The following is a 72089-nucleotide window of genomic DNA, read 5'->3' as shown; positions in this document are numbered from 1 at the left end:
CAGAGCCTTACCCTTTACAAAAAAGTACTATTCAATACCAAAAGGACAGAGCAAATCATACAGGCAAAATCCTCTTCCAACGAACTCTTTAAGATAATAACCAAACTGACTGCCTCCTGTATCCCTAAAATTCAGGTAGTCCTGAACTATGTGAGGAAATAGCCACCTTCTACCCCAGACAGTGGAGACAGGTGTTTCAGCCACTCTGGCACTCTGGCATACAGTACTATTGAATCTTGACCAATTCTAGACAGATTTGCACGCCTGGAAGAGCGGGATACTATTAATCTCTTGGCCTCTATCAGATCAGGATCACCATATGACCCTTACCCAGTGTCCGTGATTAAACAAGTACCAGAGCTTATTGGCACAGCACTCACCCCTTTGTTTATCGCCATGTTTGAGTCTGGGCAGTTTCCCAAGAGATGGAAAATTGCGTCCATTCTTCCACTACTTAAAAAACAAGATCTTGATCCTAAAGACCCCAACAATCACCGACCAATCTCTCATCTCCCCTTGCCGGCAAAAATGGTTGAAAACATCATGAATACTCAACTCAGCATGTTCTTCCAAGCAAATAACATATTAAATTCCACTCAATATGGATTCAGGACAGAACATAGCACAGAGTTGGCCTTGATAAAATCCACAAAGGAAATACAAGAGGCTCTGGACCAATAATAATAATACAGCCATTTGTAAAGCGCAAACAGCTACCTCCCAAAGGAGGTGTCCCGGCGCTGTAACAACAAGTAACAGCAAAATAAATGGTCAAAGACCAGCCATCCACCGGAATTAATCCGGAATTAATCTAGGTTAAAAAGCCAAGTCTTAACTGCCTGACCAAGGAGGCAATGCAGCATTATTTATGTTAGATCTCTCTGCGGCCTTCGACATGGTCCAGCATGACATTTTGATGAGCTGTTTATCAGAAGGCGGGGTACTAGGTAATGCTCTGAACCTTCTAAAATCTTTACTCACAGATAGAATTCAAATGGTGGACTGAGATAAAGTCCACTCAAAACCTTTCTCCCTTCCGTGTGGAGTACCACAGGGTTCTTCCCTTAGTCCCACACTTTTTAATGTCTATATAACACCTCTGGCGGCTTTGATTAGATCCTTTGGATTCCAGCTGACATCATACGCAGATGGCATGCAAATAGTGATGTCACTACGGCCTGGACAAGAGACCAAGAAAGGAAAAAGGTTTCATGAATGCATGAAAGTGGTCAGGCTGTGGTTGACCACAAACTGTTTGAAGCTAAACTCAGGCTAAACGGAAGTCATTATTTTTGGCAATAATGCCAACTTTTGGACGCCAGACTGCTGGCCAGAAGAATTAGGGACTCTCCCTGAGCCAACTAGGAAAGCAAAAAACCTGGGGGTGCTAGTTGACAACAGACTCACCTTCGGGGACCAGGTAAATGCAGTTATACCTAATACCTTTCACCTTTTTAGAATGATAAGGAAAATAATGTAATTTTTACTGGCAGACAGCCATACGACAGCGATAACATCTCTTATCTTGTTGTGTTTGGACTACTGTAATAGTCTATATCAAAACATCCAAAGGAAACACTTAAACAGGCTCCAACTCGTGCAAAATGCGGGAGCCAGGTTGCTCATGGGGACGTCTAAGTTTTTATCTGTCAAAAAAGAAATAAAACGGCTACACTGGCTCCCAATCAAACAACGGATTCAATTCAAATCCCTGTCCACGGTCTTCAAGGCCCTCCAAGAATTAGGCCCAGACCATCTGAAATGGCGTCTTCAGTGATACGTCCCCAGAAGAGCTCTTCGCTCCTCGGGAGCAAAAGGAGTGATCAAACCCTCAATTAAAAAAGCCAACTGGGGTGGTAAAAGTTTCATCACATGTGCCGCCAGGGCCTGGAATGAGCTCCCTTTCCATCTCAGAAACACCACTGAGTTCATGACATTCGGGAAAGGACTGAAAACCTGGCTTTTCACCATATATGTCATCACGCACCTCGGCAATCGATAGGTAGCAGTAAGCACCAGGACACCCTTTGGTAACTGTTGTGCTTAAGAAATTAAATTAACATAACATAACATCTCTATTCGAGCAGAGCCTTTGAAAAACATTTTCCGGAAAAAACTGAAAGCATGGCTTTTCCAGCTTAGCACCTTTCTGCTCCTTGTCTTGGCCTCCTTCCGGAGTATGGTTTTCCAGGGTGAGGACACACCGGTCGGTGTAACCATGCGCTATACAAGTGGAATATTATTATTTAATGGAATCAGTAACTTGAAAGGGTTTCAGTTAAAGGCTAACTCCTGTTTAGAAAGCATGAAAGAATTTATGACTATCGCACACAGGCACACCGGCACAAACTTCTTGTTTCCGAATAGAATGTAACTTGATTATACAATGAGTGAAGGGAATTCAATTAATTTAGAGCACACGGAGGTCTTAGGTGCACACTAATAAAATACAAAAACCACCAAAATTGCATTTACCACTAATACACATGCATTCACAAGTGTAAGAATGCTTAGTTTGTTAACCATTGCTAGAATTGCAATAAAGAATGTGTAGAGGATTAGGTCAGAGTTTGGTGTTACGGGGTCACTGGTCTTTGAGTCTTTTTCCGTTTTGAATCTGTAACTTACAAGCAAATTATTATTTGCTGTTTTTTAATAAAGCATTGTGCAAATTCTGTATAAAAAGAGCTGCCTGTGAAGCAGCGATTTGAGACCGCCTGCCTGCATGTGTGTGAGGAGGGGCTGTTTCCCTGTTGCAACAGTAAAGAGCTGTTTTTACATTTTCAAGAATTGTCTGTGCCTTTTTCAATTCTTAAAGGTTTTAGTCACCCTGCAGCAAGGAATGGTGGGTTACTACACTGTACTTTTGTAGCTTAAGGCAACATGGTCATTTGTTTTCCATGCAGCATATTACCAGCAAAATGTTTCAGAGCACTTCTCATGCCTCTGTCCGGATGTTCGCGCTTTTTCCTGGAGAAGATTTCATAAAGGGAAGTGCATGTGGAGCGCTGTATTATAGTACTGTGTGAAAAGTTTGTGCACTTGTTCCACAGAAACCTGGCTGAACAGCACTCCAAAATAAACTCCAAAAAAGCCAAACAGTGGTGCACGGTGGGCATGCAACAACATGGGAGGTGGGAGGGATGGACAAGCACCGACGGGGAAGGAAAATGCAACAATTAATTTAAAAAAGTTATTTTTATGCACAGTGAATCGAAACTAAGTTTCAATACTTCATACATTACCCAATTCGTCTTGACAGGCAACATATTTAAAAAAAATCAAAAACAAGTAGCAACAGCAGAAAAGGGACAGGTCAAGCAGGGATGTGGGGAGAGCTTAGGTGGTCAAGCAGCAACCTGGGTGGGGTGGTGAGGGCAGGCAAGTAGTGAGGTGGTTGGGGAGACGGGCAAGCACGAACGGGGGTTAAAGAAAGCAAAAATGGAGGCAAAGCAAAAAAAAAAAGGACCTTAATCCAACCAGGATGGGTGGAAGAAAACTGAATTAATCAGTACTTGGTCCATGCTCCAGCCAAGAGAGAAACATGCAAATAGGAAGTTAGGCACACAAAAACTGACTAATTTGAAGCAAGGAAATTAGAGGGACAATGGTGCAAACCAATGATGAGCAATGGGCAGGCTGTAAGCCCCTTACTATATACAATATCTTTCGAGTCACAGAACAGCAGCAAACGCATTCTAAATTGTGGCTTTTAGATTTGTATACCGTAAGAAGGATATTTCAGGTAATTATTTTAGTCAAATATTTTAATAAATACTTTAAATGAAACTGGTAAAAAAACTGGTAAAAGAACAGTAACTATATCAGTACTTTCATTGGTTCATGAGCAAAATTTTCCAGGATCCTTTTTGCTCGTAAGTGACAGTACTCGCTTCATGTAAGCCCCAAATTCTGTAATATTTTTACAACAATAAATATTCCACGCCAGTCTGCAACTGTTTATATTGTTATTGAAGGCTGTTGAGCACAAAGCTATTGGACATAACAATATAAATATACCATCATCTTTTCTATATCAATATTTAATAGATCTATTAAACTCAATATGGTATGAGTTCCTCGGACCAGAATACCAGGACTTTGCATTGCATTGTATTATTACTGCATACCCATCTGGACGAATTCACGTGGGCCCAAGTGCAATGAGGCACACTAATATAGGATCTACTGGATCAAATCAATGAAGACAAACACTTCAAAAGACAAGGCAAAAAACAGAAGAACAAAAGCATTGTAAGAAAAGTAGGAAACAATATAATGACTTGTACCACTGAGAAAGGGGAAGGGGGTCCCTGACCCAGCACACCGCTCAGAGCCATACATTACATAAGACAGAGCAGGGGGGCATTTTGGTCCTTCATGACTTCAGGTGAGAATTAGGCCCAGGTGAAACTTCTTTTCACAAAAGAAATGTTGTGTAATTTTAGATTATTGTTTTGTGTATTTTGCGCAAGTTTTGTTGTCTTCCCTTTCTGTTTCTTCTAAATTTAATCTGCGGGAGACTGGTTTGAGCAGAAAGTGTCTTGTAGAAATTGTGAAACTGATCTCTGCCCAGGCTGCAAGACATATGCTTCAGCCAGCCTCCCACAGGTATATTGTCTGATTTTTTCACACTAGGTATGCCTTTGCATGCAGTTTTTACATAGACGACCGGCAAAAGTATTTCGCATACTACCTGTCTTTTTTGTGCACTTTACACATATTACATGAGCCAAAATGTTTGGTGGCAAGGACAACAGCTTCATAAAAATAAATAGGAAACCACAAGAATTAAAGTCCTCACAAAAGAAAAGGGACAGGCAACAAGAAAGAGTCCTGGTATAGAGAGAACGGGGACAGGGAATTTCGAGAGACTGGCATCCTTTTGCCATTTAAAGAAAGAAGATAGGGAGTAATGCCTCTAAAAGACAGAATATGAACATAAAAAACAAACATTGGCAAAACCAACAGGTTTGGAATGTAAACCTATTGAAACTGCCATTCTTTATCTACTAGATGGTAGCTTGAGAATGCACATGCATCCATGGTGGCCATCTTTAAATGTGACTAGTTATAGTTTAAGAAACTCCATTTAAAGATGACAACTAGCGGGTTGATTTCCAGAGGGGGAATGAAGAGAAGGTGAAGCAGAGCAGGGAGAGAGAGGTACAGAACTAGTCCCTCATATAGCAATGGACTGATGTCAGAAGTGGAAGAATGCTACCATCCAATTAAAACCAACCAAGATCAAAATACTCCTAGGTGGGAAAAACATAGAATAGGGAGGAAAGCCAATATATCAGGAGCAGGAAAGTAAGAAAATCATCCAATCATCTAATCATGAGTAAAGTGCTGACTCCCACGCCTACTCTGGATATTGTATTATTCGCAATAAGTTATCCACAACAGGCAGTTAAAGCTATTAAAGTGCAAGACATAGTTAGACTCCATGGACACCCATTCACAAGATGATATTGTCAGACATTAAAATTCTTAGAAGTAGATTTTGCACCCATAGAAGGATTTACTCACACAAAGATTTTTGTTTGAGTGAACCCATTTACAGAGACGCACAATGGATTGTACAACGCCGGAACCACTTATGAGTTTGTGCATGCCCAGACCCAATTGTGGTATTAAAAGCTCCATTCCGGGGGGGGTCGTGGCTTGCGCTCCGAGGTCACATGGCGGACCCGATGTGAGCTCCGAATCGTCGCGGGACTCCGACGCCCTTTTCGAGCCTCATTTCCCAATTTTACTAGCTTTGGGTGACGGTCCTGCATTTGTGATGATGCGGTGAGTCTCAATACTGCTTTTCAACAAGATTTCCATCATCTGTGTGCCCAAACACCGTTGCGGTAATTTTTACCTCACAGAGACGCGAGCGGCCACCATTTTGGATCGCGGCGCTCGCGTCTTTCTTTTTTGCCGTTTTTCTGTCGCTTTCAGCGACGGTGGGGCCAAAATGCTTCCTGTCATCATGCCTGCATTTACAAGCTCCTCTGGGTACTGATTTGCTCACAAATATACCGTTTATTTTTGCCAAAATATGATACTATTCTGTGGGAATGGAGCAGCTCTTTTCTTTTTCTCTTCTCAAGTGAATCTATCCTTGATTATTTGATGAGCTCAAGTTGAGGTTCACCTGTTGCTTTTGCTCACTGGAGGAACTTTAAATATTTGTCGCATACTGAAGGAAATTTCATTACGACCTCTTCATCATAATAAGGAAAAACATTTTTTTTCAAGGCACTTATTAGAAATTGCTCACTTTTGCTACAGCTCTCAACATGATTTCCTTTGTAAATCAACAATGGCTAACGAGCTCCACAATACTAGATCCTCTTCATCTGGTACAAAACCGAAAAGGCATAAAAACGATCCGCCTTCACCAATTCTTTCCTCACAGAATCCAGTTCTGGACTCTATATTGGATGAAGTTTGTGGTCTTCAAACCTTTATGTCCACTACAAATGAAAAGCTAAAACAGATTGAGGAGAGATGGATTATTATGGAGGGAAAGGTACTGGAACTTGAACAACGAGTTAGCGACATACAGGATATCTCTACAATGATTCCATTACTAGAACAAGAAATTCACAAATTAAAAATCCAAACGGAGGATCTGGAAAATTGCAATCGTAGAAATAATCTGTGCCTTTATGGACTTCCGGAGAATATTGAAGGTCCTGACATGGTGGCATTTCTACAGAAATTTCTTCCAGAGCTCCTGGATCTCCAGTCATCGTCAAACCCCCTCAACATACAAAGAGCACACCGGCTGGGTCGTCTTCATCCTACTGCTAACAAACCACGTGGAATCATAATGCTTTTCTTGGAATTTACCGAGCTTATGCACGTTTTGAAGGCTGTGAGACTTAAACGTCGTCTTATCTGGTCAGGCCATAATATCTTCATATCTCAAGATATTTCCAATGCAACAAACACCAGAGGTAAAGAATTTCTTGCTCTACGTCCTCAGATGAGACAGCTTAACATCCAATATGGAATTCTCCATCCGTGCCTTTGTAAAATTACACATGATGGCCGGTCACGTTCCTTTGATGATCCGAATAAACTTAAACTCTTTCTTCATAATCTCTCCTCCCATGGCATGGATACTAATACTTGACTTCTCTTATATTTCAGGATCGCCAAGTTGATTCCAAAAAGTTTGCTTATTTGATATTCTCTATTTGTTCTCTTTTTATTCATGAGGTTCTCATTTTTTCTACTCCTTTGTATCTAGTACTGTGGTCCATGTCCTTCGGTGTCACTATGCTCCTCTTTTTTCGATCTTCCTTCTCTTTACAGATCTGGATGTTAATCCTTGATCTGTTTACTTTCTTCTCCCTTCTGTTTCTTCTCTTTCCTTTCTCTTTTTTTCCTTTCCATTCTTATAGGTTCTTCTCACTTTCAATTATGTTTTTGGGTAAATGTCTTACTTCTTATAGGTCAGCCAAGCTGACCTATAAAACGGTGGTCAAGGCCTATTACCGGGACATTCGCCTGGAAAAAAAAGCATATCTAGCTAGGAGAATAGAAGCTGCTTCTAACTCCTGCAAGGAGATTTTCTCCATTGTGAGAGAATTTATTTCCCCATGGTCTAACACCTCGGACGAAAAACCGTCTGGTACCTGGGCTTCGGACCTTGCTGATTTCTTTACGAGCAAGATCCAACGCATACAGGATTCTTTTCCATCGCCTGGGCCCACGGGCCAGACTAATCCTGAGGCCATTTTATCCCCGCGGGCTTGGCCTGGTGTGACGCTGAGTGTGTTTCCTTCGCTCTCTGCCCCTGACTCTTTAGCGCTAATGGGCAATCTTAAATCGGGCTCGCCCCTCGACCCATGCCCTGCTAAATTTTTAGCGAAAGTTGCGGAGGTGATCAATCCACTGGTAAACCCGCTGTTGAATCTTTCGCTGAGTCAGGGAGTGGTCCCGCACGCCTGGAAGCAGGCGATGGTGATTCCATTGCTCAAAAAGCCAGGCCTAGACCCGAAGGCCCCGGTCAATTATAGGCCCATCTCTCTGCTGCCGGCTCTCACGAAGATTGTGGAAAAGCACGTTCAGGTTGTGCTTTCCAATTTTCTTGAGACCAACGAGATCTTGCACGCCACCCAGTCGGGTTTTCGTCCCCATCTCAGCACAGAGACTGCGCTCCTTGAGGTCTCAGAAACCATTAAAGGGGTTCTGGACTCTGGGGGCAAAGCCCTGCTGGTGATGTTGGACTTGTCGGCGGCGTTCGACACCGTCCCCCATGATGGCCTTCTCGTAAGACTCTTTGAGATAGGTCTGCGGGGGACGGTGCTCGACTGGTTTTCCTCCTTTCTAGCCGGCCGCCGGCAAACGGTCTGGGCCTCGCCAGATTCCGCCGTGATGCCGCCTCTGGGAGTCGGGGTCCCACAGGGCTCTATCTTGAGCCCGACCCTATTCAACATCTTCATGACCCCGTTGGCGGCATTGGCGGAGTCGTTTGGGGCCCAGATCGTATCCTACGCCGACGACACCCAGCTCCTCTTCTCGTGTAAGAGAGGAGGAGACTTTGATGGGGAGAGTATCCGGGATTGCCTTGGGGCTGTTTTCCAATGGTTCCAACTGAACAGCCTCAAGTGCAATTCCGATAAGTCTGAGGTACTCTTCTTTGGGTGTGACACAGAGCCAGACTGGCGGGCCTGGTGGCCGATCAATATGTTTCCTCCGTCTTGCTCCTCCCAAGTCGCCAAGAATCTGGGGGTCAAGATGGATAAGGGGTTAACATTGAAATCCCAGATCCTCGGGGTGTCGGGCACTTGCTTCGGCATCCTTAGGATGCTGCGGAGGTTCCGTCCCCTGCTGTCTGAGGAGCATAGGAAACTGACAGTGCAGGCTCTGATCGGGTCCAGGTTGGATTATTCTAACATTCTTTACCTGGGCCTGCCAGAGTATTTGCTGCAGCGGCTCCAAGTGGTGCAGAACGCTGCTGCGAGAGCAATCTTTGGATTAAATAGACGGGCCAGTGCATCGGGCCTGTTGAAAACCTTGCATTGGCTCCCTATCCGGAAACGGATCGCCTTCAAGGCTCTGACTCTGGCCTACAAAGCTCTCCACATGGTGGGAGCAAAGTATCTTCAAAAGAGACTGGTCTTCTATCAGCCGACCCGGTCTTTGAGGTCGGAATCCCTGTTTTTGGCGATTGTTCCGCGTGTGAAGAGAGCTCGCCTGGGAGGCCGCTCTTTTGGACTACTGGCGCCACAGTTGTGGAACTCTCTGCCGTTCACTCTGCGGGGAGCTACCAGCCTACTAGCTTTTAGAAAAGGCCTTAAAACCTGGCTGTTTACCCAGTAGCCTGTTTTTCCTGCATGTATTTGTCTGGCATTCTGTCCTTTTTTAACGGTGTTATGTTATTGTGTTGCAGCCCTCCTTTTCCAAAAAGCGCCGGGACACTCTTTTTGAGTAGCCGTGCGCTATACAAAAGAATAAATAACATAACATAACATAACATAACATAACTTCTAACAATGCCTTTTCCTCATCACAAAACAACGAACAATGTCTTTCTTTCTCTTTTTTTGTTGATTATGCAGTTTCATGTTCCTGTTTCCTCATGTACCCCCTAATCCAACAACATGGTTAATGTGGTCTCGTGGAATGTGCGTGGTCTTGGTCATCCTGTCAAACGTCAAAAGGTATTGTCTCATTTAGCTAAACTTAACGCACAAGTTGCTGTTTTATAGGAAACCCATTGTAATGATATAGAGTCTCTTACGCTCAAACGCCAATGGGTCAATCAAATTGTTTTCTCTCCTGCTACTAAACGTCATGGTGGTGTTGCTAGTTTATTTCATAAGTCTACCAATGCCCAAATATTATCATCAGAATGTGATTCTAATGGTCGTTGGGTGCTGGTTGACACTATCATCAACAAAATGCAAATTAAATTTTTCAATATTTATGGACCTGTTAAACCGGATCCGGAATTTTGGCACTCTATAAAAATGACATTATCATCTAATTCTAATGTTGTAGTTGGTGGTGATTTCAATAATTGGTTAGATCCTTTTTTCAGACAGAAAATCCACATGTAAATTTAAGCCAGATAAAACCCACAAATCATTCCAATCTGCCATTTCATCTCGTCCTTTATTTGATGCATGGAAAACATGTAACCCAGATGCCTCAGAATTTACTTTCTTTTCTCCTGTACACCATACAAGGTCTCATATTGACTATATTTTAATTTCCAAATCACTACTACCTTGTCTCCACTCATCTGAAATTGGTTCTATTTTTATTTCTGGCCATGCTCCCGTTTCTACCTCTATTGATATATCCATCACTACGTGCAAGGTCGCTGGCGTTTTAACAATAACCTTTAACCTGATCATACTTTTATTTCAGAAGCGACCACTTTTAATAATTAATTTTTTGTACTTAACAATTCTTTAGATACCTTAATTCACAATAATTGGGATGCATTTAAAGCATCGTTTAGAGCCTTCACCATTGCTTATTCCTCCAAGAAAAAAAAGCTAATGAGTGCTAAATATAAAGAAACCCTAATACTAATCAAAACTTTGGAACATAAATATTTTTCATCCAAATTCTCTTCTTCACTACAAGAGTTAATTGAAGCTAAATCCACCCTAAACAAAATTGCCACTGTGGACGCTTGTAACATTCTTCTTAAGGTTAAATCTAAATTTCACGGAGGCCAAAACAAAGCAGGGAAAATGTTAGCGAATTATTTAAAAATTAAATCAGAACGTAAAAATATTGGCCCTATCCACTCAGAAGCGAACAATAAACTCCTCTCATCTGATTCCGATATTATTAATACATTTCAATCGTATTATAATCTTTTATACACAGAAACTACTAACCCCTCTGAAGAAGATTTTGTATCTTTCTTCCAAAATTTTCCTAAACCTAAAGCTCTCCCAGATGTCTTCTCACCACTGGAGGAGGATATCTCTCTTCAAGAAATATCCGATGCTCTCAAATCCTTGAAAAAATCTAAGGCTCCTGGCCCTGATGGCTTCTCAGTTGAATTATTTTTAGCCTTTTCTTCAATTTTTGCCCCTAAATGATTAGAACTTTTTAATTCATTCCTATCCAATTCTAAGGCCTGTGGCTCTTTTTTAGAAGCCCTTATTATTGTTATCCCTAAACCAGACAAAGATCCCTCCTTTTGTAAAATTTTTTGTCCAATATCACTAATCAATTATGATTGTAATATGTATGCAAAGATTTTGGATACCCGCTTAGAGAAAACTATTCCTCTTCTCATTAACCCAGATCAGGCTGGTTTTGTCAAAGGACGTTTAGCTTCTGATAACGCTAGAATGTTTTCCAATATTCTCACTCTTAGCGGAAAAAATCCCTCTCCCTTAGCCGCATTATCTTTGGATGGGGAAAAAGCTTTTGATCGAATAGATTGGGAATTCATGATTCACACTTTACAATGGTTTGGATTTGGCCCAAAATGTATTTCATATGTCAAATTATTATATACAGATCCAAAAGCATGTGTTTTTGTTAATGGCCTTTTTTCCACATATTTTTGTCTACAAAGAGGTACACATCAGGGATGCCCCCTGTCCCCATTACTTTTTTTGTTATGTTTAGAACCCTTCCTTGAACGAATTAGAAATAACCCCCTTATTACTGGTTTTACACAGAAATCCCACCAAATTAAACTTTCTGCGTATGCAGAGGATATTCTTATTTATATGTCCAACCCCATTTCTTCTCTACCCCCGTTTTTACATGAAATCTCATCATTTTCTAGTGTTTCTGGCTATAAACTAAATTTCTCCGAGACTGAGATTTTACCTTTAAACTCTTCATGTTATCGACATATGTTTGATTCTACCAACTTTACATGGTGCCCTCAAAAAATTTAATATTTGCATGGTTCTCCTCTAATATCCGTCATATATTATCCCACAACTTTACTGCTCTAAAACTTAAAATTACCAATTTGTTGACATCTTGGTCTCCTTTATTTTTATCTTGGTGGGTCAGACTTGATACGATTAAAATGATGATTGTTCCCCAGGTATTGTTCACATTGTCAATGTTACCATTCAAAATCCCCAATTATTATTTTACACAGATTAAATCTACATGTACTAAGGGCCCGATTCACAGAACTAACTTAAGACAAAATCCTAAACTTACTACCATTTTGGTATTCACAGAATGCTCTTACTACTTTTGGTATTCACAGAATGGATTTACGACTACTAACTTTACGTCCGCACTCGGGCCGGAATTTGCGGCCCGGAGGCAGAGCTTCCGGCACGGAGGCGGAGCTTCTGGCCCGGAGGTGGGTCTTCCGAGCTGGAGGCGGAGCTTCCGGCCCAAAGGTGGAGATTTTGGCCATGGCTAAATCTCCACCACTGGCCGGAATCCCCACCTCCGGGCCGGAAGCTCCGCCTCCGGGCCGGAAGCTCCACCTCCGGGAATACCAAAAGTAGTAAGTTTAGGATTTTGTCTTAAGTTAATTCTGTGAATCGGGCCCTAAGTTTTTATGGCATAATAAGTGTGCACGCATTGCCCTATCCAAATTTATTCATCCCAAAACTGAGGGGGGGTTTCGATTTCCTGATTTTAGACTATATCATAATGCTTTCTTGATTCGTCAATTTTATGCTATGTCCAAAGATTATCAAGATTTACCTAAACCTTCTTGGGTCACTGTTGAATGTTCATTGTTAAATGAGTTTTCATGACAGGATGTTGTATTCATGACCAATTGTACTTTTATTTCTAAATATCACATTTTGAAATACTCTCAATACCTTTTACATACACTTTTCTTTAAGTATTTTGACAAATATCAATATGTCCTAGCCTCCTCAATATGGTATAATACATCAAATTTCGTCATAAATCATTTTATTACAAATATTGGAAAGAAAAGGGCCTTTTTAATGTTAATCAAATGATTGTTAATAATGTGATTTTGCCTTTCCATCAATTGCAAGAGAACTTTAATCTACCTGATTCATGTATTCAACAATATAATATTTTAGTTCCAGTACTCCAGAGTTGTTTACAGAATTTCATCTCTCAGACAGTTCCAATTTCATTTACACCAGATACACCCTTGTACCAAGTTTCACATGATATTATTCCAACTGCCTCGTTCATATATAAAACCTTATCTACAGCTACTTGCACACAGGATAAATCTAATATTGAGCTAGAATGGGAACAGGATTTACCCCAAACATTGTCTATTTATCACTGGGACAAATTATGGCAAAAACTCTTCAAGACATCCAAAGCTGCAAATATCACACAATCTCTATATTTTATTTATAATAGAGTTGTTATTACTCCCCTTCTTCTGCATAAATTCAACCAATCAGTCTCACCTTCTTGTTGGTCATGTCTTATTGCTGAAGGTTCTTTAATACACTTACTTTACTACTGTCCTAAGGTTCATGCTTTTTGGAAAACTGTTTGGTCAAAATGTCTATTGATTTTTTCTTATAGTATTCAACTTAATATCCATAATGTATTTTTAGGTACTCTGTCTCCTGATTTTGACCAAATTACCTCCAAGTCAATGTTATTTGATTTATTTATTTCTGTTGCTTTTAAAGTTATATTAACCTCTTCAATGCCCGTGACGAGCTGGACTCGTCATGGGCCGCGGTGGCGCTGTGCCCATGACGAGTCCAGCTCGTCACAAACCCCGCCCGCTAATTCAACGGCCGGCACAGGGCGGGGAAAGGGGTGGGCACTGAAGGGGTTAACATGTTGGAAAGACAACTCTAAGTTATATTCTTTACACTGGTGGAATTTAATATGTGATAAGCATAGAATTGCTTCGGTATCTCATGCTTCAATGCATCTACAGATTAAATCTGATCTACTATGCCTACCGTTCACTACTTATCTGTCATCGAACTCACCTTCTCTATAACTTTATCTTTTATATTCAATACTTTCTCTTTTTTTTTCTCCCTATCTTCTTCTTTTTCTATTCTTTTCTTTTTCATACTCCTTTCCTTCTTTTTTTTTATAATAAACTCCTCTAAATATAGTTTACCTTCCCATATTTTACAGGTACACAGTATTTTTTAGTTCAGAGTTCAGTCCTATAATGATTATGTGCTATTTATTAGTCGCTTTTTAAGAGTGTTACTACAAATTCATGCAATCTTCTGTTCTCATGGCTTTAGTTCACTTGTTTACAGATATTATTACTGTATAACTGTATACTCATATCTTCATCTGAACGACATATTATGTTTGTATTTCTGTGTTCTTTTATCTTCAATAAAAATTATTTAACAGAAACAAAAAAAAGCTCCATTCCATCCTGGAAAAGGTGCAAAATATATTCCTGACAAACGCAGGTGTAAATCCCTCTTCAGGGTGGGTAAGGGATCGGAACACTTAAAAAACAATTCAGTGTTACCAAAGGAGTTTCTCCAAGCAGAGAGTATTCCCTCCACTCCACCCCCTAAGTAAAATAAAAATTTGCAAATGCATTCGATGGCCATATCTTCAAGTAAGCAAGCTTTCATGTGTTTGCTTGCTCAAACAACAAACATTTGCACTTCAATAGGTCTCGCATTCACAAGAGTTTGAGCTATTGGCATTGTAAATGACAATGCTTTTATTTATGTGTTTTGAAAAGCTGCAAGCTGTGCATAAACACACACTTTGTACTAATAGTCCTTGCTTATGAGAAGCAAGGCAGGCACTAAAAGAGATGTAGTTAATGCCAGCCTTGCTTCTCATAAGCAACAACTATAAGTACAAAATGTGTGTTTATGCACCGCTTGCAGGTTTTCAGAACACATAAATATAAAGGCAATGTTATTTACAATTCCAATAGCTCAAACTTTCGCAAATGCGAGACCTATTGCATTGCAAATGCTTGTTTTACTATATAGGGCTACTATGTAAACTCCCGTTCTGTTAGTGCCCTGTTGCCTCTCATGGATGGCTCACTGTGGTCGGTACTTGGCGAAGGTTAATGGGAGTGTAGGCCGTTCGGGTTACATAAGGCACGAAGTCATGGGATGGGAACATTTAATTGAGGCTACCTTTTCCATTATTACATGTCAGAGGTCGAGAAAGAGAATGATATGCTGCAAATCACACAGTTTTTTTGGTTAAGTGTCGATGCTGGGATTGAAACCTACATTTCCACACCTCCAGTAGAGCCATTATGCCAAGACCACCTATGAAGGAGTGCTAGAGTACCCTGCAGCGCATACTTTAAGAGAAACCTGGCGGTGAGTACTCATGCGCACAACATTCTTTGCCCTGCAGTCGTTCCCCATTCACAACATGGGCCTAGAGCCCTGCTGTTCGTAGAGTATCTGCATTTACTTCACTCTCCGAGACTCCAGACTTTAAAGCAACGGTAAAGCCGGTCTGTGTGTCAAAGCAGGCAGGAAGTGGGCCGGCAGGATGAACCTGGGTTAGCATAGCTGACGTCAGCGTTTATCATCCCAGCCCCCCCCCCCCCCCCGTCCTGCCTGCAGGGTTCCCAGCGCTGAGCACAGAGTGCCAGCAACCAAAACCAGAGGGCACCTGTGCGCCCCTGCCGCCTCCTGGTACAGAATCAACAAGACTGAGAGTTCGAAAGAACAATATTTTATAACCAGGAAGTTTTTGTGCAACAAATATTTGTGTATTTTCCCCCAAAAAACGTTTTACTGTTGGCTCCAAGAAGTATAGTATTTTTAACAATATTACTTGGACTCAGCCTCCTCCAATCCCTAACAGCACAGTCCAGTGGGTTGGATTCCTGGGGATAGGGCGCTGCCAGGACCCGCGCAAACTATGGGGGACAGAGGGGAAGCAAGTCGCCGAGGCTGGAGCGGGTTTTTCTCGGGTGGGGAGCGTTATCTAAGGGGTCATGTTTGTGCAGGGAATTAATCAATCAGCTCACCTGGTGAAAGCCTCTGCTCTTGTGGGGGTGAGGCCATGTTCCCCTTCCAGGACCCTTGTTCCTGCAGCTGCCAGACCTCGGTCTGCACGGGACTTGCCCTGTCTGTCAGACCCATAACATTAATGTACAAAGAGACGTAAAGTTCTACTGACCCACTTTACACGTATTCATCTTTCAGCAAACACGTCCTTTGAAGCCGGATTGCTGCTCGCCAGTCTCAGACCATTTATGATATTTTGACGACTGTTGTTGTAGTTAGCAGTAGTTTTTAGAGGCATGCTTGATTTGAGTGGCTGCAAATGCCTGCTACTTTAGGTGTGTGCAGCAGTAGGTGGCGGGGGAAGAGCACTACACGGGCCGCCATAATTAAATATACACATAAAAAGTGGCGTGCCACAGGAGGTGGTGGTGGGGGGAGGGCACTGCCCGAGCTGCGACAGTTAAATATAAAGAGATGTTTGCCGGGAGGTGGTGGCGGGGGGAGGGCACCACACGGGCCATGATAGTTAAAAATAAAGAGTGGCGGGGAAGGCCACTGCAAGGGGAGATTACCTAGCAAGAGCAGGGGCACCGAAGGCAGAAGCTGGGCTTGTAGTGTAGGGAAGGGCAGCAGAAGAAAAAGAGTTGTACCAAATAACAGATAAACCCTGAAAGCGTGGGGAAACTGTGTTTGGCCACTGCTCCTCAGCCTTCAACTGAACTGATGTATGTGCAGCAGGAACCAATTTGGAGCCAGGAACCAAGACCAACGGAGGACTTAACCAATGGCAACCAGCAGGCGGGATTACACTCCCAATTCTGATTACAGCAGGTCTTCCAGACAGCGCATGTGCAGTTGCCTTGGCTTGACCTAAAAACGGAATTCATGACGTTTTTCCAAGAATCTAATTGTACACCTTTGACTGTTTCACGTTTCCAAGCGTATTGTGAATTCATGAAAGTTGAAAATCTGCGCCCATGTGTGACTGCAGATCTGTATGCGCAGAATTATAGATTTCTGCAAGAAATTAGAAGTTTTTAATTACATGTTTTGCATTTTAGAATACATTCCACGGTTCCACTAAAACATAAGAAATGGGAATTGTCAGATTCAATATAAGCTAATTATTAGCAAATTAGTTAATAATATACATGCAGATATACAGCAAACCATTTTCAAATGATTTTGCATTCAGTATCTGCGCTGTCAACATAATTCAACCAGTTCATCCTGAATTCTGCTCAGATATATTTGCCCCAAGGGAAAGACAAGGAAACATTTTCTTGATGTGTATTCTCATTGCAATAAGTCAAATCACACAATCACCTGTTGCGTGGGTGCAGCACATTTTATTCAGCCCATTGCCGCCCTCTTCAATGTCCATAGAGAAGCTAGAGAAACAAAGCTCTTAAGTTTTTTTTTCCACAAACTCCGAGACATAATGTTTCTGGCAGGAATTCCAGCTCAATTTTCTTAGAATTTAACCATAAAATCCTCTTAGAAGCTACAAAGTCTTTGGCAACAGTAAGCTTGGACTAATGCACTGGCCAAGTTCCTAAAAGGCAGTGGGGGCTGGCGTCAATGGGAATGGGGGGGCACGCACTCAAACAAAATAAAAAAAATCTAAATAAACGGACGTGCGCAAATCTAAACTTAAAATATATTACAATAAAACACTTACCTGACAACAGGACCTCCTGTTCGTCCAGCTGCAGCTCGGCCACCAGAAAACTCCCTTGAACAATCAGGGCACTGCTCTTACCAGCATGAGAGCAGTGCCCTGATTGGAGGGTGTGGCCTCATTCGGCGCTCCACAGCGCTCTGGAGTCCTGCATCCGTAAACTCAAAAGTAGTGCCTCTGTGCGCTGGTAGATGGTGTCATTTGAGATGTCATCATTGATGTCACTGACCATGTCATGAATGATGTAATATGTGACATCATCAGCAGTGGATTGCGGGCGAGCGAGATGTAGTTAGTACAACTAACTATATCGGAGGAATTTCAATGGTTTTGTTCGAGTGAAATGTCCAGCTAACTATAACACCCCTAAAACCTATTGTTTTTTCAGTGAATTTCTAAGGTTTTTTAAATGCTAATTCCTAACTATATCAGGCCTGAAACCTATGGTTATTTCATCGAATTTCAAAGGTTTTTTAAATGCTAATTCCTAACTATATCAGTCCAGAAACCTATGGTTTTTTTCAGTGAATTTCAACGGTTTTGTAAATGACAATTTTTAATGTATTAATTGTTATACTGATTTTTTTGATACTGGTTTACTACATTTTTTAAACTATTTATTTTTAGATATTTTTTTTAATTACATTATAATTACATTATACATTACAATACAAAATATACTTTCTCAGAATGAATTACTTTAGTTTAAATACTTTGCAAATAGGCAATAGACTTTTAAGTACAGTAGTTACAGTTGTTGCAATGGGCAACACAATTTCAAACACAATGCAACATTGAGCTCAATGTGAGTTTCTAGTCAAATGCAATTAGTTACTTTATGGATTACTTTTCTAACCACAGGACTGGATCCTAGATCCAGTCCTTGGACATCTCCTGTAAACAGTTGAGTAAAAGCGTTTTGGTTACAGTAGTGACTTTTAAGGAATAATATTGTATTTTAAAAGTTGACACTTGGAAATTTTTTCACATAGAATCACGAATGTTATCCTATGGCAGAAAATTCACTTAGCAGGTAAGTAGGGTTGTCGTTACTTTTTCTTACTCAGTGGTGGATCCTGGATCCAGCACTGGTGAATCTCCTGTAAACAGTTGAAAGAATGTGTTTAAGACAGACACGCAACAGGTGATTGTGTGATTTTTGGGAATATTTTTAGTTTGTGTAAATAGACAGAAACTTTTCTGCTGAAAACCACACAATGGATTCCTATGGAAGGAAATACAAGTTACTGCTAAGTACGCTTCAAATTACTTTTCAGGGTCAGTGCTGGTCTAAAAGATGCAGCCCTGGGTTCTCTCCTGATAACAGGTGAGTAAATCAGAATTCGTAGTTTGGCTGATTTTAGAGGAATATTTGTACGTTTCAAAATTGGACACTTAGAAACTTTTCTGGTGAAAACCACACAATGGATTTCTATGGAAGGAAATACAAGTTACTGGTAAGTACGCTTAGAATTACTTTCCAGGGTCAGTGTTGGGCTAAAAGATGCAGCCCTGGGTTCTCTCCTGATAACGGGTGAGTAAATCGGAATTCGTAGTTCGGCTGATTTTAGAGGACTATTTGTACGTTTCAAAATTGGACACTTAGAAACTTTTCTGGTGAAAACCACACAATGGATTCCTATGGAAGGAAATACAAGTTACTGGTAAGTACGCTTAGAATTACTTTCCAGGGTCAGTGCTGGGTTAACAGATGCAGCCCTGGGTTCTCTCCTGATAACAGGTAAGTAAATCGGAATTCGTAGTTCAGCTGATTTTAGAGGAATATTTGTATGTTTCAAAAATGGACACTTAGAAACTTTTCTGGTGAAAACCACACAATGGATTCCTATGGAAGGAAATACAAGTTACTGGCAAGTACGCTTAGAATTACTTTCCAGGGTCACTGCTGGGCTAAAAGATGCAGCACTGGGTTCTCTCCTGATAACCGGTGAGTTAAGCGGAATTCGTAGTTTGGCTGATTTTAGAGGAATATTTGTACAATGGTGAAGGAAGGGGGCGGGGCCTGAGGTGACGTGAGCAAGTTGGGGAATTAATTCCTCTTCAATCCTGCGGTCCCCTGGGGGCCAACTAGCCCACCATGTACCTCCAGTATGCGCCAGGGAGCTGCGTTGCAGAGAGGTGTTCAGAGGCCATGCCCCTTTTTACAACACTCTGCATCGCAGCTCTGTGGCGCTTACTGAAGGTACCTGGTGGGCTAGTTGGCCCCTAGGGGACCCATGGATTGAAGAGGAATTAATTCACCAACTTAAAACGCGCCACAGGGCGTGTTTGCACACATATTACCTCAGGCCCCGCCCCCTACCTTCACCACTGTTCAAACGCCCGTGTCGTGTTTTAAGTTGGGGAATTAAGTCCCCTTGAATCCTGAGGCCCCCTGGTGGCCAGCTATCCCACCAGGTACCTCCAGTATGCGCCAGGGAGCTGCGTTGCAGAGAGGTGTTCAGAGGCTACACCCCTTTTTACAACACTCTGCAACGCAGCTCCGTGGCGCTTAGTGGAGGTACCTGGTGGGCTAATTGGCCCCTAGGGGACCTCTGGATTGAAGAGGAATGAATTCCCCAACTTAAAACGCGCCACAGGGCGTGTTTCACACATATCACCTCAGGCCCGCCCCCTACCTTCACCACTGTGCAAACGCGCCCCGTGGCGCATTTTAAGTTGGGGGATTAAGTCCCCATGAATCCTGAGGTCCCCTGGTGGCCAACTAGCCCACCAGGCACCTTCAATAAGAGCCACGGAGCTGCGTTGCAGAGAGGTGTAAAAAGGGGCGTGGCCTCATTACACCTCTCTGCAACACAGCCCCCTGGCACATACTGGAGGTTCCTGGTGGGCTACTTGGCCCCCAGGGACCCCCAGTATTCAAGGGGATTTAGTTCCCCCTCTGCAAACGCGTCTGGGGGCGCGCTTGCAGTGTGGTGCAAGGAGGGGGCATGGCCTCCGGCCCGATCCCGTCTTTTTTCAAATTTCTTTTTTTTTAGAAGGGGAGTGTGTAGCCCCCCTTCTTTTTTGAATTTATTGGCCCTGGGGACCCCATCCCCCAGGGCCTGCCCCCAATTTATTTATTTATTTTTTAAATCGGGAAGGGGGCCGCGTGGCCCCCCTCCAGTGGCCAATTCCGTGCCCCGGGGACCCCATCCCCCGGGGCATGGCCAATTTTTTTACTTATATTTCTATTTTGGAGGGGGGCTGCGTAGCCCCCCTCCTCAGGCCACTTCAAGGCCCCGGGGCCGGCCATTTTAAAAAGAAAATGTTAATTGGGGAGGGGGGCCGTGTGGCCCCCCCTCCCGGGCCACTGGTAGCCCCGGGGACCCCATCCCCCGGGGCTGGCCCTCACCATTGGGGACCGTGGGGGGGTCCCCAATCCCCCCCACGGTCCGAGCCGGCTCCCCGCCTCCTGCGGGAGCCGGCATTGCTTTTCCATATGGGGAGCAGCTAACGTGCTGCTCCCCATATGGAAAATCAATCTGCTTTGCTTCATTGAAGCGAGAGCAGGTTTCAGTGAAGCAATGCAGTTTGCAATGGCAGGGTGGGAGCCGCGAGGCTCTCGCCCTGCCATTGCAAACAGCAGTGTCCCGGGGGTGGCCACCCCGGGACACTGCAGGAGCCGGCCCTGGGGAGTGGCGGTCCCCAGGGCCTGTACAAGGCTCCTACATTTTAAAGTTGCCCCGGGGGGTGGCGGTCCCTGGGGCTGGGGGGGCATGAGAGCCCCTCCACCCATTTTAAAGAAGCCCGGGGGTGGCGGTCCCCGGACCTGGGGGGGCTGAGAGCCCCCCACCTATTTTAAAGTTGCCCCGGGGGTGGCGGTCCCCGGGGCTGGGGGGGCCTGAGAGCTCCCCCACCTATTTTAAAGTTGCCCCAGGGGGTGGCGGTCCCCGGGGCTGGGGGGGCTTGAGAGCCCCCCCACCCATTTTAAAGAAGCCCCGGGGGTGGCGGTCCCCGGGGCTGTGGGGGCAGTGAGCCCCCGCCTATTCTATGATAGTGCCCCGGGGGTGGCGGTCCCCGGGGCAGTGTGGGGGGGATTGGGACCCCCCACACCTACTTTTTCAATATGCCCCCGGGATTTGGGCCCCCGGGGACAAATTGGCATATGTAGCAAATATGCATCCAGCGCGCATCCTCCCGTTTGGGGGTGAGGGTGTTTCTACCCTGCCGCCTTTTTACGTTTTGCGCCTTTTTGGGGGGGTTTCTTGTGCCTCGGTTCTACCGAGGCACAAGATGACTGCCAACACTTCCTGATTCAGAGTGTTGCCAGCCAATGAAAATTCAGCTCGTGATCGGGAGGGTGCGCGGATCCTCCGAGGCCATAGATATATATGTACTTTTAACTCTAATTTTCTCAGGAACTACTGAACGGATTTACACCATTTAAGCAAAAGGCACGAGTCTGAACTGAGGACTACCTCTTTGCCAAATTTGGTGTAATTCCGTTCAGCAGTTCGGGCTGTAGTTGCGGCTAAAGGTCCTTTGGGAAAATGCATGGGGAAAAAGTGTTTTGGGACCCCCCTTTGTTCTCGGCCCCCGCTTGACGAATCACCGTGAAACTTTCAGGATAGGAGCGGACCAGAGCTGGCCCAAAGTTTGGAAAATTTCACGAAGATTCGTCAATTGGCGCCAAAGTTATTCCAAATAGAATGTTGCGGATTTCCTATGGAAAATAGGTCCTAACTACATCTACCTACCAGCGACCACCAGTAGGTAATATATAAATATATATATATGTATCTACACACAGAAAAAGTCAATTAAACCACAACATATTTTTTTATTTAAAAGTAATTTGTACCACAATGTGTTGTAAAAAATAATTAAAACAGTGCAATAAACCAATACTTTGGTAAATGAATCCTTTAAACAACCAAACACTATCCAAATATAGGAACAATTTTATCTTATTGTTTTTTAAATGTTTCAATTGAAACGTAATCAATTAATGATTTAATATTAATTAATAGAACCATGAAATAAAACACTAGCCATCAATCCGCAATGAAACCCAACCCCAAGAAAATATAACAAACTTAACTGCATTTTAAACAATAAGTTAATATTTGCTTCTTTTTTCAAAATTATAACAAAAATGAACATAAAACAAAACAATACACATTGTTATTATTTATTACAATATTGTTGTGCCTATTGATATTAATGAATTCTATTTTTAACTTCGATATTATTAACATTAATATTTTTTCCAAACTTTAAAACATGATATACTTACCTTTGATATTATATACCATTGACAGTTTGGCTCTCACAATATTTTCGCTGCATTAGTTCTTCCCAAACAATATTTTTGAATCGAGATTTAGGTCCTGCACTCCCACAGAGACCTACCCAATGGACTCTTCCAAGGTCTGACTGCCATGTCCATCAGACAACCCTTTAGCTCCTTCTCATATACTACTGCTGCCACTTCAAAGTCAAGCATCAAGGCTCATTGACAGCAAGCACACCATTGCTGCACTTCAGAAGTTAGGCCGGGCTTCGAGTCAGGGTAGCTACTTACATGAACAGGGCTCAGCCTCAGCACCTACATAGCTGAGATCTCACTACTTAGAAGACTTACAATACAGAAGGCACACATCCATGGCATACCTGATTCTGGCCCTCTGCAGATATAAATTATGCCCAAATGCTTCTCCGTATCTTGTGGTCTTGTCCCTCAGCCATGTCAGCACTATCTGTCTCGGGCTTCCTCCGCCTCTCAAATATGTTGAAAGACAGTTACAAATATCTCAATGGCCAATTGCAACAATCTTTACATCGAGAAAGCCAATCAACCCCTCTCAGACTGCAGAATTCCCCCAAATCCACAGTCACCTAGGTCTTCAGAGACGCTATATATGATCCTGACTTCTCAAATACCCATCACCCACTAGAGCTATCTAAGGAACGAAAGAAGAACACCCAAATGCCCCATACATGCATCATGGGTTTTTGCCTGATGAGTGCCTATGCTGGGTGTCACAGGATTCCACTTTTTTGAAATTCTTGTTGAGTACCAAGATTAGTGGTGGTCCGGACCCTCTTCCTTCTCCCTCTCCCTCTCCCTCTGCTAACGTGCCAGTACTATCCTCCTGTGCACTAGTCGGAGACGAAGTTACATCAGGGGGGATGAATGAACAGCAGATCGTACCACAGGTGAATGATTTAGAGGGAGCTGGAGCAGGAGCGGGTCAAGAAACGGTGTTGGGGAAGAAGGTTATAGCAGGCTTATCTACCTTTGAACAGAGTCTCCCCCCACTGAGTTTGTTAACGGCGGATGGCCCAACCTCCGGCGACCATGCGACTCTGGAGTTGGAGGGGGCTGTTGGTGGAATCAGTGTGGATCAAGAGACTACTAAGGTCCAGTTTCAGAAGGGTAACTCTGCAGGACCTGGTCCTACCATTTCTGAGGATGAGTGCTCTATTTCAGCCGCTTCATTGTTGGGGATGTTCTCAGTCTTACAATGGAGATAAGGAAAGGTTTTTCTGAGTCCTCTGCAAATCAGAAGGAGATAAGGAACTACTGTGAGGCATTAGATAATAAGATTGAGAGCTTAACTGTTAGAACAGGTGTCTTGGAAGAATCCTCAATGGTCTTCTCAGCTAATTTAGAGCAAGCTAAGGATGACATAAAGAAGCTTATCAGTGAGGAACAAAGCCTAAGCGAGAGGCTGGAGACGTTAGAAAACAATGCCAGACGGGGGAATATACGAATTCTTAATATTCCAGAAGGAACCGAGGGCCCAGACATAAAGCAGTTCATCTCGGGCCTGTTAAAGGTTTCCCTGGGCTTAGAGCACTCTGTGGAGGAGTTAGCCATGGACATACAGCGAGTCCACAGGGACCCCTTTCGGCGTAACCCCCAAAGATCAAAGCCGCGTAAAATTCTCGTTAATTTCCACACGTATGTACTGAAGGAACAGATTCTTAACCTGGCATTAAAACAAAAGTCTCTCGCCGGGGCAGGCTACACTTTTTTAGTTAGGTCTGATCTCTCTAGAATAACATTGGAAAAACAGTGGGAGTTCGGGAGGCGTCTGGATGCCTTTAGGAAGGTCGGAGCAACGGCTCAGCTCACGTTTCCGGCAGCCATCAAAGTTATGCATAATAATCGGATGTATAATATTAGAACTGTACAGGCAGCTGATGAGCTTTTGATAACATTAGGGAAAGAACACAATTAGATTGCGTATTTTCTGTGATAGTGTTGGGGGTTCCTCCAAATCTGCCTACCAGATGTTGTATCACTATTATACATAGATCTACGTTCTTTACCTCACTTTAGGCCATTGCCACTTATCCATATTGATTAAAATCTCTCTCTTCTTCTTGGTCTAGGTTTAGGTTGGCTTAGTTAATTGTTTAAAAGAGGTCTAGGTGACCTCGTTCTTATTTGTATATTGGGTGGGGACTTCACCTCTCTATGTTTTATACTTTTCTGGCATGTATTTTCTTCTGGGGGATGGGTGGGGGTTTTTCTGACGGGAGCTTGTTTCAAGGGGTGCTATCTTCCGGACTATGGGCCGGTTAGATAACACAAGGGTTTTCCATGGGGGGGTGGGGGGTTTCAGGGGATGCACGGGGTTAGAAGGGGGGGGTGTTGGCAAAACTTTAAAATGTTCCTCATTGTTCGAAGTAGTATTATGGAAGATGGAGGTTGGCAGATATTGTGCCAAGTATTAATGCAACAATGGAAATCTTTGCCTTCCTTAGCTTTTTTTTGAGTATGGGTAGTGTGGGGTATGTCTCTTGGAATGTAAATGGCCTCCGTACCAAGCCCAGAGCTAATAGAATTATGCAATATTTACGGGACTTGGATACGCAGGTCATTGTGCTCCAGGAGACACATTTAACACATGCCGAAATGCTTGCCTTTCTTAAGAAATTTGGGTGGATAGACTTTGCAGTTTCAACAACCCAAACAACTAACACAAGAGGGGTCTCAATTATATTTAAAAAGGGAGCCAAAGCTAGGCTGATATCACAGGCGGTTGACCCAGGTGGCAGATGGGCCATAGCGTCAGTGGTTATGTCTGGTATGCTAAACACAATTGTAGGATATTATGGTCCGAATCAGGATGACCCCTCTACTCTTGAGTCAATTTTTTCACATCTGCTTTCCTTCCCTGATCCGATTATTCTGGCAGGCGATTTTAACATCGTATTGGACCCTTTACTGGATAAATCGGCTAATAATCGTTCTGCCGTCTTCTCCAAATCTAGGGCCTTGCTGCAAAGCACTATGAAACAATATGGTTATGTTGATATCTGGAGAATGAGGTCGGGACAACAACAAGGGGTTTCTTTTCGGAATTTTAAATACCACCACCAGTCCAGAATTGATTTCATCCTAATAAGTCTGAGACTGGTAGATTCCGTAAAGGCTATCAGCTACCTCCCATTACATTTGTCTGACCATGCGGCCGTAGTAATGGAACTGGCTAGACCGATTAAGAAGTGCTCCACGTCTTGGTCTTTTGACCGCTCTCTTCTTTCATCTCATGAGGATATCGCATTTCTTAAATCTGAAACCCAGAATGTTTTGAACTCCAATAGAGGTTCAGCCATGACTAGAATAATGACTAGAATAATTTGGGATTCCTTTAAAGCCTTCTTGAGAGGGGTTATTATGGGGAAAGTCTCATACCGCAGGAAGCTACATAGAGAAGAAGTTACCTCCATTGAAGCTCAGATATGTCAAATACAACAAGACATAGATACCAACTATGTGGCTCCCGGATCAGATCCGTCCAATCTTCACAGTCAACTACTAGCCTTGAAGGGTAGTCTGAGTTCGATATTAAATCTTCGACTTCAACAAAGATGGGAAGCAAGTAAGTTGGCCCACTTTGAATATAGCGAGGGCGCTGGGAAACTACTGGCTTGGAAGATCAAAACGGATCTGGTTCGGAATAACATTGCCGCAATAATGGTAGATAACAATACCTTACACTCTGATGAGGATATTAGGGGTGCCTTCAGAGATTACTTTCAGGTGATCTATAAGGAGGATAAGGAGATCTCGATAGATTCTATTGAGGGCTGGTTGAAAGACATTAATCTTCCTTCGCTATCGGCCGATCAATCTCTTCTCTTAGATAAAGCCATCACTGAGGAAGAGGTAAGATCCGCCATTAAAAGCAGTAAGAAGGGGAAGGCGGCTGGGCCGGATGGCTTGCCGGCAGAAATCTATAGAGCCCTTGAAATAGAATTAGTCCCATTCCTCACTATTCTTTTCAATCAAATCTTATTGGAAGGGCAGCTCCCCCCAGCCTCATGGGATAATGCCTCTATTACACTTATTCTGAAACCAGGGAAGCCAAAGACCGCTTGTGGATCTTATAGGCCAATTTCAATACTCAATGTGGATTATAAGATCTTTACCACTATTTTAGCATCAAGGTTGGCTGTGATTGCGCCTTCGGTCCTCCACTCTGACCAAAAGGGCTTTGTTAAAGGGCGACAACTATATGAGCTAACCTACGATTTAATAGGTGCCATAGATATAGCATCGGCCCGTGCCCTCCCCTTGGCCGCCCTCACGTTGGACGCGACCAAGGCTTTTGACAGAGTCAATTGGTCATACCTGTCGGGAGCCTTGGCTAAGTTTGGCGTGGGGGCTGGGTTTCGCAGGGTTATAAGCTTGTTATATCATAGCCCAGTTGCACGTCTGTTGGTCAATGGAGAGTTATCCGACCCAGTCACTATTACTAGGGGGACTCGGCAGGGCTGCCCACTTTCCCCCTTACTGTTCGATTTTTACATCGAACCCTTTGCGCAACAACTGAGGGAGGAGGTCAACATCAAACCTTTCTCATATAAAGGTTGGGAAAGGAAAGTAGCCCTTTATGCCGATGATGTGCTTATTCTTACTTCGGATGTTGCCACCGCACTCCCTTTGGTGTTAAAGTTAGCCCATCTATTTGGCCAGGTTTCCGGTTACGAAATAAATGATGCCAAAACCGAGATGCTTGTCTGGAATGATGACGGGCAAGCTAGGGATCTACAAGCAGGCTCTTCGATGAGGTATTTGGGCTTACATATTGGGAAGGACATAGGGAAAATTGCTCAAGTTAACCTAACAGCAGTAGCTAAAGAGTGTCGCAGGTTATTGCTTTCATGGTCTTGTATTCCACTATCTCTAATTGGGAGGGTTAACTTAATTAAAATGTCGATTCTTCCTAAAGTTTCTTTTTTGTTTTCTACCATTCCCCTGCATTTTGATTTCTCTTGTTTAGTTAAGTTACAGTCAGATATAACATCTTTCATCTGGAATAATAAACAGGCAAGGATTTCTTGGATAAAGCTTAGGAGGCGAAGGGACAAAGGGGGCCTGGCTGCCCCTGACTTGAAACTATATGCTTGGGCTTTTCAGTTAACTCATTCCCGTATGTTGTTAAAATTACCTTATGACTACGGGGTGGGGCGGATGTTTTCAGCCATGCTAGAAGGGGAAAAAGTTAGCCAATCTGCCTTTTTATTTAAATTTGGCAACCCCAAGTACTTTAAAAAAATTAAACTGAAAGTATTACAGGGTTTGGCAAAGTTGTGGGCCGAAGTCACTAGATCTATTAAACAAGGCTACTATTGTGATAAGACTCCGTTATGGGGGCTACCTGAAAACCCTGACTGGCTCGGAGATATCTTAGCGGCACCTATAAGAGATGCAGGCCTAGAGGTCTGGGGAGATCTCTTTTTTGAAGGGGAGTTGCTTGCATGGGAACAGCTGCAGGCTAAGATTGGCCCTAACCTCTCAAGGTTTAAATACTTTCAAATGCATAGCTGGACTCAGGCCTATAAAACTCAACCCCTCGGAAGAAATAGGTTCCTACTTGGAGGATGTAGCCCACTTATAAATAATCTGGTTAACAACCCCTTGGGTAAGAAAGAGACTTCACAGTGGTATCGACTATTATTGGAAGAAACGGATGGCGTCTTTAATTTGCCGGACCTGCTGTGGAGCCCTTTAATTTCTGGTCCCAAAGCACAAGAACTCTGGTCAGTATCATTCGACCTTTTATACACCATAGTGAAGCCATCTTGGCTACGCAGGAACCATTTGTTTACTTTGCATCGGGCATATTATTCTCCCCTTAGATTATCTAAATTCTCTGAGGGCAACTCTATTGCGTGCTCAAGGTGTGGTCTTCTGGCTGCTTCGGACACCCATATGTTTTTTGACTGCCCCACTTTACAGCCATACTGGGCAGCTATCAGTAATACTCTAACCATTTCATTGGGGGTCCATGTTAATATTGACTTATCTCTAGCGATTTTCGGGGTCTTGGAAGGAGTACAACTTGCAGCCAAAAAATTGGTGTTCTACGCGGTGCTGTTGGCAAGAAGGGAGATCTGCAAGAAGTGGAAAGACCCGACTCCACCCTCCTTCAGTGAATGGCAGACCTCCGTTTTGTCTACATCACGTATGGACCTTGTTAGAGCTGGCAATCAGAATAAGAGAGCTTTCTGGCATTTGTTATCATGGGTTCACTGATTTCCGGGGTTTTTTTTTTTTTTTTTTTTTTTTTTCTTTTTTTCCCCGGGTCCCATGATTATCCTATTATGGTGCTCCCATTGCCGTTTACACCATGTGATTTGTCTCTACCTGGTCCTAGCCCGGGCTCACCTTGGTGGTTTATAAAATGGGAATCGCTTGCCTCTTCGCCTTCTAAGATTGACACTGCAATGGCTGAGGGATATTGTGTACCTTCCATCTCGTTTTCCTTATCCCTGCCAGTTCTTATGAACTGAGACAGTCATGTGCAAGCTAATCTGGCTTGGCATTGGAACCATGGTAGCAATGAGGACAAAAAAAAAAAAAAAAAGATTAGTGGTGGTGGAGTATAGATTTCATCCACAAAGACTCAATCAAGGGTACTCTGCTGTACCGCAGGGCCCCTCTTTATCTAGATTATGATTTGGCAGAGAATTGTTTTAGTCACAGATTCAGCCTGCATATTCGTGTTGAGGACAGAGTCATCCATTGCCTTCCACGTATGGCAATTTGTACTTAAAGCAATAGTCTAAGATCTATACAAAAAGTATATCAACTGCCTGGATTTCATAATCATATCCTTGGTTTTGCCTGCATTAAATTTGAGCGTACTACCTGCATTTTTGAAGAGACTTATTCATCCCCCTTAAGAAAGGATCCCCATTTGGGATTGGTTGGTGGTGAAAAGTTGTGCCTATGCACTGCAATTTTCTCGTGTTCAGTGTTCACATCTGCCCGAACATGACGTAGCTCAGGATCATTGGACTTGGTTTTGAACTTGTCTTTGCATGTGTTCCTCTATGCATGTTTTTGTGTTAATCATTATTTAAATTCTAACGATTACAGAAACCTTCTAACAGGTAATCAATATTCACACTCCAAAGTGGGAAAGGAAACCTGAAGCAAGTACATCAGAGAGGGCTGTAATGAGAGTAACATCATATTTGTCAATAAACCAATATCTTTTTGACACTCCATTCCCCATAAAGTAATTGATTTGCACTATTACAGCAGTATTGCTAATCAGTAATTGTGTTTTTGCTGTGCCCTGACATGTAATGATTGCAAGAAGTCACATTTATGACGAGAAAATAATTAGCTGTTCATTGCTTTGCCACAAACGGACCACTCCAGTCAAAATGTGGGATTCGTTGAGGAGAAGGGGGTGCATTCGTTCAGGAAGTTTCATGCAATATGTTTTCCCTATTAATGAGACACAGAAAAGGAACTACCAATGATTAACACTGATAGGCTCACTAACAAAGACATGTTCGTACACATAGGGGCTCATTATGATGGCAGGAGGATCGCCATCGCAAGCCCGGCGGTGGCGATCCTCCCGCCATCACAATGTGATTCACCCACTGCCAAATTAGGATGGCGGTGGGAATCACATTGGTTCTGCGTCCGCCATGGTCCCGCAAGGTGGTCCTTTTCCGCCTGCCTTGCGGAACCCGGAGCCAGGGCTCGGCGATTCTTGCTCAAATGTCTCAATTTTTAGCAAGGATCGTAGAGTTCCTTGATCCGCGTGAACCAAATTGTATGCCCATCTTATTATGTTAGTGATCCCTCTTGCAAAAGAGCTGACTAATGATAATTCGAGCCGAAGAGCTTGTACCGGCACAGCTTGTGACGTCTTAGTCAGTTTCTGGAGGACTTTCCCTTCTTTCAGGTCGAGTTGTTTCCATTGATTTATTGGAATATATTCTATTGCATATGATAGTACAGAGGGAATCTTTGAGCTATATACTTGTAGAAGAGAAGAGAAGTGTCTTTGCCCAGTGGAGGAATAAAGTCGTTGGAGAGCCCCTAAATGGACATCAGCTTTTCGGCCCATGTTTTGCAAGTTGGGCAGAGATTGAGAAAAAAATTCTCCCAAGATATGTATATTCTTTTACAATTTCCAGCGGTTTTCCCCTTAAAGACAAGTTGTATTTGACATAACTCTTCCTTCCTGTAAACGGGACGATTTTTGTTTTAGTGACGTTAGGTATTAAATAGTTTTCTTCTGTATATTTAGTGAGTGCCTGCAGATTTCTTTGAAGACCGAATGGAGTCAGATCCAAGATTACAACATCGTCTGCATACATCATAGAATAAATTTTAAAAACTGCAATTTTAGGTGGAAATTATTAACCTGATTGAGTGTTCCCAGCAAGCACTGAGGTATAGAGAGAACAGTAAGGGAGCTAGGAGGTACACTTGCCGCAGGCCGTTAGGTGTAGGTATTGGGCGGGTGAGACCCTTCTCCCTCCACATTTGGACTTGACACCATGTCCCAGAGTACAATGATATTATTAGATGCAGGAGATTATCTGGGATTCCCATTTTTTGGAGTTTTTTCCACAGCTTATCTCTGTCTACCCTGTCAAATGCAGTCGTAAAATCGACAAAGACTGCATACACTACCTGTGACTTCTTGATGACGTATTTTTCCATTATTGTTTGCAGTACTGCGATATTGTCTATAACCGAGTGTTTTGATCTTGGTTAACCGGAATAGAACCAGTTGAAAATGCCCACTCTTTGAGATGGTCTAAAACAGCTGCCGCAAATATCTTCCCGGAGAACTAGCGTCCAGGAGAACTATCTGCCGATAATTGCAGAGGAGCAGCCTGGAACCCTTCTTGTGGATTGGAATTACGATGCTCCCCTTCCAGGATTTTGGAATTTTCCCTGTTCCGAATATGTAGCAAAATAGGCGTGCTAGAATCATGATCCACTCTTTAGGGTTGTTTTTTAGGACCTTAATAGGAATTTGACCAGGACCCATTGCAGCCGACGATCTTTACTCTTTTATGTAATATTCAATTTTTATATGTACTTTTTTCCTTTTCTCCCTTGCATTGTGTTAGAGTCTCACGTTCAGTCTTTTCATTTATTTTGTATAAGTTGGTTATATATATTTCCCATTTTGATGGTGGTACTGGATTTGCTTGTAGTGATTAATTTGTACCCGTTTCTAATGGTATTATGTTCCAGTAGGAACGTTTGTCCTTTTGTTGTGCTGCTATCTGAAGGTCCACCCATTTTTTGTCCTGTGTCTTTTTTTGTGTTTTATCTTTATCTCTTATGCGACGATTTTTTTAATTTATTGATTTCATGTTTTCTTATTTCAGAGAATTGCAAAAATTGTGCCCTTATTAGTTTGTTTAATTCCATTACCTTTATATCTGGGTTCCGTCTTTTGGTTTTTTGCATTTTTGTCGTTCGTTGATTTGAATTTTCCTGCAACAGTTGTACCAGTTTATTGACAACAGCCTCATATTTTTTTGTTGGATTTGTTGAGTGAATAGTTTTTAATGGGTTTGACTTCTCAATTATTCGAATGATTTAATCGAATGTTCTAGGATTCCACGAGAACTGCCCCTGGAGTGCGTTTACCAGTACTGTACTTTGTAAATCCATGATATGCACCGGAGATGTTGGTTTCAGGCATAAATCTGTTGTTAAGTGTAATATTGCATGATCACTTCCTGTCTCAAACTTGATGTTTAATTGTAGGGCTGATCCAAATAGATCTAGACTACAAATCATGTAGTCAAGAATTGAGGCATTACGGCTACCCTTTCTTGTATAGGAAGCCAGAGTGTCTCCTTCTGTGTTGCCATTTAATATTACTCCCTTCATGATCGGGAGTGTCGATAATAACATTTTCCCTCTCTTATCAGCTTTGTTTGCTATAGGAAATTGTGGGCTAGGTATTGCCAGAGCTTCTTATTTTTCTCCGGACTCCCATTTTTCCAATAGGTTGTTAGATATTTGCCCGTTAAAGTCACCTGTTAGGAAAATTGACATTTAATAATATATTGTTATTCACTATTACTGTAATAAAAAAATAAAAATATGACCAAAACTTGGAGATTGGAATCCCAACCAATGTCCATAAGGATGAGTTGCCCCTGTATTCCTGGCACTGATTCAGCTACCTTTGAGGCCAGGGGTCGCAAATGCAGTGCCAGAGGTTGTAAGGGACAAGTCAGGGGTCACAGCTGCGGTACCTGGCAACCACTAAATGTCATCCATAATTGCAATGGAATGAAACATTTATGTGGATAGCTTTCATTGTCAAAAGAGGGTCAAAAGAGGTGCCACCAGCAAAACTGGGTAGTGATCAGGCTATGAATAAATATCCTGCCAGATCGCACCTGAGGATGCAAACTGACATCTAAAACACATTTTTGAAGAAATAATAAATCACCTGAGGCTGTGTACAGGTAATATGAGCAACCTTTGGGCAAATTAGGGACAAAAGGTGTACATCATTTTACAAAGCGGGCCTTTTCTTACTTTACCATCCTGTGTGCCTCTGAGCTGGGGATGTTCATTCACTCTAGACAGTCACTGGGGGGGGGGGGTTTCCCTTCCTTGCCTGGGTGACTCATCGCTAGGATGAAAAGACTTTGGCTGCATTTAGAGTGGTGGGAAGAGTTGCGCTTGCACCTGAATAGGCTTTGTCTCCTATTCACAATTCTGTCTCTGCCCCCTGGGGTCATGCAGCACCAGGGAGGAAAAGGACTGGTTTGGACTGGGTTCAGAGACCCTTGCCACAAAGAGAACAATGACAAAATGGGGTGCTACACCTAAAACCCCAGGACTTTAGATTACTTCCAGGAACAAGAGGACCCTGCCAAGAAGAAGAGCGAAAAGACTGTGTGAGGAGCGCTGCCTTTTCTGATTTAGGGATGGGTTAGCCTGCAGTTGCTGCTTCTATCTGTAGCAGAGGAAAATGACTTACTCTTTTTGTCCTGCTGTGAAATCCTGCTTGGGAAGAAATCTCCAAGGGCTTGTGTGTGCTACCCTCCTGGTTTAGAAGACTCAGGGATATCAAAGCCTTCCTTATTTGCGCTTTTACTTTCATTTGGGAAAGGTCTGGTGCTTGCACGTTGTTGTACAAGGTTCTGGTGCTTCCATGCTGTTTTACAAGGATCTGGTGCTTGCATGTTGCTTTGCAAGGACCTGGTGCTTGCACGTTGTTTTATAGGAATCTGCTGCTTACACATTGGTTTACCCAGATCTAGTGCTTTCATGCTGCAGTGGGTAAGACGTGCCAGGCTTCCCATGACAAAGAATCTGTGGTACCTTCCCCTGCCTAACGCGGGCAGTGACCGAGTCGCCACCTGCTGTCCAGAGCTGTGAGGTCTCCAACCTCCTACAAAAAAAGTGCGCCTCCCCAGCTGCCTCGCAGCAGGTGCTCCGGAAGGCTCCTGAGAATCCCGGCAACAATCCAAGCAGTCAGAGGGAGGAGCAGCCTACACCTCAGCATGACTCAGCTCCAGCCCCGCCCATCGCAGGACAGAGCCTTGCGGGTAAGCGGGGAATCCAAACGTGGACTGAGGAAGGGAAAGGGAAGCGCCCTACCTCCACACCGGGACGACGCGGGCCCCTCATTCAATCCCAGTTCAGTCTGCCGAGTGGGAAGGAACCCTCGAAGGAGGTTCCGCTCAGCCCCAGATGACCCGTACTGCTGTTCCCTCTGCAGCTGCCATTGGAGTCCCGCTGCATGCGGGGGACTGAGGAAGGTTTCCTGCTGATGTAGCACGGGGGGGACACCCATTTCCTTGGCCAGTGACATGGGTTGGAACCTCAACGGAGCATCCTAGGACCGGTTTCGGGCTTTCAGCCCTCATCAGCCAGGATTGCTTGACTCCAGTGGCATGGAGAACACGGGACCCACGTTTGGGCATACCCGTCCCACACTGGGTGACAAATGCAAAAAGAACAATTGATGGACAGAATGCAGAACAATGTCATGCATTCACCCCAGTACAGAGATCTGGGCCTAAATCCATCGGTTTTTTTGCTTACCATGCCATTCCAGTTTGGACCCAGCCATATGCAAATCAGTCTTGACCCTGCGCCCAATAGGAACAGTCCAGTCCGAACTGCCAGGCCAGGTCCTCCCTGGACTGGAAAAAAGCATCCTAAGACCGGTTTTGGCTTTCAGCCCTCATCAGCAAGGATAGCTTGACTCCAGTGGCATGGAGAGCACGGGACCCACGCCTGGGGATACCCGTCCCACTCAGGGTGACAAATGCAAAAAGAACAATTGTTGGACAGAGTGCAGAACAATGTCATAGATTCACCCCAGTACAGAGATCTGGGCCTAAATCCATCGTTTTCTTTTGCTCACCATGCCATTCCAGTTTGGATCCAGCCATCTGCAAATCAGTCTTGACCCTGCGCCCAATAGGAGCAGTCCAGCCCGAACTGCCAGGCCAGGTCCTCCCTGGACTGCAAACAAGTATCCTAGGACCGGTTTCGGGCTTTCTGCCCTCATCAGCCAGGATAGCTTGACACCAGTGGCATGGAGAGCAAGGGACCCACGTCTGGCCATCGGGAGTGTGGAGCATTCCAGGAGTGTAGCTCAGGCGAATTTGGGTGGGTTACAGATGGTTCTACATCTGTGGGGGATACTGTGAGCTCATGTCTCTTGACAGGGTTTGGGCGTGCTTGTGTCCGCTTAAGTGTGTTACGGGGAAACAGGCTGTGCGCTGTGACTTGGGTCATCTGGTATGGTCTGTGGCAGCGCTGGTTGTTGGGCATCAAACATGTGGTGGCGGAATTGATGTAGAAGCTCAGCCCATTCCATGGAGATGTGCTTCCTATGCACTCCCTGCACCTTCTCCCGCTTGATTGTGTCTTCTTCTGTCGCACCCCACTTTTTAACTGCCCCCACCCAGGCCGCTAATGGGGGTCCACCCGGGATTCTCCAGTGCATGGTGATCTCCTCTTCGCCAGCAGGAGGGCTAGGGAAACAAAACGCTTTTGGACTTTAAGATTTTTACGTCTGCGGAATATCCCTATCCCACTGGCCTCCCAAGTGTTGATATTGGTGAGTTCTGTTAGTACCTGTAACGTCCCATGGATTGTATTCCAGTAGGGTGGATTTGTAGCATGCAAGTTCGTGCCACCTTTACCTGCACTGAGTGTGTCGGCTTAGGATGAGTGCCTGGGAGCAGCAGGTGACATAAGGCTTGCACTGACATGGGTCCTCTTTCCGAGACGGTCTCCGATAAATTACATCCTGCCGTCCAGGGGGACAGCCACTGGGTTTGTGCCACAAGAAAATAAGTCTCAAAGGACGGTGTTTCCAGTCCCCTCTGATCTATCGGAAGCTGTAATTTTTTTAGGGCAAATCTGCGCCGTCCACCGCCCCATATAAGGGAGCTTAGTGGGGGGTCTAGTTCTTGTAAGAAGGAACGCGGGGGGACAACAGGGGTGTTGTCGAAATAGTAAAGGATTTGTGGCACTAAGATCATTTTGGCCAAGGCTATTCTGCTTATAGACGCTAGGGGTTCGGTCTTCCAAACGTTTACTCGTGTTTTGGCTCCTGTCAGGGTCCGGCGGTGGTTGCCTTCTAATAAGTCGGTGGGAGAATGATAGAGTTGGACGCCGAGGTTTCGTTGGGCACTGTTGCTCCAGGTCATATGCGAATTCCCAATTCTGATTTTCAAGGGGTAGAGGAGGGCTTAGGGGGTATCTAGTGGATTTCGCCCAATTTACTATGAGTCTTGTTGTGGCCGCAAAATCTGAGAGTATGTTTCCTATGGGGCCAAGATCTGCTGCTATGTCCCTCACATATAGCAGCAGATCGCCCACATACAGGGACACTATGTGTGTGGTTCCCACTATTGGAATGCCTCAGGCATCTCCCTCCTGGCACAGCCGGATCGCTATGGGCTCCATCACCATGGCGAACAAAGGGAGGGAGAGAGGACACCCCTGCCAAGTGCTTCTCTCCATTCGAAAGGCCGGGGAGATGTATTTGCCCAGCCTCACTCTAGAGGTGAGCTTTGTGTATAATAGTTTTACGTACACTCTAAAGATTGGTCCTGTCCCCATCTGTCTCAGCGTTTCGAAGAGGTATGGCCATGTCATGGTATCAAAAGCTTTCTCTAGGTCCAAGATCAGACAAGCCGTCCTAGGGTAGCAATCTCGGGTCTGATCCTGGACCTGAAACAGCCTGTGAATATTTTGGGAAATATTCCTGCCCGTACAAATCCTTTCTGGTCTTGGTGTATGAGCCGCGGGAGCAGTGACCTCAACTGATCCGCCAGTATCTTGCCCAGGACCTTGCAGTCAGCATAGAGTAGTGTGATTGGCCTATACGAGGCTAGCTGCATCGGATCCCGGTCAGGTTTCAGGATCAAGACTATAAGGTATTCCCGCAATGAACCAGGTAGTTCCCCTTCCTCCAGAGCCGCCTCGTACATGGCGGCCAGCTGCGCCGCTAGCTGCGCACTGAAAGTGCTATAGTATTCTAGGGGCAGGCCATCCATCACTGGAGTTTTATTCCGGGCCAAGGACTCCAGTGATGTGATCTTGGCTTTGAGGTGGTCCTCATCCACTCTTGGGATCTATGGTTTCGCAAGGGACCAGGAACTGGTTAGGTGGCCCCTGACAGCCCTGTGCAGGGCACCCGTATAGCTTTGCATAGTGGGCATGAAAGAGTTGCATAATATCTGACTGACAGGTCGCAACTCTGCCAACTGGGTCTTTAATTTCCGTGATTGGTCGCACGTCCTGGTTCTGGCATGCCAGCCATGCTAGAAGCGTTCCCGATCTGACTCCCTCTCTGTGCCTTTTGGCTGCATATAATTGAAAGTTATACTGTCGTAGGTCCGCTAAGCCTTCCTCATACTCCATCTTGCCCTCCGCGACTTGTGCGGGGGTCACTGAGTTTGAATCCTCTGCTTTAGTCATTGCCGCTAGCTTAAGTTCTGCTTTTTCAAGGCTTTGGTCGAGAGTACTACGGACTCTTGCTATTTGTCTAATGCAGGCCCCCCGCATGACAACTTTAAAAGTGTCCCATTCCAGCGTCCTGCTGGATGCCCTGTTGGTGTTGTTACTGAAGTATTCTGCAATGCTATTTTCATAGTTGTGTCGGAATACTGGATCCCCCAGACATTCTTGCTGCAGTTTCCAGGTCGGAACTGGCGGAAGGGGTGGCTGCCACCTGAGGTTAACAGGTGTGCGTCATGGTCAGAGGCCACTCTCCCTAAGTAATCTATTTGTTGGGCCATAGGAAGTACCTCAGAGGAACTGATCAAACTGTACCCGCAGGTTGTGAATATGGAATGAAAGGAATACAATTTAGAAGTTGGGTTCCGGCTCCACCAGGCATCTGTTAGGGCCCAATGTAGTGTCCTTGACCAGAACCGCTCCAGTCATGGACCGAGCAGATGTCAGTGTAATCTAATGTGTGTTACATATTCTGCAAAGTGATTTTTAATCTATGCATCAATATGACCATTGCCTAGTTGGCAAGGTGATTATTGATTTATATGACTGTGGTCTCATGCGTTTGATGTATAATGTATAGGATATTTGTATATAACATTGTGTGGAGTCTCTCTTTTTGTGGTGTGCCTAGTATGTCACTGGTGTGTGTGTGTTGCACAAACGCTTTACAGATTGCCTCTAGGATACGCCTGACTGCTCTCCCAAGCTACCAAGGGGGTGAGGAGAGATTATCTTGGGTGTGTAACTCCCTTACCCTGACGAGAGTGGTGGGTTCTTCCAGACTTAGGTGCATACCCTAGCCAAACAGAAAACCCATTTCTAACAATATTTAAGATAAGAGTATTAATAACATGAAGGCTGGCTAAATCTTGTGTTATGGGGTGGGTAGAGGTAAAGGGAGGTTAGGGTAATTTTACAGTTTTAGAGGTGGGTAGTGGTAGAAGGAGGTTATAGTAATTTTATGGTTTAGGGGTATTGGAAACAGAAGGTGAAGGTAATTATAGGGTTTAGGGTGGGTAAAGATAAAGGGAGGTATTGATAATTTTAGGGTTAGGGTTGGGTAGTAGTAAAGGGAGGTAAGGGTATATTTAGAGTTTTGGGGTGGGTAGTGACAAATGGAGATATGGGTAAATTTAGGGTTTAGGGTGATAGTAAAGGAAATTAAGGATATGTTTATGGTTTAGTGGTGGGTGGTAGTAAAGGGAGGTAAAATCACATTTAAGGTTTTCAGGGTTGGTTAGTGGTAAAGTAAGGCATGGATAATTTTAGTATTTAGAGGTGGGTAGTAATAAAAGAAGGTTAGGAGTAAATCAAAATAAGCATTGGTAAAGCCAATAGGTCTTAGCAGTGACCAAGCTGTGCGCTTTTAGCATTGTTAATGTGAATATTTTTTGCCATATGTTGATACCATTAGGCTTTGCCAACATTTGTTTATTCATACCAGGGCAGGGCATGGCAGGTAAACCTGTATTTATTCTTTCCCTTGCTTGGCTAAAACTGACAATGTAGCTATAGAGCAGGACACAAGATTGTTTCTGTCGTATTGGGATTCCTTCTTTTGGTTTAAATTTTTTTATTAAAAATTAAAAAGTTAGCAGGTTTTGAGTAACCTGTTAAGCCTTGGATATTGAATAGGGTTGCTGACTTCCCATCGAAGTAGTGAAGGGGCTAAAGAAAGCAAAGCATCTGATGGGCCTCTAATGTGCGACTACCAGGTCTTCTGGTCTCTCTGCCCAAAGACATCTATTGAAACAGCTCTGCCTTTGGCACATGTGTTGCCCTTTACGAAAAAGCCAGATTCCTCCCACACACACATTTAAGCACTGCTACCCATTACTTTTTTATTGTGGGATTTTATATAGCACATATTTGTCGACAACACAGCGCTTTATAGCGATCACAGCAGAGCATGCACAGAATTACATGTAAGCAAAATATGTGCTGGTCAACTTTCAACAACGAGAATGTAGGGCAAATGGAGAAAATAATAATATACTCTCACTGCATGTTGACTACATCACACTGCTGAGCCACAACTAGGGCAGTTAATGTCTCGGAGTTCTGAGCATCTTTGAGAGAGGCAGTCTTGTTTGTACTCCGAATCATTTAGGATACCAAGTTAGGGTGACCTGATTTTGGAAACCAAAAGCAGGCAGCGGTGGGCTGCACCGATCGTGGGAGGAGGGGCGGCGAGAGGGATGGGGGGGGTTTGGTGAGCTCAAATAAAAAAAATCATTTAACTTACCTGCTTGCCGCGTCCTCCTTGCCGCTCCTCCTGGTCTCATCTCTCCTCCTCCCACCGGCAGGAACAAGAAGCAGCCTGGAAACACCCAGGCTCCCTTGAGTCAATCACAATGCTGCAATGCAACGTTGTGATAGGTTTGAGTGCAGGGGCGGTGCGTCCATTAGGGCGCTTGGGCGTTGCCCCACTGAGCGTTGCCATCACTCTCTAACTCGGACGGGACTCTCTCACTCACACAATGCAATCCCTGTATCCCAGCCAGAGCCGGAGGCAGTCGGCTTAAAAGGGGGCGGGCAGCACTACAGGACAGAGTTCAGCTGCAAGTGATTGACATTCACCATAACATCACAGGTGGTCGGCGGAGCGCACAGCAAGAGTGCGCATGTTCTGTTTAGGGCTTAAACATTTTGCGACCAGCCCTGAACATGCGCACACTAGGCTGCTCATCAGAAGAGCGTGGGTTGTTCCATGCTGCTCTTCTAATGAGCATCCTGGTATCTCCAAACTTGGTGACACATCTGACTGGTGCCTGCGGACTGCAGGGGAGCGGGACCTTGACTCCAAGAGAGTTCTTTGGTGATTTGTAGAAGGCTGGAGGAGTTCCGGGGTTCTTGGAGGCCTAACAAAACTACCTGGAGTTTCAGGTGAGTGGCTTGGGACAGTTTTCAGTTTTACATATCCTGGTAGTGAAAAACTCTTACATTTGTTTTTTCATTACTGAAAGGCATACCTCTCCCATAAGATAATATTGGAGTTACCTTACTACCTTTAATAAGCTGTAATATCCAAACGGGAACAAGTAATCAGTTAATGCCTCGTGTCTTTAGCATTGTAATATAATCCTAACTTATGGTGAAGTCAGATTTTAAATTACAATTTTGAAACTGCCCCTTGTAGAAAGTTGGCATTTTCCTGCCTCAGCCATTCGGTGTCTGCAGCCAGTCTCTGTATCACATGACTGGGTGTAGTTGACAGTTGGGCTTTGTGTAGTACTCCTAAACAGCCACACACAATAGGGAGCTTAGGTATGCCTGGAGGGGCCATCACCGGCAGGATAGGCGGGAGGAGCTGGGCTTAGCCCCACTTACACTTGAATAGGCTGTGTCCTGCCTCCACACAAAGAGCTACATACATATTAGCAGGCATTAACTGAGCACCTGTGCACTTCAAAGGTCTGCCTCTAGAAACTTCTCTCCACTTCAAGAGCACAACTGGGTATACATATTGGACCTCTGACACAAACTCTTCAGTACACTCCTGAACCTGTGGATACTCCAGGAAGAAGGACCGATGTGCTGCGGTAAGGACTGAAACTCAGCTGACTGCTGCTCTGAAGGATTTCTCCCCTGCTGTGCTGACCTTCTGCCTGCTGCCCTCTGCCTAGGTGAGAAGGACTCTACCTGCTTCTCTTGAACCCAGAGTGATCCCATGGGCAAGCAGGCTGGCCACCTGATCCGAAGCCTTAGGGACACATTAAGCTTCCAACAACCTTGCACCTGCACCAGGACTTTGCCATCTGTGAGCCTACCCAGCCAAGTGGGGCTGGGTAAGTTGAGCCTGACTGCTCTGTGGCAAGCAACCAGAGGGATGAAGAGAGGTTAATTTAGGGATGGCTTGTGCCTCACACGGATAAGGATTGCAGTTGGTGCTTGACAGGGCTCACACCCCGGTCAACCAACAACCCAATTTCTTACACACACAGGTTTTATTTACCCTAAATATACTTACCATGCGTGGTAAAGGCATGTGTGCTAAAGGCTACTTGGTAAAGGCATGTGTGGTGAAGGCATGCCTTGTAAGGTCATACAACCCCACTGCGTCACGCCCACTGCAAAATCTCTGAAGGATAATTCCCTTGTGTCCCCCACAGCTCCTATGCCCATCCGATGGCACGCGCTCCTATCTGGTGCCCCCTACTTCTCCAATCATCCTCGCCCAGTCAACCATGGACTGGAAACGTTTTCAGGCAATGAACAAAAACGACGACAAAACCAGTGTTCCAGTTAGCTGTTTCCTCAGGATTAAAATAGCTTCTCCTTAGGGGTTCAGTGCCGTAAAGCAGGAAGACTAGAATACAAGCCCTTACAGTACTTTGCTAACAATAGAAATCAGTGTAATATTTTATTTTTAAAACCAAGAGCCACCAATCTAAGTCTATTGGCTCTGCCACTGAGTGCAAAGATTATTATTTTTTTTTGTGATGCGAGCTTTAAAAGCACTAATGTTTCATGCCCTCTTCAAAAGTGTTTGCGTGCGTACATCTTTGTTGAAGCTAAGTCTGAACGCTCTGCAGCAAGCAAAAATACGTGGTTAAAAAGATCTACTACTTTCATCCCAAGTGATTTAAATCACAAAAACTGTAGCGCTTGCAATTTTTTCCATTCATTTTCTGACAGAGGTTCAGGCTGTGGTAAGGAATCTGTTCTCAGAGGGGTGTTATGACTGTCACTTATTTTTTCTCTCCTCTAGAAGCCATTTATCATCTTCTGCAACAGAAATAAAAGTCATGTTAAAAAAAGTTTTCACACCTGCACGTGAGAAGGCCATCCAGACGATTCAGATTAATTTGCCAAGCTCCAAATCAATACTTGACACCATTATGGCCCTCCAAGGGAATCCGATGAATCTGCAGTAAAAAGACAATTAGCTTTCTCTGTGTCAGCCACTCTGCTTCTTTTGAGGTTGCCGTCACCTACTCCAGGCTACAAGGTGCTTTAATGGCTGGCCAAAAATTACATAGAGGTTCGGACAAAGGTCATACATTTTAATCCTCCTCTGTGCTGGGGAATGCAATTTTTTTTAACGCTAATGCCTGTAATTTGTCTGTAAATTAATTACAGAATTCAACATCATTGGTTATTCCATATTATTCTTTCACTTGTATATAACACGCATACCAGGACATTATTGCTCAGTACGATCAACCACAATTCGTGCAAACCATGGGGCTTATTTACAAGCCCCTTGCTCCGGCGGCTCACCTGCTGCGTGATATTTACAAGCACACGTGAAGCCACCCTGCACGGTTTTACATGTGCTTGTAAATATTGCCCCTTTGCACGCAACACTTTCCGTGATAGGGGCATGACATGGGTGTTACTGTGGGTGTTCCCATGCAACACCCATGTCCACTGAGATTTCCAGATTTACGACCAATCGCAAACCTGGAAATGCATCAGAATGCTACGCCACTCCAGGGGTGGGGTAGCAAGGAGAATTGATTTCATTTCTCCTTGTTTTTTTCCTCTTTCACTTCGTGCTGCATTCTACAGCACACATTGGAAGAGGGAATCCCTTCAATTGATTGTTTTTGTGCAGGAAAGAGCCCTTTCCTGCACAAAAACAATCTCCCCACGACGCAGGCATCCTTACACTATGATGCAAGGATGCCTGCGTCAGCGCATGGCAGCAGTTTGTGCTCCAGCGCAGGGAAAAGCACAGAGATGCGACATATTCTTGTAGATATGTTGCATCCGGACGCTTCTAAACTAATGCAACGCGGGCCAGCAAAATAACTTCCGGCACCGCGCTGCGTTAGTTTCTCGTAAATAGGGCCCCATGTTTCTCAGTCATTGGAAGCCTATTACGGTCAGATCTGATAGAATCTAACAATTTCAAAAGCATTGGATAAATCGGACTACATTCATAAGCTAGAGGTTAGGGCACATGTTTAGGTCTGTTAATAATGGGCGTCATTGAATCCGCTATTTGATGGCAAAATGGCTGGAGGCAGTTTGTCTCTTTGGATTAGGCCCCCTGTAGCTGGCTTCAGTTGTGCATGTCTCTGACTGCTTGTCAAAAGGTCATGCCATTGATGAAGGCTGTCTGGAGAAGAATGCAGTAATTTTGTCTTGTCTTTGCACCACAGGTGGACATGTAGGCCTAGATTTACTAATTGCCTGGACACTCACGTGGCGCTGCATAACTGTATCATAGCATCTAAATCACCGCAAGGCTTTTTGCCACTTCTCACTAAAGAAGTGTCATTGTGCCTGACTGGCTAAGCTCTGCAGATCCCTGTTTCACAAAAAAGACTTTGATATTTTGAAGGACTAGCTGCGCTCTACATTTGTGCACCACTGATTGATAAAAAATAAGGCCATGCTTGAGCCAAAAACCATGCCTACTCACTGGTCCTATGGTATCCTCTAGTGCTAGCAGAGAAATGCTTTTTTTTAAAGTACAAAGTCCGATTCTGTAACTTGTTACCGAACAGCAATTTGCATTTTTTACCAAATCGCAGTTTGCGATTCAGTATTTGGAAGGGGCATTTTTTGGGTGTCCCTTTCCGATCGCAAAACAGTAATACTTTACAAACAGTTTAAAAGTGGTGATAACCCATTTGCGAAGACCAAGGGGTCCCCCTGAGGACCACTCCCCCTTTGAGAATGTTAAAAAAATATTTATAAAGAGCAGGCAGTGGTCCCATCTGCTGTTCTAACTGTGGGAACACCAATTAAAAGTAACAGGAGATACAGAAAAAGTTTGTATCTCCTTTCACACCAACATGAACCAATCAGCTAGTTACTTGAGAGAGCATCTTCAACATCCCTTTGGTTTCCCCTGGCACTGAAACCTGGACTGTAATTCTCAACCTTGAACATCTCTCTGTCCTGGTACAGGATGAACAGAAGGCCTCTTGCTGCCATTAAATCACTGCCAAGTTCTTTCCTCCAGGCCTCACTATCAGCAGTCTAATACAAACAATAAGCCTTTCTCTAACTGGTGAGAATCATGATAATACACCTGCAAAGAAAGAGAGAACATGCTGGCAAGGCAAAATGCATTTAAATTGAGGCCTGTAGTCAGGCTCAGTTAAACTGTGCATTTAATATCAACTTTGAATACATGGTTATACATTCAAATGTCTAACATGAAAAATAAATTTAAAACATGAATAAAACAGAACATGTTTATATGTTTCAACTGAGCATTAATGTACATGTGTATAGTCTCTAATCCCTACTACATACAAAAAAAATCCTAGGGTCTAATCACATATCACTAGTATATATGAAGCATAAATACTCCTTAAATAAGGATGTATCTGAAACAACAATTAAAGTGTGCTCATGGGGTCAACGAAGGGTGATAATTAAAATACACGTAAGTATCCTCTGATTCGGATGGTTAGGTTGGTTTGGGGGGGGACGGGGAGAGGGGGAAACGTGGTCCTTCTCACTGCATTGGAAGTGGGCTGGGTTGAGGAATTGTGCATTTGGGTATGAATTTGTCATAAGATTTCTGTACAAGGTCTGTCTCGATGTCCTTTTGTTCTAACTGTTGTGAAAACAATAAAAATTGTGCACAAAAAAAAAAATACACGTAAGTAATACGCATGCGCGTAGGTCTTGTATCGACAAATGGACTTGCGCAGTATGCATTGCTAGCGGCTTACGATTTGGAGCATGCGCGTCTTTTCCGCTGAGATACTTCCGTCTGTTGATCTGATATCAGGTGGAACCTATTAACAACGAGGGAGACAGGGTATTTAAAGGCTGCACTCATCATTGATCGGCTACCTCCGGCAGCAGGCTCACTCTGCCAAGAAGTACCGACGGACAGGTAAGACCGTTACGATGGTCCTTGTCAGCTTTTTCCCGTCCCCTTAACTTACGTGTATTTTAATTATCACCCTTCGTTGACTATGTGAGGGCAATGCAATGGCAACAACCACCATATAGTCCTCGCATTGCAGTAGTGGGGTTTTGTTTATTTCTCTCGGGCATAGAGAGAGACGTTATGATCTGCAGGGCTCTGCAGACCACTTGTCCTTTTCCCTTTACTTCCTGGATCATACTTGAGTGTTGTCATACATACGTCTCCTCAAGCCATTTCTGTTTGGTTATTTTATTCCTTATTGTCCAACAGGTTGACTGTTTACATGCATGCAATAGTACCATGATAGATAGCTCGGCATGTGAGCAGTTTGTATACTTAGGGACACTCAACCTAGTTTGTCTTCTTCTTCTCCTTTTTTAGAGCGGTGCTCCCTTCCTGAGCGGTTGCCAGGTATAGGTGAGGTCTCACACCCAGCAAATGCGGGTAAGAGTTTCGTATCTTGTGGGCTCACTGTTGGCAGTTCCCCTTGTCTCCCAGTGTTTTACTATACATGATAATGTACGCCTAGTTGACATTCACTATGTGTGTTTTTTCATCCTTGTTGGTATGGTGAAATCCATCCACTGAAAGACCAGAGATTGGTTTTTGGTCCAATATCCTTTGATGTTACAATTATTTAGTTGTTTTTTCACGTTTTTTGAGAGCAGCAGCATTATTTGTTTAGGTCCTGAAGAAAGCCTGATCCGACTATGGATCATTACGGCTGAAACATGTCGACCATTTGTCATCACACCATAGCGGTTTAAATCTATACTGTTGGTGCACTGCTTTTTTAATCCTGACACTAGGCATACCCTGATTAAAATTGTTGTTTGTTGCCTATTAGCCAGTTTTAACACTTATTCACTCACACACCTTATTTTTACACTGTAGCTTATTTGTTGCGCTGCGTTCTCACTCACACGTCAGACTCATCATAGGTGGGTTTAGGATACCCAATATACTTCATTAAAACATCCCTGAGCTCCTCCCTCACAGTGAGGGGGTTGTAGCCCTCAAAGGAACTAGGGGTTTCCTTTGGGAGGAGAGTCCCTATGATGAAGCATGTCACCTATGGTGAGTGAGGGATTACGTCCTTTAAAGGGATCTGCCCTTAGATGACCCCATGAGCACACTTTAATTGTTGTTTCAGATACATCCTTATTTAAGGAGTATTTCTGTTTCATATATACTAGTGATATGTGATTAGACCCTAGGATTTTTTTGTATGTAGTAAGTTTGTTAGGGGATACAATCCGTAGTGGTCTATAAAATTTGTCCCTTGAACCCTCCTTTTTGAACTGTCTTAGTTTCTTAGGGCCATATGTAGGTAATTTCTATTTACCGATTCCTAAATACCGAATTTTACCGATTCAGTATTTAAGAATCGGTAAATAGGATGTAGGTAAAAAATCGGTAAATATTCGTTATTACCGATTCGGTATTTGCCGAATCGGTAATAAGGCATACCTTCCCATTCATTCCTATGGGCCTGGAGGCCCATAGGAATGAATGGGAAGCCATTCACTATTACCGATTCGGTAAATACCGAATCGGTAATAGGGGGAAAAAATTCAAGGGTGGCAGGGTGTCACATTGACACCCTGTTGCACCCCTGAATCGTGCATGTATGCACATGTGGCGCACATACATGCCCTAAGGGCATGTATGTCTGCCACATGGCACTTTTAAAAAAGCACAAATTTGCTTTTGAAAAGGTATTCGGTATTTACCATCAACTTGTAGTTGGTGGTAAATAACGAATCCTTAAACCAAAAATGCACTCACTTGAGTGCTCCCTACATAGGATTGAAGGATTCGGTAATTTACCGATTCGGTATTTTACCGATTTCTTAAAATACCAAATCGGTAAATTACCGAATCCTTCAATCCAGCCTCCTACATCTCAATTGCCTAAATACCGGTCGGTAACCGGAAATTTACCAACTTTCGGCCGTTACCGACCGGTATTTAGCTACCTACATATGGCCCTTAGTCTCTAATCCCGACAAGGGTTTCACTCCAATAATACGTTTAAATGTTTCACAAATGTTGATGAAGTTAAGACACACAGTGAATATAATTTTAGATACGAGTATATATTATAAAATTGTGAAGTATAAGTGTGGCGCCTAAATTGCGCTGCTCCAATACCCCCTCTGATGGCGATGTTAGCCATCACAATGAACACATAAATTTTATCGGATGAGACCAGGTCAAAACCCTAATGTTTTCAACATTTTTCGTCTTGAGTTTTCCAAGTGTTTTATCTCATCATAATAGCTACACTGACTCTCCTCTAGTTCCACATCCTTTCTCTTTCTTCCTATTCCTCTCTATTCCTGTGTAGTGAGTTCTCTTTAGGGCCCCCTTGTTTCTTCCTTCTTTTAGTTTAAGTACACGTCTTAGGCCTTTTTTGCCTTGCACAGCCAAACATAGCATGTTTATTTTGTTCTATGATATTTATTATTACTCAGCTCTTCTTCTAGGGATATAGCCTAAACATTTTGTACAAGAGCGAAAAACACAGAGCCCTGTTTTTCTGTGCATGTTTAGCAACATCGACTAACGTAGACACAACACAAAGGCACAGTTGCTGTTTTCCAACACAGCACTTCTTATCATATAAACCAGAACTTGCACTTTTGGAAAACAGAGAGGAGAATTCAAGAAGAGGGTAAATGTTTTGGAATGGGCTCACCAGCCTTGCGCAACCAGAGATGCAGACCACCTAACTACAAATGCCAGGTATGAGGTCCGGTTCTAATTCCAGAGATCACTGATATATACCTGTACTCATGTAGTGAGGGTAGGCTTAGGCAGATATATCATTCACCGTGATATGGCTTTTCATTGTATACAGTTTGCTAGTAATGTTCAATACTTTACCCAATTGTATATATTAGCTAATTGCAGCACAGTTGCTTCATTATAGAGCACAACAGTTTCAATAAATATTGTAAACCTTCCTTGCGTCTTTTCTTTGTTTATTATGGACATGCATGACTGAGAAAACAAAAGGTGATGATCTGTTTCTACAGTTACCTTGGGGACAAGAGTGTTGTGTTCCAGGCTGCCAATTTACCAGTTACTCTGGAAAGGTTAGGAGGGCAGGAGGGGCACTCTGAGCTAGGAGAAATGTGGTCCATAGGTACTGATGTGATCAGGTGACTCAGTCCCTACATTCTGACAGACTGATTCCAGGCACAGTTCTGTTTCCAAACAGAATGCCTGTAACATGGTGCTACCAATGGCGGAGACGTCTGTGGTATTGGGGATTAATCCTCCACAGGATTTTAGGAAACACTTATTTTTAACTGTTGGATTTTCAAACTTGAAATTTTAAAAGGATAACCCCTTTTTGTGTTTGCTCTGTGTTTCCATTTCTGTACTGACCCTGGCGCAGCCACAGCCTATTCTAATCACAGTCAATTGCAGACCTGCGTTCATGTGCATGTAACTGTACATGGCGTTACTAAAGTAGGCAGTGACTTTTTTTTGTGGTTGAAGTCCTGGATGGCTATTACTTTGAAGTATTTTGTTCTTGGGACAACTTTACGGCTGCGGATGCTAATAGCAATACATTTTATGAATTCTCAGTTGTTGCACCACCACTAGCATATAGCGCGTATGTACTCTTAGAAATACCGCTTACACATTGGGAACATCAAACTTGGTTCCGAGGCACCCTTCCACATGTACTTGCACCAGTACTCACGGGTTCCCTCAGTAATGAATGGGCCACCTGGCCAGCATTAGCTGGTTATACACCATTCTTTAATTTAGCGAATCTCACTGCTCAAGAGCTACAACAACTATACAATAGTCTTGTTAGATTATAAAGACGCCTAACTCAGTATGTTTCACGCACCTTGTTGTTTGCCTCAGGAAGGGTTGACCTGCCAGGGCAAGCCCCGTTGCCTGCAATTCCTACAATAAGTTCTGTAATTGTTTATTCAATTATAGGCAAAATTCCCACAAATCGCGAGGAGATTTCATTTTGGATCGCCCCCAAAAAATAGACCAAATTGAAGCTGGGTTTTGCCTTACAGGACCACAAGAAAAGCACAGAATTTTGACTATGTGCTTACCCCATGAAATGGTTCCTGGATTAGGAGACTTTAATACTTGGGGTACCACCACTTGGCAAACCTAGCTCAGACAAGGATGGCAAGCAGAACCCTGGGTTTGTTAAAAACACCATGGGACAAATCTAAACAAAAACAGAAAGGTAAACCTCGAGGAGGTTCTCCGCCACCGGAAACCTCTGAGAGGCGCTATCATTTGCATGATCGCACACAAATCAAGGCACCAGAAAGATATCAGGTTACTGATACTATTTCTCCTCTTTCTGTTCAGGACTCAATTGACAAGCAATATGAGAGAGGAGGGCGTTCTGATGACAGACAGGAAGAGTACGTGAAACCGAAGAAGGACTCACTACACTCCTTAACGTAAAGATGTAGAAGGAGGAAAAACCTCCTCAGTCTAAGCCCCAATTTGAGGAAAAAAAAGTTGCCGCAAAGTATTCCACAAACGCTGAGGACCCTCCTCCTGAACAGGAGTTGGGCAGTGACTCCCCTCAACAGCACAGCAGAAGTCACTATAGTGTGCCGGAATCTCCAGGAGTTTCTGGCAGCGAGAGAAACTGCTAACTTTGATACAGTTGAAACCCCCGACAGGTGTGTAGACCCCTCAGATAGATTACACAAATTAGATATTCAAATTGAGAGTGACATATAGTGCACCATTTGAGTAAAATTCTAGGAAAATTGAATATTTTCTTATGACATTCTTTTAGTGGAGGTCGATTGGCCCCCGCAGTTTGTCCAAATGTCCCCACAAGGTGAGGATGTAATAATTACTTAATTTTCTGCGCTGATCCCTAATGAGGGCCAACCAAACCTATGCAGCAGGACTGACTTTTGCACAAACCTCAGCTTTATATCGCAACCATGTTCTCTGGGATAAGGACTCTACTTTTCATGTAATACCCATAAGGTCCAACCCACAGGTACAAGCATAATACCCCATTAAAAGGGATACTAAAGCACCTGTTAGAGAAATACTGTCCCAATTAGAGTACCAGGGAGTAAATAAACCCTTTGCCTCTCAGATGAATTTTCCCTTTTTCCTGTTTGAAAACCAGATCATTCATACCGCATAGTCTTAGAATACAGACATTTAAACAGTCATACACACACTTCTTCAATACAAAACACACAAAGTAGGGCACTTATAAATAATATAGTCTATAAAAAAAGACAAAACAACTTTGGATATTTCCAATGTTTTTTTTCAGCCAAATTTTAGCACTCGAAAGCAGGGATTGGACTGCCTTCTCGGCGCTCGGCTTTAAACGTCACTTTGCACAACTAGCCATGGGATAAAAAAAACAGTCCAGGATTGTTTGCTGCCCTTGTAGTGTCAATCCTACACGGCATTGACCCAGATGCATTGTCCTATGTGGATGCATATCTATGATTAATCAAACCCACATTTAGCTAGAGTAGATAACATAATATTGGGATTTGCTGAGATTGGCTATAAATTCAACTTTAAGAAACCTAATATAGCATTTGTAGGTGTCCTTTTCTTTGGATACATGAGGGGAAAAGACTAGTCCCTCCTGTTCTGGAGAAATGTGCACAACCTCAACCTCCAAACACTTTAAAGAAACTACAATCTTTATTAGGATTTCTTAATTTTGGAAGAACGTACACTCCCTATTATGCACAATGCACCAAATCACTTTATGAATTAATAAACCCTGATTTTTCCAATACCTGTTGGACATCAGAACATACAGATCCACTTAGAACATTACAATCTGACTTACTTGCAACACGACACTTTCATACATGTGTGACTACCACTAATTTGGTCATCCATGTCATAGCAGGTGCAGCTGGATTTACCTATATCACCTATAATGAAGGTGAGGCAGTGCTGATTGCATATAAATTACATTTATATTCCAGTGCGGCAATGCATTTTGCACCCACTGAAAAAAACTGGCTGCAGTGTAGATGGCTATTCTTAAGGAGCGGTCACTTGCACAAGGGAAATGCATTATTGATGTTACTTCCATGCCAGCCTTCGAGGCTGTCATAAAAAAGCTAGTGTTCCTAACGCTAAAGCACTCCATCCTAGATGGATCCAGCGGGCAACATTATTGACAGCTGTTGATGTGGACTTTGTCTTTCGTCTGTCTTTACAAAGACAAGAATTTCTACAATATAAGTATGTCTATCCCATGCCCAGTACCTCTTGAAAAATATAAATATATTGTTTACACTAATGGTTCAGCCCAGCTTGCTTTGGGTGATATGGGCACTAAGCACCAATATTTGGTGTCGTGTGCCAGTGTTTTTGGTGTGATGTTGGACAGGAAAGTCCAACCACAGAAAACTTGCACCCAGTCCTTAGGGGTCTACACTGCGCAGTTGGCTGAACTAAAAGCTTTGCTTCTTGCACTGGAACATATGGATCCTCAATTCCCCACGCTTATAGTATGTGATTCATATTATTGTATCCAGTCCTTTAATAATAATCTACGTTATTGACGCCAAAATGAATTCAAAGATTCTAAAGGCAAAACAATGAAGCTTAAAATGCTTTGGTGAAAGTGGCAGACCTGAAAGATAGGTTGCCACTGACTCACGCTATTCATATGTTGAGTCATCAGCATGTAGGAACACGTGTTCTAGGGATTCCTGGCTGATAAAGCAGCCAAATCAGCAGTTGCGGCTTCTACTGTTACTGCGATTACTTGTACAAAAATGAAGATAGATAATGACATATTGGCACCACTTTACCTAAAGGCTTTCCAACTAAATATACATACCATTTAAGTGAACACAATGTTCCCTTTGTAATGATTCCATGGGTTGGTGATTGTTTGATTCCCCACCAAGACTGCAGGCTAGCTTTAGTGATAGCTGCGCATTAAGGTGTTGCTTCTGCACATGCAGGTGTGATGGCCACAATTTTATTTCTGCAGCAAAGTTACTGGTGGCGAGGCTTATATCAACAGGCCCAAAAATAGGCCTTTTTTTGTGACATTTGCCAGCAAATTAAAGTTTTTTACCGTGGCTTGTCCACCGCAGACACACCTGTTGATTTCCAACAAACCTTTCGTTTGCATTTATTTGGACCACTGTGGTCCTATTTCGGATACTGCATTTACATTCATTTTAGTTGCAGTTGATTTTTGCTTCAGGTTCCTCTGGGTTTGACCATAGCGTTCGGCTGACGCTCGCACAGTTATTAAAGATATGCACATCTTTATCGGAACATATGCGTGCATTACCTTCCACTTGGATCAGGACCCACCTTTTGCTTCAAAAGCATATCATGATCCTAAGGCTTCCCTGGGTGTATAGGTGCATTATTCTTCTTCATATTGGCCCAAGGTCAATTCTGTAGTGAAGAGAATGAACTGTAACTTAAAGCAATCCTTAACATCTAGAGTATTCGGCACAGGACGTAGTTGGATCCACCACCTATACTGGGTACAACTAGCACTTAACAATCTCCCTAAAAGATCTCTGGATAGCCGTACCCTATACGAGGTTCTCTTTGGCTTCAAGATGTACTTTCCAGACATTGACGGTCCAGATACTGTGACGGTAGCCACACCCTTTGATGTAAATGACTGTTGTTCTATCTTACACGATCTACAAAACTTCAGTGACATCCAATCTAACGAACAGTTGCAGGCTTCTGCCTCTGCTGAAATTAAGGAGAAACCACAGAATTTGGCCTGGATTACATAAATTGGGGATCTCTTATGGGAGAGAGTGGTGGTAAATATGGAGTATGGCCAATCATATCGATCACCGGCGCCAGGCCTTGGCATTCAAGGTACAAGACCGGTAATCCTGCCACCGCTTGGTGCTACTAAAGATAATCATTTTGTCTCCATTGATCACATCAGGTTACATCATGTGCCGATTCTAAACAGTAGGCGACAAGGAGTCGTTGGTAGTGCCTTAACTCCTCTCTATAATATGCAGGAAATTTCTTTACAGCTAGTGAGCACCTCCAAAGCTGTTTCTTCTCAGCTGGGAGGAGGGAGATGGAGAATGAACTTCAGTTGATTCCCAATACTGCTACAACTTCCACCCACATGACTGAAGTGAGTACTGCACCTACTACTGCGTCTGATGTTGTTTTTATCGATCCACCGCTTTTGGATTTTTCTGGTCCTGTTACAGTACCTGTGGCACCAATTTTTCAACAAACTGCTTCTGGTTATTATGTGGGTCCAGATGATTTTTCTCCTGACTCTTTTGACACTTCTTCCATTGTGGACACTCTGCCTTCACAGGCCTGTGTTTACTTTTGATGGCTGAAACACACTTATCTGGTCCGGCCTTGGATATGTGTTTGGATAACACTTTCCTTGGTTTTTCTTTTCCTATGGATTGAATTTGTGACTGTTTTCTTCTCGCTGATTAATGGCCATTATATTCCAGAATGCTCTGCTACAGAACTGGTTGATTAGGTGTAGACGCCTCACTCATCTTCACATAAGTTAAAAAGAGACTTGTCCCTTGACAACATTTCAGCCGTTCCAGTAGTTGATGGAATTGTTTGGATACCTTAGAATATATTAAGTCCTATGGATATGGATTATTATTTAGTTAGTCGCTAAGTTACTTTTCCGACCAAGGAGGGGGTGTAGTAAGTTCCCTTCAAGACTCACTTTGTTTCTCACTTATTTTAGCCTACCTACACATTTTAGGTTGTTTTTGCTTTGTAAAGCCACACATAACACCAATATTATTTTAGAAATACGCTGTACTTGTTATTATTATGCAGTTCTTTTTCTTGGGATTCAGTCTGAACAGTTTGTACAAGGTTGAATAACATGGAGCCCTGTTTTTCTGTGCTCAGTTAGCAACATAGACTACTGTTTAGACACAACACAGAGGCACAGCTGCTGTTTTCCAGCACAGCACTTCTTATCATATCAACCAGAACTTGCCCTTTGGAAAACAAAGAAGAGAATTCTAGCAGAGGGGAAAGGTCTTGGAACGGGTGCACCAGCCTTGTGCAATCTGAGATGCGGACCGCCTAACTACTAATGCCGGGTATGGGGTCCGGTGCTAATCCCAGAGATGAATGATATATACTTGTGCTGTTCTGTTTCCACGGTCCTCTCGGGGATTAGAGTGTTGTGTTATAGGCCAATTCACCTGTTACTCTAAGAAGGTTAGGAGGGCAGGTGGGGCACTGTACACTAGTCAAATTTGGGCCCATAGCTACTGATGTGGTCTGGTGACTCAGGGCCATATGTAGGTAATTTCTATTTACCGATTCCTAAATACCGAATTTTACCGAATAGGGGGAGCATATTCAAGGGTGGCAGGGTGTCACATTGACACCCTGTTGCACCCCTGAATCGTGCATGTGTGCACATGTGGCGCACATACATGCCCTGAGGGCATGTATGTCTGCCACATGTCATATCTAGAAAAGCACAAAATTGCTTTTTAAAAGGTATTCAGTATTTACCACCAACCTGTAGTTGGTGGTAAATAACGAATCCTTAAAACAAAAATGCACTCACTTGAGTGCTCCCTAAATAGGATTTAAGGATTCGGTAATTTACCGATTCGGTATTTTACCGATTCCTTCCAATACCGATTCGGTAAATTACCGAATCCTTAAAACCTGCCTCCTACATTAGAAAGGGCTAAATACCGATCGGTAACGGGAAAATTACCGATTTTTGGCCGTTACCGACCGGTATTTAGCTACCTACATATGGCCCTCAGTCTCTACATTCTGACGTCTTGTGATCCCAGGCACATTTCAGTTTCCAAACAGAATCCCTGTACACCTGCTTCTTTATTTTCACTTTTATACACTTGGACCCCGTGAAGATTACAGACAGTGTGCACAAATGGCAATGATTACAAGGGGCCTCAAAATGAAAGCCAATTTTCCACTCCCAAAATTTCCAAACCACTTGCCTATTGCAGCAAATCAATTTTCAGTTGCTTCCCAAGCACCTGTAGCTTCCAACTCTTTTAAGTCTCCCATTAAATCTGTAATGTTCCTAATGTACCTTTTCACCTCCTCACTTAACAGGAATATAGGTGCAGCATTGCTGAATCATTCAACATCTAGCAGACTCTGCCCTCATTTGCGAGAAGGATGTCTAACGGAAGATAGTTCTGCATTACCATAGACCTTATAGCTATCATTTCAGTCTCCAAGGGCAACAATGGATTTGTTGTACTGGACGCTACCCTGTCAACTATGATGGACAACTTTCTAATCTTGAGATCATTTAAAACCACTCCTACAGAAGCAAGTAATGCACCAAATATATCTCCAACTATTTCAGAACCACTGCTGCTTCATTTGGTTCTACCGGGTGATCCTCCCACTGGATCATCCCCTACATAATATATCTTCTGAAAGACAATAGGTAGATAACATGTACCAGAACACCTCAGGGGCATTGTAAAACATGCATGTTCGTGACAAACACAATAAATTCCAGGAATAACAGGATCCTGACTTCCCATGAATAATGGCCAATTTCCCATATATTCAAAAATGTGATCACAATCACTCCTTTCCATAACTTTAGTGTGAACTATGGAATTACCTATAAGCACACATAATGTTTCTTTGTGTTTCCAATCAAAAGTTAGCTCAGGCACAACTCCTGACACTTGATGGTCCAATTTCTCTTGAGCCCACTGATTTCTATACTTTTGATCTTTCCCTGTTCTTCATTTAGCATACATGGCCCTTCGCCTGTCTTCCACTGAATCTAACAATTTATTTTCAACATCAGTTAAGGAACAAGCCAAATTATGTCTATAGGCATAAGCAGCATATAACGTTGCAATGAGTTTAAAGAAACTGTCAGCTGCATCCGTCCCCTTGGTAGTGGGATGAAGATTCAGATGCTTAAACATGGGAACTTCAGAGAGCACTAAATCATAATTTGAGAAATAATACTGAAATTACCTTTTCCATTTAAAAGACTCAATAAAAGGCTATATATTATACCATATGTTAGAAGGTAATCCCTTCTGCAGCAGAAACAGGTAAATGCGTACATATGTAGCAATCCTAAGCGTCCATTGTGTCAATATGTTGATAAAGCAACTTAAAATAAGCGTTTGAGGAGAAATCTCCTCTTGATAAATCTACAAGTAGTGTCTTAACCTCTTCTGTGCCCATGACGAGATAGTCTCGTCATGGAGCACGGTCGCGCTGTGCCCATGACGAGACTATCTCGTCATGAAACCCACCCGCGTGGGAAACGCCCGGCACAGGAGGGGGAAAGGGCGTGGCACCGAAGGGGTTAAAATCAAAGGTATGCACACTACTGTCAAAAGGAATCAAAGTCTTAGGGGTAGTCTTAGATCAAACCTCAACTAAATTGGGAGGTGTAGGTGAATATAATCCTAAAAGCATAATAACTAATCCTAAAATTATATCTATCTATCTATCTATCTATCTATCTATCTATCTATCTATCTATCTATCTATCTATCTATCTATCTATCTATCTATCTATCTATCTATCTATCTATCTATCTATCTATCTATCTATCTATCTATCTATCTATCTATCTATCTATCTATCTATCTATCTATTATTTACTGGCGGTCGCCAGTAGATAGTTATAGTTAGGACCTATTTTCCATAGGAAATCCGCAACATTCTATTGGGAATAGGCGCCGATTGACGAATCTTCGCAAAATTCTCCAAACTTTTGGCCAGCTCCACTCCGCTCCTACCCTGAAAGTTTTGCGGTGATCCGTGAAGCGGGGGCCGAGAAAAAAGGGGGGTCCCAAAACTCGTTTTCCCCATGCAATTTCCCATAGGATCTGTTGTGGCAGCTACAGCCCGAACCGCTTAACGGAATGACATCAAATTTGGCAAAGAGGTAGTCCTCAGTTCGGACTCATGCCTTTTGCATATTTGGTGTGAATCTGTTCAGTAGTTCCTGAGAAAATTAAGGTAAAAAAGTTAGTGATATCTATGGCCGCGGAGGATCCGCGGCCTGTACCCGCACCGTAAGCGCACCCTCCCCGAACGGAGCGCGCACCCTCCCGATCACGCGCTGAATGCTAATTGGCTGTCGGGCGTCTCTCTACATTCGAAACCAGGAACTGTTGGCGGCCATTTTCTGCCTCGGTAGAAGCGAGGCTGAAGATGGAAGGGGAATAAGTGTGTAAAAGATATAAAGGGGCCAGAGTGTAAATACTCTGACCCTCTAGATCTGCTTAGGAGGTCCCAGAAGGACTCCCTGTAGCCCCCCTTTTTGTAAAAAAAAAATCGGCAAAATGCGCGCACGGTGCGCGCATCCTTTCGCGTTGGATGCACGGATTCTCGAGCGGTGGGTGCGCGGATCCACGGCAACGTTTTTGGAAAAACGACAAGAAACCATTGGTTGTATAACAACTTTATACACTGAAAGGTAGGGTGTATATTTTAGTTTTTTAAAGGTATGATTGTTATTGGTTAACAAAAATAGATTGTAAGGAACATTATATATGATAAGCTGATATGTTGAAAAGTCAAGCACACTTCCTGTCTTGTGTAGGAACATTGTGTGCTGAACTTGTGACCTGTGAGCTCAGTGCAGTGTTCCATGACCTGTTTCTATGGTAACAGGCAGAAGGCAGATTGGGGGAAGGGTTGAAATGTATTTCAGTTGGAAAGGGTTGAAATGTTTAACCAATAGAAATGTGTGTTTGCTTTTGAGTTTATGTGCGAAGGATTGTGATTTGATGTTTACATGTATATGTGTGGAAAATGAAAGGGAAACTTTTCCATTCTTTGCTTTTGCTGAGAGGTGCACAGTGCAGAGATTCTGTAAAAGAAAATATGGTGAGTGATTGATATACTCCTTAATCTACAAAATAACTTGAAAGATGAGTTATTTAATTGTGAGGGGATGTATGTAGACTATTTTGATTTTAATCAGACTAATGTATTTTTCCTGCTAAAGTGTAGGGAGTACTTTTTTTCTCTACAATGTGTGTGCATGTAGAAACCATTCTGTGATAGGCATTTGTGTTTTTCATGTGTTTGTAGACAGATAACTGTGCAGTTTTTATATTTTGGTAGAATTAGAAACCAGTCATTGTTTATGAATTTGTGAAATGAGTTATGTTATGTTTCTATACTAAAATGTAGTACTACTTCTAGATGTGTTTTGATATAGTGCAAGGGATAGTGTTGTTTGTCTAGAATCACACAGTGAGTCTGTGTGCATTTGGGAACCACTGTGAGAGAAGCATTTGGTAATATCGTGTATTTGCTGACAGATAACTGTTTTAAAACCAGTCAGGTTGTCAAGTTTTAGTAGCATTAGAAGACAGTTATGGCTTATGCTTTCATTAAATGAGTGAGGCATTGACAGTAAATTGCAGTCGTGAAATATGTAAATTGTGTGCAGTTCCCTTACCACTTGCACTGTAGTGAATGAGTTTTGGTAAGCTCATAGGGATAGTGGTGCTTGTCTAGAATCACACTGTGAGTTAGTGTGTATTTGGGATCAGTGTGAGAGAATCATTTGGTAACATCATGTATTTGCTGACAGATAACTGTTTTAAAATCTGTCATGTTGTGAAGTTTTAGTAGCATTAGAATCCAGTCTTTGCTTATATGTTGATTAAATGAGTCATGCTTTGACACTGAGGTGCTCTACTTAAATATGTAGATTGTGTGCAGTACCATTAACCCTTCCAGACTAGTGAATGAATTTTGGTAAACTCCTAGGATAGTGTTGCTTGTCTAAAATCACACTGTGAGTCTGTGTGCATTTGGGTAAGGATTGTGAGAGAAGCATTTGGTAACATCGTGTATTTGCTGACAGATAACTGTTTTAAACCCTGTCATGTTGTCAAGTTTTAGTAGCATTAGAAGCCAGTCTTTGCTTATGTGTTGATTGAATGAGTCAGGCATTGACGCTAAAGAGCAGTCGTGAAATATGTAGATTGAGTGCAGTTCCCTTATCACTTCCAGTGTAGTGAATGAGTTTTGGTAAACTCCTAGGTATACTGGTGCTTGTCTAGAATCACACTGTGAGTCTTTGTGCATTTGGGAACCACTGTGAAAGAAGCGTTTGGTAACATTGTGTATTTGCTGACAGAAAACTGTTTTAAAACTTGTCATGTTGTCAAGTTTTAGTAGCATTAGAAGCCAGTCATTGCTTATGCGTTGAATAAATGAGTCAGGCATTGACACTAAAGTGCAGTCGTGAAATATGTAGATTGTGTGCAGTTCCCTTACCACTTCTACTGTAGTGAATGAGTTTTGGTAAGCTGCTAAGCATAGTGTTGTTTGTCTAGAATCACACTGTGAGTCTGTGTGTATTTGGGATCACTGTGAGAGAAGCATTTGGTAACATCATGTATTTGCTGACAGATAACTGTTTTAAAACCTGTCATGTTGTGAAGTTTTAGTGGCATTGGAAGCCAGTCTTTGCTTATGCTTTGATTAAATGAGTCAGGCTTTGACACAAAAGTGCAGTCCTGAAATATGAAGATTGTGTGCAGTTCGCTTTCCACTTCCACAGTAGTGAATGATTTTTGGTAAACTCCTAGGTATAGTGGTTGTTGTCTAGAATTACACTGTGAGTCTGTGTGCATTTGAGAACCACTGTGAGAGAAGCATTTGGTAACATCGTGTATTTGCTGACAGATAACTAATTTAAAACCTCTCATGTTGTCAAGTTTTAGTAGCATTAGAAGCTAGTCTTTGCTTATGCATTGATAAAATGAGTCAGGGTTTGACACTAAGGTGCAGTACCATGTACTATTCTGTTCACTGTGGCAGAACTGAAAATTTTAAGTTTTTACCTAAGCACTGTCCTAGAAGTAGTCTGATTATTTAGTCAGTTTCTAAGTACCAAATAGATTGCTTCAAATAAAAGTGTTCTGACAAACTATACACTTGTCTTTTACACCTTCAATTCCCTAGTCAGTCTCCATACAGTTCCAGGAAACATCCTGTCACTTCCTTTGCAGTCCTCTAGAGACCCATTCAACAGCATGTACTAATCCATTGACTGTGCCAAAACTCAAACACTTATAAATTCACCTAGACACTCTCTTTCCAGTACTCTAATGATTCAGTCACTGCCTAAGTATTCATGCACTGAGCCAGGTCTTAGCACATGGACTACGTCAAACCTATATCCACTATGCATGCAGTCCTCTAACCACCTACACACTTGTCTTTCACACCTTTAATTCCCCAGTCAGTATCCGTTCACTTCCAGCAAACACCCTGTCACTGCCGTTGCACTCCTCTAGTGACCCATTCAGCATCATGTACTAATCCATTCACAGCGCCAAACCCTAATAAATTCACCCAGGCACTCTCCTTGCAGTACTCTAATCATTCAGTCAGTACCCAAGTACTCATCCAGTGACCCAGGCCTTAGTAAATGGACTGCTTCAAACCCTTATCCTCTATGTATGCAGTCCTCTAACCACCTACACAATTGTCTTTCACACCTTCAATTCCCTAGTCAGTATCCATACACTTCCAGGAAATACCCTGTCACTCTCTTTGCAGTCCTCTAGTGACCCATTCAGCACCATGTACTAATCCATTCACTGTGCTAAAACCCAAACACTTATAAATTCACTAAGATACTATCTTTGCAGTACTCTAATCATTCAGTCAGTGCCTAAGCATTCATACACTGAGCCAGGCCTTAGCACATGGACTGCTTCAAACCCCTATGCACTATGCATGCAGTCTTCTAACCACCTAGACACTTGTCTTTCACACTTTCAATTTCCTAGTCAGTATCCATACAGTCCAGCACTTGTCACTGCCTTTGCACTCCTCTAGTGACCCATTCAGTACTAAGTACTAATCTATTCCCTGTGCGAAAAGCCTAGCACTTATAAATTCACCTAGGCACTCTCCTTGCTGTACGATAATCATTCAGTCAGTACCCAAGTAGTCCTGCAGTGAGCCAGGCCTTAGCACATGGACTGCTTTAAATGCCTAAGCAGTATGGATGCAGTCCTCTAATCACCTACACAGTTGTGTTTCACACCTTCTATTCCCTAGTTAGTATTCATACTCTTCTAGCAAACACCCTGTGAGTCACCCAGTGTGTCTCCTTATAGTACTGTAATCATTTAGTCAGTTAGCATGTAGTCTTTTAGTGAGGTAGGCTTTAGGGCATGAACTGCTTCAAAGTAGTATGCACTATGCATGTAGTGTTTTAATGATCGTCACGCTTGTGGTTCAGGGCTATAGTTTCATAGTCAGTTTTTATATAAAATGTGTTTGTACAGTAATGGAATAGTATAAATTTGAAAGTTATTAATATACATTTATTTGTGATTCTTTTGTACAGATACAGAACAGGAGTGTTTCTCATCTGTTTGCACTCTTCTCGTGCAAGATTGTTTGGATGAAGGGTCTTTAGGTGTTTCATCATACTTGCTGTGCCGCACGAGTATTTTTTGTTAGGATCTCCTCGTAACAGAACTCTTTGGCAAATCTTGCAAGTGACGAAGGTGGCATTGGTCTTTGTTTGCTCCTTGGAAAAAGTAAACAATGTCCTCATCACTGAAGAAAAACCTTGTTAGTGTGGTGCCTTCTGCAAAACATTTTCTTCAGATTCGGTAAATATTTTAAAGCGGCAACATTTACAGTTTTTGTAAGTTAAACTTATAAAATTTTGTTAGCTGTATGCATTTTATATATCTGTGATTTGTTTCTTGTGGTATTTTGTTGAGAATACCATGTTGTTTTTTTTTAACAATCTTTCTTATTTTCCAGGTCTGTCGTCGACATCCATTGTCCCCACAGTAGTGTTCCGCCTTGTTGTTTTTTATTATTGTTGTTACATTTTGTTTATTTGTTTATTGTTCATATATATGTTAATAAAAAAATAAAGTTTGAAAATAGTTTATCGTTTATATATTTATTATTATAAAAAATAAAGTTTGAAAAAAAAAAAAAAAAAGTTTTTGGTTGTTCTCTTAACTGCTGTGTGACTCTTTCTTGTTCTTATTACTGTTATTTGATGGAGTCCACCATGGTGTTAAATTTTGGGGCACTTATCGCTGGAATACTGGTGATATCTGCAGTTTGCACCAACTTCTGAATAGTGTGTTAGATTTATCTCAACTTTACTTCCGTTAAAGTGCTGATAATGAAATGGAGAGTAGCCGTTCCCTTGCAAAAAGACACGAAGACCTTTCCGATTTATTCTAAATACTAAAATCCTGTATTGAATTGCACTGAGGTATTGGCTGCACTTACAGTGTACACACAAAATCTATTAAGAAATCTCATTGTATTTATATTGATTGGGAATAGTGCGTCAGGTGCTGGATCTTGATGAGATACACTGCTCAGTTCGTATATTGTTCTGCACACGAAAAAAATCACATCACAACTTTCACACCAATTGCAATGCGAAACAAATTCCGGCGATAAGACACGTTAGCACCAGGGATTTTACACCTGCTTTCTGCTGGTGTTAAGCAGGACAACTACCTGCACCATGAAAGGGAACACAGCCAAGAGCCACACCAGAACACCCACAGGTACCATAGAGTCAATGAGCATGATACAGGGATACCCATGAGGACCAGAAGACTCATCTCAACAACTCCAGGACCGCCAATGCCCCCCAAACCCACATCTTAGTAAGTGTGTCCCTGTGGTCATTGTCTTAGCATTATAGGCACGAGCCCTGCAACATCACAGTGTGCTGTCACCTCAGCGTTGGCAGTGAGCCTGGATGTGTAGCTACGCACGCATCCTCCTGCATGCACAACTGGCGTGTGCTGGTCTGGGGTTCACAGGTCAGTGCAGGGGTGTGCCTATCCGGCAAGGGGAACGGGGTGTCTCGGACATGTCCGTGTACAGGAAGTGTGGTAAGTGTGTCTCTGTGTTCTGGTGTGGCCTGCTACAAGAGCCGCAGCAGTTGATGTTGTAAACTGGCATGCACCACCTCCAAACGGCACTGTGATGTTGTAGTTGGAATGTAGCAGGATATGCGCAAATAGGCATTACAATGGTGTGCCGTACGAGTGCACGAGATACAACAGTGCACCGTACAAAAGTGTGGGGGCTCGTGGGAGGGAGGTGCAGCCGTTTGGCAACATAACACACAGTGAACTCGACCATGTGCCACATGCTGGGCATCTCATCCATGATGACCACGGTCGCAGACATCCCACAACACCAACGACTGGCCTTTGTACACATCCTGTATGAATGCAGCATGGTTTTCACTTCTATGCTCGTTCAGTGGTGTGATGTTGGTGGGTTGTGTGACTTGTGCTGCTTGTTGGTGTGTTTCATTTTGGCCATTGTTAGTCTATATGTGTGTTGTACTTAATTGTGCATGTGTGCCATTCTGCCCATCTCCCCCTCCCCCCACTCCCTGCTTCTTCCTCTTCCTAGTGCTGTTGTGTCTATAATTTTGTTGCTGCACACATAAATACATGTAAAGAATAAATTAGAATAGTTCCTTGATTCTTTTAGGTTTCAAAACTTCTCTATTGATTTCTTTTTAATTTTCCATATGAACCGTTTTTTTAATATTCAACAACACATAGAAGTCAGAAGTGCAACGTATTCTATCAACACACTTTCTAGAACACGTGCAGGTTAAAAGTTCATAATTTTTTAAAAAACTTAACGATATTTTTTTGTAAAATTTTCTTGAATATTTAACGACACGTGCAGGTTAAAAGTTGACGAGAACATACCAAGGGCAACTGAGATCAGTCCATTGAATGGCAAAGCAAATTCAAAACACAGTTCAGCAACAAGCTCAGATTCACAGAGGTTCAGTTGGAATCTCACTGTTATCCTCCAAATCACAAGATTCCCTTTCGTTGTCTTTTGCCGCAAAGCATGTCCACTCTGGATGAGTCCATAAGACAGCTCTTTTTGATCTCCTGAGCGCAGATCGTTTGTCCTCACTGTCACTGACATCAGAGTCCTCAGTATCCTCTGGGATAGTGTGTGGCACACGTTCTGCAGGCAGACTCAGTCTTTCTCCCTCTTGCCTTCTTGACCAGCCGTCCCAAGTTACCACTCAGCTTTATTCAGAACTAAGCCCTTTGTTAGGGTATGAATCTGGCTCAACTAGTGCCACAGGCCAAGACTCTCCGGTCTCAACCCCAGATGTAGACTCATCAAAACTCCCCTCAGGCTGAGGATGTGCTGTTACAGGTTCTTGTTGATTTTCTATAACTCATTCAATCTCTTCCAGCTGCCTTTCAGTGGCGGTATACACTTCTGGAAGAGGCACAGTCACATCATCAAGGGGACACTCTGTTGGGTAAACCCCCACACTCAACAACAGGATTCATCACACGGATCACCTAGGTTCCAGACACGTCTTAAAATGTGTTTCTTCACCAGTCACCAGGACGGAGGTCATGGCACTGCTCCTGAGGTGTTGGGCAGTAGCAGCTCCAACCTGGTGAGACACAGAATGCACCACATCAGCTAGTTCCTTGCAGTAATCAGAAATCATGTCATCTGTAATGTTCACAAGCGTATTTACAGGCACTGTTAGCAGTCTCATTGCTTGACCCATGATGATTTCATGTGGGGACAGTCCTACCCTCTGACCAGCAATGCTGTGAAGACTCATTAACACAAGGGGCAAAGCATCAGGCCACTTCAGAGATGTTGATGCACACACCTTGGCCAATCTGGATTTCAACGTGCCGTTCACTTTTTCCACAATGTCTAAAGCCTCGGGCCAATAACTTCCGGACCAGGTTTTCCCACTCACCAACAGAATCCCCACCCACCCCATGACCTACTTAATGCATGTCGCAGTGCAACCACGCAGCGGGCGTGCCGCTGGTGTGCCGCTGACACACCAAAGGCAAGCCCGTCTGTGCCCATCCGTGCCTGGACCGTGCCCAACGCCACAACCCCTGGCCCTCCTGCCCCTGAAGATACACCATTGCCAAACTCTACACCCTCGACTCTAGATGCCGCAACAAACACTGCCACTGCACTGACCCATGTTCCACAGTAGGACCTTTCACCTGCACCCACTTCCACTTTTCTTGCTACAGCACACACACCAGCCCAACGACAAGCCCCACTGAGAACATACCACAGACACCACCTGAACAAAAACACCAATTTGCATGTGCCCTTCTTAACAAACGTGCACAATGCAAGAATTCCACTGAATTATGGGACCTCATTGCCACCCTCGCACGCAACATTGTCTTCCTCACTGTGACCTGGCTCAACCTAACATCCACTCCAGACATTGCCACAGCGATCCCCAACAGATATAAAATCACTCACCAGGACCACACCAACAAGCCGGGAGGAGGAACAGCTATCATCTTCAAAGAGACCATATAGTGTACCACCACCACGTACAACACCACCACCCTCATGGAACATCTCAACTTCAAGCTCCACATGGAAAGACAACCTCCAGAGGCACCCTCCCATACTCACCCCCGGGTCCGCACTCCAGCTTCTGCAACACCATTGCAGACTTCACTGCACCCCTAGCCTAAAACTCCAAGGACTACATCTTCTTAGGTGACCTAGATTTCCTCATCAATTACCCCAATGACAAAAACACTGCACATCTCCTCAACAGTATGAGCAGCCTCAAATTGACCCAGATCATCCACAAACCTACACACACCACGGGTCACACGCTGGACTCAATATGGTCTGCGTTCCAGCTTCTGCAAAACAATCGCAGACTTAATTGCACCCATAGCCTTAGATTTCAAGGACTACATCTTCCTCAGTGACCTAGATTTCCACTTCGACTACCCCAACGACAAAAACACCGCACACCTCCTCGACAGTATGAGTAGCCTAAGTTTGACCCAGATTGTCCACAACCCTACACACACCACGGGACACATGGTGGACCCAATTTTCACCTCCAGCAACCGCATCAAATACAGTCATGTCACAGACCTCACATGGACGATGCCTCCATCTTACCTGCAAGATCTCCAGGCTCCACATCGCCACCCCCAAGATGACCAACTCCCCCCACTGGCGGGGAACAAAATCTCAAAGACCAGCTGGGCAAACGCCCTTAATGCCACCAACCTCGAACAGGGAGTGAAAAACGTCACCAATTGTGCAGACAGCATCGTCCCCATCAAGAGCAACAACCAGCGAAAATCCTCCAAAAAATCCTGCTGGTACACCCAAAAACTGAGAATGAAACAAGACAGCAAGTAGTTGGAGAGGGGATGACGCACCAGCAAGGACATCTCTGACAAGACAGCCTTGAAGACCTCCCTCAACCTCTGCCACCACATGCTGAGGGCTACAAAGAAGACAGCCCTTGCCACATGCATTGACAACAGTGTCAACAACACCAGAGAACTTTTCAACATCGTAAAGGAATTCTCCAACCCAGTTACCAGCGAAAACTACATCACACCCTAACAGGAGCTATGTGACAACTTTTCCCACTTCTTCCACGACAAGATCGCAATCATATACAGAAACGCTGGACCCCAACCCACACCTACGGACTTCCTTGACAGATAAGCCCCCACCTTAACTGACACGAACCCCACACTGACCATTTGGAACATCCTCTCTACCCAGAACACCACCTCCACCATGAAATCCATACACTCAGGAGCTCCCACAGACCCATGCCTACACCAAATCCTCAACCTCAGAAGCCAAAGCATCATTCAGGAACTCACCACCTGACTCAACACCTCTATCACCACCACAACATTTCCTGTTGACTGGAAACCTGCGAAATTCAGACCACTACTCAAAAAACCCTCTGCCGACCCCAGCGAACTCAAAAACGACGCCAATCTCCCTGCTCCCATTCCCAGTGAAGATACTGGAAAAGATCATCAACAATCAACTCATGACACAGCTGGAGCAGAACCAGCTACTGGACGCCTCCCAATCCTGCTTCCGCACCAATCACAGCACCAAAACCACCCTGATTGCAGCCTCAGACGACATCCAAACCCTTCTCGACTGAGGAAACAGCAGCTTTGATCTTCCTTGACCTCTCGGGAGCCTTCAACACCGTATCCCACCACACACTGATTGAAAGACTCCACCACATCTGCATCCAAGGGGACAGGCTCAGATGGATCACCCCCTTCCTCACTGGAAGAACCCAGAGGATCCACCGCATACCTTTCACCTAGGAACCCAAGGAGATCAGCTGTGGTGCCATTGGCAGAAGGGAGAAGGAGACAGATAACACCTCGGAGCTCCTTAACTATACCCAACACCTTCGGTCACGCATTGGGAAATTACGGGACTTCGCCCATACCAATCTAGAGAGGAGTCAAAAATGCCAAAAACACTATTACGACAAAGGGAAGAAGTGGAGGGTGTTACAGGTTAATGATTGGGTCCTTGTACTCCTCCCTTCCACTCTTTCTATAATCACAAACAAGTGGAAGGGCCCCTATCGAGGAGTATCCACCATTGGAAAGATGAGCTATTGGATACAGCTTGGCCCTAACAGGTTCCAAACCTACCACATCAACCTGCTCAAAAAGTGGATAGGTCCCCCTTCCCGCAACCTACATGTAGCGTACTCCCCCCTAGAAGACACATCAACCCTAGGGAGTCTCGTCGTCAACGAGGAGTTAAGCTCCGAACAACAAAGGGACTGCTAGAGTCCTTCACTCCCCTTTTTTCTGACCTCCCAGAGAGGACCACCCTGGCCGAGCACCACATAGAAACGCTCCCCAGGAAGGTGGTCAGACAAAGACCATACAGAATCCCGGCCGCTTGAAGAGAGGCGGTGTCTAGTGAGGTCAGGAAGATGCTACAAATGGGAGTGATTCGTCCGTCACAGAGCGACTGGTCCTCCCCCATCGTCATGGTTCCAAAACGAGACGGATCGGTTCGATTCTGCATTGACTTTCGCCAGGTGAACGCAATATCCAAACTTGACGCCTATCCCCTACCCCGTGTAGACGAGCTTATCGAACGGCTCGGGGATGCCTATTATATATCCACCCTTGATCTTACTAAAGGTTACTGGCAGGTATCCCTCCGACGTTCTGACCGGGAAAAGACCACCTTCTCCACTCCCGACGGTCTTTTCAAATTCACTGTCTAGCCCTTTGGCCTGCATGGGGCACCCGCAGCCTTCCAAAGATTAATGAATCAAGTGCTGCAACCCCATCAGGCATTTTCGTTGGCATACCTGGACGACATTGTCATTTTTAGTGCCACCTGGGGAAAACACTTATAACACTGTCGTCAGGTATTCCAGGAACTACAGAACGCCAGCCTACACATAAACGCAAAAAAATCTCAAATGGGGTTTCAGAAAGTGAGGTACCTGGGCTACCTGGTAGGGAATGGGTGTATAGAACCCCAGGAAGAAAAGATCCAAGCCATCACCAAGACACCCCTACCCACTACCAAGAAAGAAGTAAGGGCATTTCTAGGTCTTTTGGGCTACTATAAGAGGTTCATACCTCTGTAGATATAGCCATCCCCCTCACTGACCTTTTAAAGAAGGACACCCCTAAACATGCCATAACCTCCTATTCCCCTCAGTCTTGGAGGCCTTCCGAAAGCTAAAGACAGCAATCAACAGCAGCCCTGTTTTGGTGTATCCGGACTACAGACGCCCCTTTATTCTGCAGACAGACGCCTCTGATGTCAGCCTTGGCGCGGTCCTGTCACAAATCACAACGGACGGTTCAGAGAGACCCATTCTGTTCCTCAGCAGGAAACTCTTCCCCCGTGAACAGAATTATCCTGTTGTGGAAAAAGAGTCATAGCACAATACTTCTCGGGTCTATCGTGGAGTGAGGTGAAATTGTGTCTCTCGGTAAAGTCGTGGAGTGAGGTGAAATTGTGTCTCTCAGTAAAGCCCCTCTGGAGAGCAATCCCTTTCAGGACGAATGCCCTCACCCACCATAGGTGGCATGCTTCATCAAATGGGCTTCTCCTCCAAGTGGGAAAACATATTCCCTCTGAGGGCTACAACTTCCTCACTGGGAGGTAGAAGCTCTGGAATGTTTTTTTGAAGGTCCTAAGATGTTAAGGATGCTAAGATCCCATATGTGAGTGCTAGGCATTGTGAGGGTGCAGCGCTGGATGTGACTGGAAAGATAAATGTGATTCTAAAACTACCTAGTAGGGACAAACAACTTTTTATTGGCTTGTCCAAACTGGCAGGATTAAAAAGCAATACAAAGCAGTGTGTTTTAGACTGCTAAGATGTTAAGGTCAGTCGACATGTTCAGCCTATCTGGTCTTTAAAAGTGTCCAGGCTTTCATCAGGACCAAAATAAATAAACAATGCTGCTGGATGTGTGAAGAAAATATAGAAAAACTAATAAATATAGTGATACCTAACCAGTAATCCAATGTTAAGCTCGGTACTACTGGAATTTATCGGTAAATGTGAGACACAAAAAACAAAGTGCAACATCTCTACCTGCCCAGTGCGACACACACCTAGGCTATAATGACTGTTAGTAAAAATAATTACTCTCAGTTGTTCAGAAATAAAGCAAGCTCTAGTAAGATCAGTTTAGCCACTTGTGCAGAAGACACCCCTTGAAGCTAGAAGTCTGCCACTACCCCATGACTGTACAAACTGCCTATGAAGCTCGTAAGGTTCCCCCATTATCTCTCAGGCAAGACCCGTCGACAAACAGTATGTAATCGAACTTTGTCAGTAGCTCATGTTGTGTATCTAGTCTTGACTTGGTTCATAGTTCTGTGACATTGAGACAGTCATGCTCTACTTCCCCATCATCAGTAGAATTTCCAGGCAAGGCTAACAATATAGCATGATTCAAAGAAGCACACCACAAGTATAATCTGCTCAAATTTAGTCAATCAACTGTTGGTCAAGTGTTGAGTGCGTGTACGCATCAACAAAGATTTCCACAGAATGGGGCACCCTAACAGTAAGAGGGTGTCCCATGACAATACGTTCACATCTTTCAATGCTGACACCTACTGCTGCTACAGCCTTAAATCATTCAGTCAGTCTTGCGGATGTAACCAGAAGCCCTCATGCAAGGGTATAGAGAAGAATGCCTGGCACAAATAGATCACAGTAAACTACTCAGTCTCACATGGAATAAAAGCACAGCTGGATTCGGCACCACAGGACAACAGGGGACAAAGATGTTATTAATCTTTCTCAGGTCCTGCACTATGAGAAACTTACCGCTAGGCTTCTGCAGGCTAATTGGGAGGGGGGTGACATTAACTCCCATTATCTCCAAAATGCGTAGTTGTGTCATCGACTCAATCACTGGGGTGATCCCAGCTATAGTTTTTGGAGTCAAATTGAACTGAGGAGTGCTTGGATATTCAGCGTTAGGTTTAACATTTATACAGACAGCCTCAACTCCTTTTATGAGTCCTATGTACTGCCTGAGAAGTTCCACATTTCAGGCTTCACCGTATCTCCCATTTGTCATCAAGGGGTAAAATCAAATATTTGGCCCTTCACTCGTCAATTTGAAATCAACGTCTTTGTCATGAGTCTGAAACTTCACACCTTTCAGCGTGCAATAAATGGTACCATTTGGCTTACACAGTAAATTGCCTCCTAAAAGATTTATGAGACTAGAATCACACACCACAAACTGATGGCTCTCTTCGAAGGACCCTATATTAACCTACACTTCTTGTGTTACAGGGTTTGTTATCTGTTTATTTGCCACTCCTACGACTTGTATTATTTTTCCCTGAGAGGGTTAGGTTTGAAACTTCTGTTGTTCTAACAGCAGAACAGTTAGCACCAGTGCCAATCAAAAATTTACCTCACCTTCCACCAATGGACCACTCTGTTCTACCTCTAAGGCTAAACCAAACGCACAATCTTCCTACCCCACTCAGGCACCGTCGCTGCAACAGATCAGAACTGTAGCCCTCAAGTGTGTCATACACAGGAAATAGCTGAATCGGATTTTGGTTCTGGAGGGAATTCTGATTAAAATTAAGGACCTGGTTGGAATTTAATCTAGGATAATTTTCATTTTGCCAAGGAATTGGAGCTTGAGGAACTTGAATCACTAGAACTTGTTGCATATTAGGACTGTGTGTCCTTTGTCTTTGCACATTTTTTGGCTGTATGTTGTTTTCAACCTGCGTCTGTATAAACGCTGAATTTTTGAACCTCATTCTCATTCATTACTCTGTTGGGATTAAGATGACATTCCTGCTTCCAGTGCCCTAACTTGTTACAATAATGACATGGATTCAGTTTCTTCAATGTGACCACAACAATTCCAGTACTTGGGTCAAATGGGACACCACAACCTCTACCCTGTTGTGGATAGCCATTTCCACCCTGCATCACAGAAACTCTGCTGATACACACCTTGCATATCAATATCATCAACATTCCATACATGCCGTTGATTCGGACTTTCTCTTTGTGCTGCTTTCATCTAAGCCAGGGTGAATTTTTCCTT

Source organism: Triturus cristatus, chromosome 5_2 (genome assembly GCF_964204655.1).
Source record: "Triturus cristatus chromosome 5_2, aTriCri1.1, whole genome shotgun sequence".
Taxonomy (NCBI): Eukaryota; Metazoa; Chordata; class Amphibia; order Caudata; family Salamandridae; genus Triturus; species Triturus cristatus.
The sequence above is the reverse complement of the archived record's forward strand: the minus strand, read 5'-3'. Positions refer to the sequence as shown.